Source organism: Quercus robur, chromosome 12 (genome assembly GCF_932294415.1).
Source record: "Quercus robur chromosome 12, dhQueRobu3.1, whole genome shotgun sequence".
Taxonomy (NCBI): Eukaryota; Viridiplantae; Streptophyta; class Magnoliopsida; order Fagales; family Fagaceae; genus Quercus; species Quercus robur.
Genome location: NC_065545.1, coordinates 41,156,489 through 41,228,577, shown reverse-complemented (window position 1 = coordinate 41,228,577; position 72,089 = coordinate 41,156,489). Strand labels below are relative to the sequence as shown.

General features: G+C 33.9%; 4 protein-coding genes across 6 annotated transcripts; all 4 read right to left on the bottom strand.

The window, feature by feature from the left end:
- Positions 1–1,659: 1,659 nt before the first annotated feature.
- Positions 1,660–7,490, bottom strand: LOC126709430 (uncharacterized). Of its 2 annotated transcripts, XR_007649387.1 has the most exons (3): positions 7,332–7,490; positions 4,676–5,687; positions 1,660–1,948 (listed from the first exon to the last, which is right to left on the bottom strand). XR_007649387.1 is itself a non-coding variant. In XM_050409673.1 (2 exons), the coding sequence occupies exon 2, from the start codon at positions 5,643–5,645 to the stop codon at positions 4,734–4,736; it is 912 nt and encodes a 303-aa protein (XP_050265630.1). In that variant the 5' UTR covers positions 5,646–5,687; positions 7,332–7,490; the 3' UTR covers positions 4,499–4,733. The 2 variants fall into 2 exon arrangements, 1 of the variants encoding a protein (XP_050265630.1); XM_050409673.1 differs by lacking the exon at positions 1,660–1,948 and having other exon boundaries at positions 4,499–5,687.
- A 2,246-nt stretch (positions 7,491–9,736) lies between these two features.
- On the bottom strand, positions 9,737–11,269 carry LOC126710341 (coniferyl alcohol acyltransferase). The gene has a single exon (XM_050410760.1). The coding sequence runs from the start codon at positions 11,229–11,231 to the stop codon at positions 9,882–9,884; it is 1,350 nt and encodes a 449-aa protein (XP_050266717.1). The 5' UTR covers positions 11,232–11,269; the 3' UTR covers positions 9,737–9,881.
- A 6,898-nt stretch (positions 11,270–18,167) lies between these two features.
- LOC126710016 (uncharacterized) lies at positions 18,168–24,976 on the bottom strand. Of its 2 annotated transcripts, XM_050410401.1 has the most exons (6): positions 24,800–24,976; positions 23,177–24,189; positions 22,930–23,013; positions 22,573–22,801; positions 21,244–21,326; positions 18,168–18,737 (listed from the first exon to the last, which is right to left on the bottom strand). In XM_050410401.1, the coding sequence occupies exons 2-6, from the start codon at positions 24,173–24,175 to the stop codon at positions 18,654–18,656; spliced, it is 1,479 nt and encodes a 492-aa protein (XP_050266358.1). In that variant the 5' UTR covers positions 24,176–24,189; positions 24,800–24,976; the 3' UTR covers positions 18,168–18,653. The 2 variants fall into 2 exon arrangements, with proteins under 2 accessions (XP_050266358.1, XP_050266357.1); XM_050410400.1 differs by lacking the exon at positions 21,244–21,326.
- Positions 24,977–44,954: 19,978 nt separating this feature from the next.
- LOC126708958 (carbon catabolite repressor protein 4 homolog 4) lies at positions 44,955–70,061 on the bottom strand. Its single transcript, XM_050408991.1, has 10 exons — positions 69,869–70,061; positions 68,367–68,464; positions 65,873–65,913; positions 62,530–62,579; positions 60,060–60,129; positions 59,735–59,856; positions 54,276–54,406; positions 47,210–47,360; positions 46,984–47,131; positions 44,955–45,984 (listed from the first exon to the last, which is right to left on the bottom strand). Exons 1-10 carry the CDS (start codon positions 69,925–69,927, stop codon positions 45,676–45,678), a joined length of 1,179 nt encoding a protein of 392 aa, XP_050264948.1. The 5' UTR covers positions 69,928–70,061; the 3' UTR covers positions 44,955–45,675.
- Between the last annotated feature and the right edge of the window lie 2,028 nt (positions 70,062–72,089).

The following is a 72,089-nucleotide window of genomic DNA, read 5'->3' as shown; positions in this document are numbered from 1 at the left end:
AAAAAAACATAATTAAAAAGTGTTTAAAAAAAAAAAAAAGAGTTATAAAACATGTTCTTTGAGCTAATACATTGAGTTAATGTACTTAAGCTAATATTCAGGCTCGTAAAATATGTGGATTTAAATTTTATGTTTACACACACACACACACATATATATATATATATATATATATATATATATATACATGCATTATACATACATATGTGACATAACCCAATATTAACTTGTACCAAAATATTTCCTTCCTCAGCCAAAATCAAAACAACTTTTGATATGATATTGACTATTTTACTTTCTCCCATCCAGGTTGAGAAAAGAATACTTGTGATGGAAACATCAATTTCTGTATAAATATTTTTACGTATATTCTAGAATATAAAAGCATGTCTGCCAATCATTTCCTGCCTTCGTGACTGCTGAAAAATATCCACTCAAGAACCTATTGAACCTACATAGAGACATATAGGCTAACGCATCTCTAACCCTCTGTACTTTAGAGTGTACAATTCTACGTTGACTAACCAAAAACCAAGGGGTTGTCCCCAAGCTTGGTTTATACACAATGAGATATAATCCTATAATTAAGACCATAGATAGGGTTATGACTTTTAAAAAATATTGCCATATCAATTATAATGAAAAAAAAAAAAAAAAAAAAAAAAACTCCTAACCCTGTTAAATCAATGGATAATAGAAGGATGGTGATCAATATATAACACAGCTCTCCATGCAATCTTTAAAGAAAAGTTTAATAACCTCTTCTATAAAGTAGAGGATAAACGAGCCAGCAGATTCAACCAACTCTAAAAGTTCGGCCAACAGCACTATAAGTGATTTGTCGTAAAATATTAAAATGATACTAGATATATGTGAAATGATCTGAACACTTATCCCACTTAGAATAGACTTTTTAAAGTCATCTTTAAGGCTTTATAGCTTCATTTGCTTTTGGTGTAATTAACATCAAGCTTTTGATAACATTCCAAACCTCACAAGTAGGGTAAACTTTCTCCAAGGATTAAAACACCTCTGTAAGTTTGTTTTGATAAGAGAAAACAAACCAATTATACTTCAGCAAGAAAAAAAAAATCACATCAACATATTAGGAATCTATGGCAAGGCAGTCAATTTTAAATTGGAATCGCCTGTATTTATGGTATGTATTGTACCGGCCATTAAATTGGTATCAGTACTTCTCTGGAACAAATTGGATAAAATATCAGCTTGTATCCAAAAAATTTTAAGTGGTTTGGCTTATATTGAAGTTTCAATTAATACAATAAAATTAATTAAAAATGTTAAAATAATGTTATAAAAAATGTTTTTTTTATAAGAAAAAACATTTTCTTTAAATTAATAGATTTGGTTAATGTACTTAAGCAAATATTTGGGCTTATTAAATATATAATTTTTAAATTATATGTACATAAACATATAAATAAATAAATATGTTCATACATAAATATATACAAACATTACAAACATATATATATATATATATATATGGTTTGATTGTTCAGAAGGTAATGCTTTATTGAGAGATTCCAACAAAGGATTTGACTTACCTCCAATACTTTTTTTAAAAGGAATCTCATTTTATTTTAATAAGAAATTGCCACATTACTCACTAACTAAATAAAAAGTGGAGAATAAAACTCATTATCACTTGCTATTATATATTTAAAACAAAATGATATGTTCAGTTAAAAAAGTAGTGCATGTAAGCTAAACCCTCCAACAAATCTGTGGAGTGCAGTATTTACCATCAACTATGCAATTTTTCTTTTGATATGTAAGATAGCATTTGTGGCAATATAAGTAAATAGGTGAAACCACGATCAGGATCAAGCTTGTGCTGAGGCTGTGGTGCCACCAGGCCATCATGTAGGGGTAGGTCTTTAGAAAGATCTTCAGAGTTCAGAAGAATTTAAAGGCTAACTAGAGACTGCAAGGGCATTCAAATATAGTAGACAATAAGGATTGGAAAATTTTTATAGCTATAAAGAAGTCGAAATTCATGAGAAGATAAAATAAAATAAAAAAGTTGACAGAGGAAAGGAAAGTGGGGGAAAAAACTTTGGGGGTGATTGAGGATTATGCACAATCTCATATAAATTTGAACATAAATTAATTACTTCTTGCTTAATAAGACCAAGTAAAAGTCACGTTCATAACTCTTTAAGTGTAAAAGAAAAATTTTAAGAAACTGACTGCTAAGTTTCATGCTACATCCTCTTTCTTTGAGGTAATATCAGCATAGCATAAACCCTTTAGATTTTGTATGTGTGTGTGTGTGTATATATATGAGTTTGGCTTACTCCAGTACTTTTTTAACTAGAATCTCTTTTTGTTTTAATGAAAAACGGTCATATCACCCACTAACTAAATAAAAGGTGGAGATTAAAACTCACTACTACTTCCCATTGTGTATTTAAAACAAAAGAAAACCTCAAGTTAAAAAAGTACAGGAGGTAAGCCAAATCCTGAGTTTATAGATTGCTGAAACAAAGGGCCATCTAGTAAAAAATGGTAGGCTTTCAAAGCATGAAAAGAGTTGAACACTTCCTAACAGCTGATATATATATCTTCTATTTGAACTTTCAAAGCAACAGCAAAACCGACTCTTTTTGCATTCAATGCCATATACCAACTTGAATCTAAGCCAATCCTAAAGGTTAAAAGTTAGGTATAGTACTATAGGTTCAATACATTAGGTTTCCCAATTAAATTCAAACACTTGGTCGCATTGATTGACCAATAAAACACAACTAGTATTATCTTGTCCCAGGACAATTAAATTCAAAACAACCAGGCGTTTGAATTCAATTGGGCAACCTAATGTACTGCACCTAACTTTACTCAATCCTAAACTAGTAGTAACAAACATTGCACTGTTAATTATATTGATCTTACTCATGCAGAAAGCAAGTTAACATCATAGCAGATAATAAACACAAAGAAGGTGCCATTGAGTTAGAGCTCACCACCCTTTGGACCAAGTAAAAGCACAAATTTCTTACTTTCCTAATTGAATTGTTAAAGAATGCACGCCTCATGGGACTCGAGCCCAAAATCACCTCTTAATATGTTAAATACTTACGTCACAACATAAAGATCATCTCTACCACATCCAAGGTGATCCTCACCTACACTACTGTTTCTGTCACCTCCAACTGTTGTAAGCATGGAGGATAAAAGGTATAATTGGTTGGCAATCTAATGCAATCTCCTCTCCCTATGTTATATAAGCAATGTCTAAGGTCATATAAGCAAATCTGAAAGTGTTAGTGTGTACATTAAAACGAAGTAGTGTCAGTGACAAAAGTATAAGATTAAAACAGGTTCATAAGAAACAGAAAGAAGGCATTATAGTTGAAAAGTACAAGTTTCTGTATCCATATCTAAAACTACTCACCACAATTATCTGGCTCATAAAGAACTGGCAAAAAATGGTCCTTTCAATCATAAAGCAACAAACAAAAACAACCATATAACACTTGTAATTGCAACCCTGGGTCCAATATTCAAGGGTAATAGGACCGGACAATCCTACTATTCAGATTGCAATTTTAAGAACCACATACCATGCTACCATATGATATCTACGACTACAGAAGATCAAAGCAAGAATAACTCTTATTAATAGCAGAAAACCAGAACATCCATTTGAAATTTCAGGGCTATAATGACAATGACATCTTTCAGTCAATTCCACAAAAAAACAAACATTAAAGTTGCAAAGTTGGACTGTTATTTAATACTAATATTGTTAATTTACATTTCTCATATTCACACACAATACAAAACAACATGATACCAAGCAACAGAGATTAACTCTTAATCTTATTTTCCAATAAAAATTCTAGATAACTGTTCCACTTGTTAAGTATTTTTGCTTTTCTTTAACTTTACTCGCCTTGAATTATTTCAAGTGGGAAGAATAAAATAAAACTTTTACCCTATTCCATCACAAACACTGCTACAAACATCAAAACCAAATTCTTAGCTCAAAATCACAATCAGCAGCTAACACTTCCATTATGGAAGCAATCACCTCCACTAGAACTCATGTCACACCACTGCTTCAGCCTCCACACACCACGAGAACCAGATATGAAACCAGGTAATTTGTGACAACAGAGAGTATCATCTTGCCAATGCATGCATTTTTTAATCTAGAACATCAATTTTTAATAGAACACACGGCATAATTTCAATTATGACCTTCTGTATAAGTCGGATGGACTCAAAACTGGTATAAATGTAACCGTCATTAGAAAACAGGAATACAAGGACAACAATTTCATAAGACTATAAATACGTTCATTCAAATATTTCCTATTAAAATGGTATAGTTTATTCATCGAAGAGTAAGCAATATAATTAAAGCTACATTAGAGTTAAGAAGGGATCACTCCCATTATCATATCCATATTAGGGTCAATAGGATCTCACAAGCCAAGCATCATTAGAAATTGACTAAAACCCTAGAGTAAAAAATAAAGATAATAATATCAATTCCTATTTGCAAACCCATAAATGTACAAGTTATCGCATACCATTGTTAACATTACCAACATAAAAAACGAATAACAATGTCAATGTTGAAGCATGATGACTTGATATCATCTTTAATTAATTAGATAATACAGCACCTAATTCAATCTGTTACCTGAACAGTTTTCCTCCACTCTAATTCTAGAAGCAAAAAGTTTCCAAGTCATACACATCTACCGCTGAATATTAAGCATAGCCTTAGCCTCAGTCTGTTCCTCCAACAAACCCTCACTCACATACTTACTCAACAACTCCCTCTTCTTTTTCTCCAAAACCATCCTCTCTATTTCCTTGTCATCCGGCAATGGCACATGAACCACAAACTCCCTCCTCCCCTCCCTTTCCATCTCCTCCTTCTCCAGTTTCTCCCTTTCCTTCCTCTCCTCCTCCTCCACTTCCTCCTCCATCCCCTCAAACAACACCTCCTTCACCATGCTCACCACCTCCCCACTCTTAACTGCCTTCTTTGCCTCCCTCCTCACCTCCTCCACTCTATTCCACTCCTCCAACACCTCTGCCCTCATCTTCTCCTCCGCAGGCCCCTCCACCCTCTCCAACACCCCATCCTCTTCATCCCTATACCCATAATAACTCGCATCAATCCTCTTATATATATCATATCGAGTCCTCCTTTTTCGTAATTCTGGAGGCTTCTCAAACAGCTCTCTCACTCCCGGCAACTTCTTTGCAGCACCAAAGTACCGGTATCCTGGCCCACGCCCACTAGGATTAGGAACATCCACTATGTTTCCTTCTAAATCAGTCATTTTAGGGGCATGTTTGGCATAATTGGGCCCACCGAGCTCAACAATGCGCCGTTCCCAATGGGATTTTTCCCGGATGAGTTTATTGATCTCGTCATTGAGGTCACGGAGGCGATGCTCTCCAAGCCCTTCATTTTGAATTTCAGCAACTTTGCGGCCAATCTCACGCATGATCTGCTGGCGCCACTTGTCAGCCTCAGCAAGGTCACGACATTCAGAGGCAAGGAAGGGCCGACGCTCTTTTGGCTTCTTTTTCTGTTCAGCTTCGTGGGCAACGTATCTGTTCAGCATAGACTGTGCTTTCTCCTCATTGCGAGCCATCTTATTACCACGTCTCTAGGAATGTGATCTTGTTACAAAAAACTGAAAAATTGAATTGAATTGTGAATACCGAAACCCTCAATAATAAAAACTAAGCATCAATACTATCTACATTACTGTATGAGTAGCTTGACAATAACACACACACATTCAATGAGACCTGAACCCACAACCTCATTGGCAACATGATTATGATATTATAAGTTTTAGCAATTAGAATTAAAAGTTTCAAAAAAAAAAAAAAAAAAAAACTTATGACTAAGTACAAATCAGACCCATGATAGAAAATATAAATAAAATAAAAATAAATAAATATTGAACCACAATCCAGCATAAATGATTGAATTAGTACAACAATTCAAATATTTTTCTACTATGCAAATTTCCCTCATGAATTAGTCCCATATACCCCAGTAAATGCCCACTCAAACTTATCGCCCGCATTCTTGAACTTATAGGAAACAGAAAGACGACCTATAACCTCCTCCATTTTGTCTACTACCATTCTATCCAACATCACTAAAACACCACCAGAAGAACCAAGAGACCTTAAAAATAACCAGTCCAAATGCTAGCAGCCCCATAAACTCCGAATCACACTTCTATTAAATTGTTAATTCAAATTATTTTTGTTTCTTGCAAGAAAACAATATCTGCCCTCCATGACGTGATCATATTCCCGACCTGAAGCCATTTGTCGTTATCATTCAACCCCCAAACATTCCAAAAAATGATTCAAATATTCATTGATGCACGACTAAGGCCCTTTCTCTACTAACACTACTGCTTGTCTTGGCTGAGCCATTCTCACAATTCCAAGAACTCAGAAAATTCTTCAATTCCCAATTCCCCTTCCCTATTTGCCAATTTCTTATGAGCACTCTCTTCTAACATCTTTTGTTTTTTCCTTGCCTCAATGGTTAATAAGAACAGGGCCGTAACCTGCTCCTCAAGACCCTCCAAAGAAGTACCCACAGATATCAAGGCTTTGATTTTCCTGGGAACCCATTGCAACAACTCACCTTTGGCCTTGCCCCCAACTTCCTCCACCATCGATTTCTTTGTCTCATCTGGGTTTTCTGTGGCTAATGGCTCCCCAATTTACTCCCCTTTGAATTATTTCAAGTGGGGGGGAAAAAAAAACACACGCACACACTTTAATCCTTTCCAACTTGATACATGCATAATGCCATAATGGCTTAAATATGTTCATTCAAACATTTGCTATTAACAAGGTATAGTTTATCTACATCTTTTTTTTTATTAGATTTTTTTTTTTTTTTTTTGAAGGGCAAGCAATATTAGGGTCAATTATACATATCTCATATGCCAAGCATCAATAGAAATTGACTAAAATTCCAAGACCAGAAAACAAAGATTATAATAACAATTCCTATTTGCAAAACCTTAAATGTACAAGTTATTGAGTAACATCATTAACACTACCAACTTCAAAAACCAATAAAAATGTAAATATTTGGAAAATAAATAATATTGGGTGTTAAACAAAACATATGACTTAAGTACAAATCAGACCCATCATAGAAAACATAAAGAAAAAAAAAAAAGTAAACAGCAAAGAAGATTGATGTATAGACTAGACTAGAATAAAGCAACATGAACATGAACCCACCAATAAAACTCAGAATCAGGAGAGAGAGAGAGAGAGAGAGAGAGAGATCTTACTTGTTGCTGGAAGTTGTAGGAGACGGCAGATTACTTGTAGGGAAGTGGCGGCCAACAGCGAGCTGAGAGCCAAGCGAAATCTCAACTTCAGGCCTTCGGTTCTGTTCAGGGGTTATACGGATTATTATTATTATTTTTTTTTCAAAATAAACCATTTAAATTAACAATTCTATTAATTATCAACTTTTCTAAACTATTTAGACAACTAACATCTCAGATATGTTAAATTCAAGTTTACTGTAACATGTATCCATTTTCAAAATAACACTCATTTTCAAATAATTTTATTTTAATATTAATACCTTTTTTTTATTTTGGAGAAAATTAAACACAACCAAAAATAATAATAAAATAATAGACCCTCAAAAAATTATAATAATAATAATAAGTGATATTTAGATATATTTATATTTGAATTAAAATTAGTTTAGCCACATACTCACGTGGTTTCATTTGAATTAAACCTCAAACTTCTCTGTTAAAAAAAAAAAAAAAAAAAACTCAAACTTCTCATTGTCATACTACTTTTAAAAAGTTAAATTTATATATATTAAAAAAATAATACTAAATATGTTACAAATTTTTTTGCACATAAAAATTACAATGATGAGTCACAAATCACAAAATAATAATAATAATAAATATAAATAATGGAACATTCATTCATCCTGTGTAAAGTTCATACGAATTATAATACTCATGCGGCTAATAATGACATGGTGTAATAAGAGTTTTGTAAAATTAAATGCAAGGCTTCCATTGTTATATATAGCATAAATAAAAGCTATAATGCATGATCTCAAATAATTATTTCTCAAAGTCTCTACTATCTACATAAATGTTTACAATGGATCATATAGTGTCGAGATTGCATATAACGTTATAGAGAATATTAGTATTCTATCATTGCTTGCATAAAAATAAAAAATAAAAAATAAAAAAAGAAAAGGATATTCTATCATTGTCTTTGAATGGTATTGTGTTCCAATGAGTTTTTTCCCCCAAATTTTTTCCTCCAAAGTTATTTTGAAATCATTGTGAATTTTTATAGGGGAAGAATGTTTTTTTTTTTTTTAAGGCCCATGTTCTTCATAAAGGGAGAGAACATATAGGTTCTCTATTCAAGGGAGAGTAATATTTGTTTGTTATGGTCATGTTTTCGTCTCCTTTGTCATTTTGTGACGAAAATGGGGGAGTCTAATAGATTGTTTTGAGTGACTTGATGATTATAGTACAATCTTTGTATGTACTTAAAGGTTAATGCAAACTTCTTTTTTCCTATTACTACTCTCTAATCTCTATGAGCTTTATTTGTTTTTTCACGTCTCAAGAAAGACATGTTTTACTAGCTTTACATTTCTCACGTAGTTGCAAGTAGGTCTAGGTTGGTTTGTGGTTTTTTGTGACTTGTAATACATTGTATTTGTAATCTTGAATTGACTTCGTATTATAATGTTTTGTCATGGAATTGACAAAGGAGGATTGGTAGGGTTCATAGATGTATTTTCAAATCCCAACGCGAATACGTGTCATAGCTGGGTCGTATCGTAATCTGATTAAGTTTGGGAAGGTTTTGATTTGTTCAAAAATAAGGAGTTGATGAACCTTTTCCCATATCTTTTGTGCTAGGGACCGACCCACAGGGGTGGCCAGGGGGCCTGGTCCCCCTGGTCTAAAGAAAAAAGGGGAAAAAAAATTGGGCCCTCCTAGCCCAAAGAAAAAGAAAAAGATTTTTTTTTAATCATTATATATATATATATATATTTTTTTTTTTTTTTTTTAATTTCTAGAGTTGTGCTTCACTTTTCCAAAATTTATACTCCCTCTCTTTTGATTAGTCTAGCCCAACTAGCAATTACCCAACTCAAAAACTTAACAAAAACAAAATTTTAAAATAAAAAATTCCAGTTAGCCCACTATTAGAGTGCTAGCATTAGGTGTTCTAAATGGTAAATATTTAGTATTCAAAACACTAAATACCAAAAATAATATCATACAAGACATTTCAAATGCTATATTAAAGTAGTAAAAGTAAGTTTTATTTTGTGATTTTTTGTTTTATTTTTTTATTTTTTTTTTTGCAACAATTGATACTTTTAAGAAACAATATTATTTTGTATTATTTTGTCTTTGTTGGAAAATGATTACATCTTAATGTATTAAGAAACAATGATTTTGTGTATTGATCTTGGTTAATAGTTTGTTAGTACTATATGGATTCCCATTTGGATTTTTTTTTTTTCTAATACTTCAGTCCTCCTAACTTAAAATCCTAAGTCTACTTTTGTTTTGTGCTATAATTAATCTCTAAGTGAAACATGTTTCGCTGTAAATCTGACATCTAGGGCTTTAAAACGGACATAAATTTGATTCAACTTGGATTGGAAATGAGTGAGACATGGTCATTTGAAGTTAACACAACAATGTTTAATCTAAGAATCTCACTTAAGCAAATCTCGACTCAAGCGAAATTGTGCAATAATGGAAGTCCAATTCGTACATATAAAACATATAAAAAGTTATAACAGTGAAGAAAGACATGCCATAACACTAAAGTTGAAGATGATTTGCAGACATGGGCTGAAAAATCGAATCAGACTCCAAAGCAGCTGCCAATTCCGGCCATAAGATAGCTGATATAGTCCATGAGCCATCACCCCTAGCACTTTGCCTTTGGTTCAGGTAAGCAACTCCAATCCTTTCTATAGTGGAGCAGACTGTTCCTAGCACTGGACTACCAAATCCAAAATCAACTTCAGCAACTGGAAACCTTCTTCCTGATGACAAAACCAAGGCTGGTCCACCTTGGCCTAACACAATTCTTGATAGCATTAAACCAGGCCTGTGGCACTCTATCCAATCTATCAAATCCAGGAAATGATCCTGAGTAGTCGCCTTTGAAATCGCCTCATGAACATTATTGGCAATATCCGAAATAGAATCTTGCTTTAGTTCTATGAGACTTGCCTCTGCAAAAGTCACAGACAAGACATTGCCTATGTAGTTTGACATGGAATTCTCTTCTCCACACATTCTAGCACGTCCATCAACTAACCAGCCCATCTTGCACTTTGAATGGGATTGATCAATTGCATTAATCATAACCTTCCAAACATAAGCTGAGAAAGCCTCAATCTTTGTTCTCTTATTACCATTAACACATGCAAGTTTTTGTAGCCTCTCAATGCTTGCTGCATCAATATGATAAAGGCGCTTAAGCTGGATTTTGGTTGTTGGCATATTTATTATCTCTTCTATGGTGCACTTGACAAAAGTTTGGTCCAAGGAAGGATGATACCTAGGAGGACAACGTGCACGAAGATTTCTCCGGTGATCTGGTATGCATGATATTTGCTTCTTTTGAGTGATTTCAGACCAAGCGACAAGAAAATTTCCAAAGGCACTCGCATCACCTAGTGCATGGTCAAAGGTGAATGTTATTGAAATGCCTCCACAAGTGTAATGTGTTACTTGGACTTGCAGGGGGAAGTCAGGGCTGAGTTTAACCAACTTCCCCTGCAAAAGTTGATTAAGGTCGTAAAAATTTAATTCCTTCAAACGGATATTGGCTTGAGCTTCTACAAGTAGCGCACCATTGTTGTCACAAATGATTTCAGGCTCACAAGTATTCAGGTTCTGAACGATGCGGCCAGCAAAGGGGTAGTAGTTATTGAGAGTTTCAGCAAGGGAGCTCTTGAGAATGTCAACAATCGGTGTAAGGTTACTGACAAGAGGTTTGTGGTAGAAGTAAAAGTATGTTACAGGAAAGCGGCCAGAAAGAAGATCAAGGTTTGAGAGAGTGAGGATATGAGGCCCTGGCAAGGGGTTCACAGCTTTGATAATACTTTTTCCAGTGAAGTTCACTTCAAATTTGTCATGCCCTGGAGCCTCTACTTCCATTAGAAAGTTTATGAGTCTTTCTATGAAAGAATGGTTTGTGTTTGGAATCTAGTGGCAGTGCTTTAGAGGGCATGAGTTGGACCTATAAATATTGAGTTCTAATACAGTTGATTTCAGGAACAATAGCAACTTTGGCTTATTTAAGTCACTAATATGGCTATCAATGAACAGATTGTGTAGTTGAGGTTGTGCTAATAACATCTTAGCCTTGTTGTCCCACTTCACCTGATTGTGTATCATGGATCCCATTCTTGTTTTCAGTCAGCGCAAAAGATCCAATTTCTTTAGAAATAATTAATGGTTGGTCAAGTTTGGCAGGCACTATGATTGTGGGGTGAAATTTGCTCAGCTGAATGCGATTTACTAGTGGTTTTGAAAGCATCATAATGATAAGATCCCAAAGAAACACGAAACAATGGTGGTAGTTTGATCAGTTAATTTTCCAACCATACTAGGCTCCTTGCTGACAATTGGGTAGTACAATTTGCGTGAAATCTAGGACGAAACAAGCCTGATAAATATGTAGGTATTATCCCAAACACGTTACAGACCACTGAAGTCAATTTGTTACTTTTCTCAGATTAACTGGCACTAGTATATAGAGCTCAGGATGGGGCCTAGGTGGAGAAAAAGGAGGAATTAGAATTGGGACCATGTTTAGAGTATAGTAAAAATTACTTGTGATCTATTTTATGATAGGTTAGAAAGTGCTAGTCATATATGTGTTATACTTTAAAATAACTAGTCAATTTATAATTACATCTTTTTGTAATTCTAATGTTAAGATTGGCACAATAAGCATCTGATTTGGGAATAAACACACATTCATCCATTCTACTCCACATAATTTGGAGTATAACAATCTTCCCTATTTAAGCTCTCAGCATCCTCATCAAGGCCCAAGTTGGTTATATTATCCTTGAGTTTATAAATTTCCAACCTAGTTTTGATACCATTTATCTCCACTTGAATAAGCACTAGTCACATTTCTATTATTCTCCTAAAAGAATTAGTTAAGTTGCAATTAGGGCTCTTCGTGATCGCTTAGTTTGAAATTTAAGACATAAAGCTTTCCAATGCTATGACTAGCTGGCTTATTCTCTCGGAATCACTCCATAATTAATTTTGAAAATGTCCCAAAAATGATGTGTTTTCAACTTCCTTGAACTTGAGTATTGTGTTTGAATTATGAAGTACCAATTAACTTCCCTGAACCACAACCCATTCTACTAAGCTCAGATTTTTTTGGGTGGGACCCAAAACTTGTTGTACTACCAGTACTACTACCACTAATATCAAGATCGGATTCATGAAACAAAATTCACTATCTTAATGAATTATCAAGTGCACCTAAGGTTGAAATTTGGTAAATGGGATCTGAATTTTCTTTTATTTATTTATTTTTGGTAAAATTATTAGACAAGTGAACTATGATACTTTAAAATTGATGTATTATTTAAATAAATAAATAAATTCCTTTCTTTCTTCATTATCTTATTTGTATTGAAATGAATAAAAAAGGATATGCAAATTTATTGTTTGTTTTATTTACTTTTATTTATATGTGTAAAAAACTAAAAATACAAGTTACGACAGTTTAACTGACCTGTCATAGACATAATAAAAGTCATAGGTTTAACAAGCTATTTTAATTTACCTTTTTTTTTTAATAATGACAACGTTTGACTACAAACTTTGTTGTAACTTAAGGTTACAACCAACAATAGGAACGTGACATGTGTTCCTGTCATTTGCATTACACATGATTCACTTAAATTGTTTATATACAATAACTTAAGTGTGGTTTAATAAGTCTTGTGCACTGCACGTAACAAGAAGATATATCATCTTCCTATTGTTGGTAGCCAAATTTTATCTTTTTTTTTAATACTTACATAATGGAAAAGGGGAAGGCGAGACAACAACAAACATGAAACATTACAAAGGGTACCATTTCCACTGGATTATCATTCGATTTACTTTTACCAGTTCATGCATACCAGTTTGCTAGGTCTACTTACACCTCCCAAAAAATAATGAAGCCATGGTTGTAATTCATGGTCCATAGTCACAAGGCTTTCAGTTTCAGCAAGAAAATGAAGCTAAATTCCCTGATTTGTGTTACCAAGTTGGGGAAAGAGTGAGTGATTCCCTTCTGTTTAAGGAAAGAAACGTGATGATAATTGATAAGAGATATATGCCCCATTCAGATTTACAAAATGGTCAAAAGTTTGTATCATGGCTAGCTATGTTGTAATGTGTGGACAGTGGACACCATGTCTCCATGAGTTGAGTCTTGAGGGTCTTGTCTTGCAAGCACCCGAAACATTTCCAAGTCACAAGTTGTGACTTGTGAATTGTGATGTGAGTAATGAGTATAAATTAAATGAATTAGTTTACCACCGATGATGGTGCTTGCCAGTGTAAAGCATCTGCAATTGCATTGACGCCTGCAAAGACTATGCCCATTACCATCTTGTCAAACTTAAAAGTTTCCAACTTTCAATGAAAATGATTGATATGGTTTTTTCTTTTTTAATTTTAATAATTTAATGACTGAAGGTGAGAAGATTTGAATTCCTGATACCTCTATTAGAAACATTATAATGTGATATCGAATTGTGCTACAAGACTCTTGGTGAAATTGTATGGCTTTTAGCTTACTAGATGGTTAGTTTATGTAAGGATGCAATTGGAGTACTAAGCTCAAAAGTTAAAAGAATCTAGGCCCAAAGAGCTCAATACAATGAATTTGTAAAGAGTGGGTTGGAAACTAGGCTCTACTGAGTTGGGTAACGATTATAGTAGATCCTAAATGACAATAAAGTAAAAATAGACTAGTTTTATCTAAGAAAATCATCATCGGCACAGTCCGAGGAAATCAGTTCTTGTATATAATTCTTAAAGTTGATTACAAGTACAGTTCTTATTGCTATAGTATTTCTCTTTCAATTCTCCAATCCCTTTCTCTCAAGGCATCCCCTCTATTTTATATTATCTTCCTCCTTTCATCTCTGCCCTCCACGTGTAAATTAGATTGTCGGTGTTGATCATTGTCATATCAGCACCTTCTTGAAGTCTTTGGGGAGTAGCTGTAAGGCTGAAAATTACTATTCAGGTATCACTTCCTCACTAATGCAGCTAGAGAGTTAGTTGCAAAACATTTAATGCGACGGTAGTAGCTTTCCCTTAGATATTTCATAGTCTCTCTCTGTCTTGTTCCTTCCTGATACTTATCTTCATCAGTGGAATTGTCCGGAACGTTACTCTTGATGTCAGACCGCAACTTCTAACCTCAGCTTTGTTCAACCGAGGAAGCATTCCTCCTCGGATCACTTTTTTGGACTCTCATGATCATACCTCACCTCTTCATTCATTAACACAGACTCCTCTATCAGTGTTTCCCCATTGCAGACTACTTAATGTCCTTGGATTGGGCTCTTGGCCCAATATATACATAGATATGTACTACTAGGCCTACCCCTCCTACAGTTTACATTCACAAATCGTATAGTTTTTGTTTATTTGAGGGGTCTTTTTTTTTTTTTTTTTTTTTATAAATGATGAGATAATATAATTTTCCACGGCTTTTTATAAATGATTGTCATGGGTTTTGAAGATAAATAATTGTCATGAGTTTTGAATATAATTTCCATGGGTTTAAGATAAATAATTATAACTTTCCATGGACGTTTTATATATGGTTGTCATGGGCTTTTGAATATTAAAGAGATAAATATTGTGACATAAGATAAATAGTTACCATGAGTTTTTTTGAGATAAATTTCATGGGTTTATAATATGGTATGAAGTAAATAAGTGTCAGGGGTTTATAATTTCTATAGGCTTATCATATAATTGCTAGATAATTCTATTTGCCAAAGTTTATTAGTATTGGGCTTTGGGTAAAACATTTATATTTGATAATCATAGTATTTTGCCAAGTATTATTAGTCTTGGGCTTTTGAAATAATTATGATTTACCAAGCATTACTAGTCTTGAGCTTTTAAAATAATATGATAATATTTGTTATTTAATATTGGGATTTGAAATAATTGTGTCAAGCGGTAATACTCTTGGACTTTAAAATGTTGGTTTGCCAAGTAATAATCATCTTGGGATTTTGATATTGCCAAGTAGTAACAGCCTTGGGCTTTGATGTTGTCAAGCTGTAATTGTATTGGGCTTTTGATGTTGCCAAACAGTAATCGTCTTAAGTTTTGATAGATATTGCCGGCCAAAATGGCCAAATAGCAATAAAATCCTAAGTATATAATTTGTAGTTCTAGTTACCAAACTATATTATTTACTAGCATCTCAAGTCTAAAAGACTCGATTTTGGTCTATAAATCGAGTCTCAAAGACTCGATTTCCATGATCTGATGTGGCATTATTTTCCTACTTGGAAATCGAGTCTCTAAGACACGATTTATAAACCAAAAAAATTTCAACTCTCAAGTCTCTCTCGTACAAGCCAAAATACACAAATTTTTTTTTTTTAAGAAATCTAGAAACACAACAATCAGATCAAAAGAGAAAGAATCAGATAAAGGCGACCTGCCCAGAACATATCAAGAACCCAGAGAAGAAAAAAAAAAAAAAAAACCAGAAAGAGAAAGAGAGAAGAACCCAGAACAGAAGAACCTGGATCGGTTGGAGAAGAACCTAGGCCGCACGGCGTACCGCGCTGCGGCGTGTGTGACCCAGGCCAGGCCGAGTGTGCCGGTGCTCAACCTAGGCCAGGCAACGCGGTCCGCCATGCAGCCTGGGTTCTTCTCCATCTGTTTCTGGTTTTTTTTTTTTTTTTTCTCTGGGTTCTTCTGGGTTATATAAGGTTTGCAAATCGAGTCTTAGAGACTCGATTTTCATGTGACCACGTGGAAAAATATGCCACATCGGAAATGATTAGACCATGAAAATCGAGTCCCTAAGAGTCGATTTATAGGCCAAAATCGAGTCTTTTAGACTCGATATGCTAATAAATAATATAGTTTAGTAACTAGAACTACTAACTATATCCTTAGGATTTTATGGCCATTTGGCCATTTTGGCCGATATTGCCAAGTAGTTAGCTTGGAATTTGATAAATATTGTTATGGTTCTTTAGGCATGGGTTTGGATAAAATGGGATGTATGTATTGGGGTTATAGTATCATTTTGGGATTTTCCAAGCAATGGTAAAATAGGATAAAATTTGTGATTTTTGGGCTTTATGGTAATGATTTATTTTTGTGGCCCAATTTGGTAATAAGATAGGAAATATTTGTAGAGGCCCAAAATAATTTGTGGAGGATATTTGGATATTTTTTGGTGTGCAGGTAAATAAGATCAAATAGGATTAAGACATGTGACGTGAAAATTTGTACCCAAAAACATTTAAGTTGGATATTTTAAAAGTGTATACAATTGTCCTCATAATTTTCGACGAGTACTTATCTATTAATTTATTAATTTAGAGTTGATTTGAATGATATGGTATAAATTAGTCAATCCTATGAGAACCTATATGACTTTTTCTTTTTTTAATCATTCTATGGTCGTTTCAATTTGGCTTTTTAATGGGAAAGCATTGTATCCAACCGAATATAGTTACATTAGTAGACGACTTTGTAATACTAGAGTTCATAAAATAGATGAAATGAAATGGTCAAGATTTTCGTAATTTAACTAGTCTTGTTTGGTGTTTTTTATGGAGAAGTTCAGAGTTCAAATTCTTTCTTACGTGTTATAACTTATAACTATCAAATTTATCTCCAAAAAAAAATGATAAAATGAGTGCAATCAATTGAGTTTCCCATTTTCACTTTTCACCTGTTGAGTTCCCAATATCACTTTTCAAACCAAAAACTTGAAAGCATTATTGGCTGTCAAATTCCATTAGTTTTCCATGTAAACTAATTTCACAAAAAGCAATTCTACATACACTATTTTTTTACAATAAATTTCATAATTGTTAGGTTGCCAAGTTGTTATTTATTCTTATTTGGGCGCACCACTAACACCACTTTATTGTCTACTATTTACAACTTGTCATTTCATTAATTGTGAAAAAAAATTGTTTAAGAAAAAAACTCTAGAGTTCAGGATAAACTAAAGCGTTTTTGTGCAAATGCATGGAAAACTTGGTTTAATTAATAATAATAATATTCTATTATCATATTATTATAAGTAAGTTTGGAAACTTTTTTGATTTGTCAAAAAAGTACTCGTTTGATACAAAAGGATAAAACCTTTCTTTTTGATATACATATATAAGATAATTTTTCCAACATATGGCATCTGCTCCAAAATGATTGCACTTCATTATCAAATCAAGACACTTGTTGGTTTTTAGTGTAAGTAAGGATCAAACCTCAAATCTTTTATTTAATAACAAGAAACTTTATCAGTAGAGCCAATTTAAATCCATCAAAAGGATAGCACTTAGAACAAGTAAAAATTGTCCAAGTAAAAATACAAATAAATAACCTTTGAGAAAGTTAACAACAATTTAATAATTAAATAAAATAGATTTTTAACTCAAGAAAAAAAGCCTTTGATAATAATAATAATAATACAGATTTTACTTTCTTTTTTTTCTTTTTTTCTTTTTGTGTGTGGTAGTACCAAATACAGTGTTTAGTCCAGGAAGCATCTTTAACACAAAGCTTAAGAGATGACTCCCCAGTTCATACATTGGTGGATTGTTTAAAGAATAAATGTACATAAGATGACAAAACATCACACCTCTTAAATGAATGAGTCTACTTCAACTAATTGCAAGTAAACAGCACTTGGATATGTGCCTATACTGCATCTCAAGATTGTGTCAAATTTTCTTTCCTCAATTTAGGACAAGTGAGATCCCGTTTTCCTCTTAAGAATAAGGATTAGTGTTACAGGAAAAGCTAATAAGCTACTATGGTTGGGAATTAACCTGACACGAATGACAAAGATGACTAAAAGTCCAAAAATTCAGAAGATATACAGAATACAAAGATTCAATCACTGGAAGGAAAAAAGAAGTTATAATTCAAGTTCTGACATATAATATGAAGATTTATATACAAAACCAAAACAAAACAAACAAACAAACCTGATATGTTCCCACGAGTGATCAACTAAATGCATTATTCACAACTATCCAAACCAATTCTGTCTCTCAAGTATCTGCCACATTTTGAGAATACAAAATCCTTTATCATGTATCACACATGATATAACTGCAGTAATCTTTGCTTGTCCATTAGTTACACTATCTTTTTGGGAGAGAAGTCTATGGGTACAACAAAATATCACAACATTTTCACAAGCTTGTTTTGAGTTGAGGTGGGTCCAGGTGTAGTATTATTTTCTTTTATTTTGACTTATGGAGGGCTGACAACTCAACTTGTTGTGAAATGTTATAAAATTTTGTTGTGACTTACTATAGAAGAACTCATCTAACCGGAGGCAGTGCCTTGTGGTACTATATCCAAATATGAAGAATCCAACCAAGGCTCGAATGCTTCTTGATGTGACAAATTCTGGCACAACATATATCATCAATAAGCATTAGTCAGCAGTAGGTGACATAAAAAGATACGCACTAATTAGAACAGAGTCAAGAAACATTGAAAGTTGCTTAGAATTTCAATTACATAGTTGAAATAGCTTTTGCCTTAACACTTTGATAAACAAGTTTAACAAATAACAAAGTTCAATGAATCAGACTGTTTCAAAAACTATCATTCCAATGGGCTGAATTTGGTTGAAGGAAATAGTGTAGTGGTAATACAAACAATTGTGAGGTGCAGGCTACGTTCTAGGTGAAGCATGCTTAAAGCAAAGAACACCAAGCCTTCAATGTGTTTGGAGCTGTTTCAATCAGCGCATTGATTTTTTTTAGCTTATTTATATTTTTAGGTGAACTTACCAACATGAAAATGTTGAAACAAAACGACATATACTAAGTATAAAACAGGTTGAATAAGGAGCTGAATCTTTAGTGCATAATCAAAAAATAACTACCTTTTGATCCCCACCCAACCAGTTATTACAGGACCAATCGCTGCCCCAAACTTAGGGCACCGAGAGGCACATTATGCTTAGTTGTTATCAGAAGTGATAATTTCGATCAAAATGATGCCAGTGTATTAGCCACTTTAGGTGATAAACATGGTTCTCTATCAAGAAAAATCTTTTGTTGCCAACAGAAAGAGATTCTAGAATAAATGCCATCTAGATGATCTAAAGAAGGAACTGACCATTTTTTTTTTTTTCCCTAATACAATTTTTCATTCCTTATAAAAATAATAAATAAATAAATAAATAAATAAAAAAGAAAAAAAAAAAGAAAAGAAAAGGAAGGAACCAACCAAGAAAGGAGAAAAGAAAAGGTTCAAAAGGAGGAAAGAAAGTGTGAAGACACAATTTAATTAGAGGGATTTGATGAGTTGGATTATCAATCATTTTTTTTAAATGGTAAGTTGTACACACATCCAGTGAATCTTGAACCCATAACCTCATCCTTTACCTTAATCTTACAAGGGAATGAGGTGTCATTTAAGCTACAGCTAATTGGCATAATTCAATATCATTAATGAGGGACATAATTTAATATTATCATCCTCAATAGAAGTAACGCTCTCAAAATAAAAGGGTATTCACTGGAATTGATCAAGTTTGGGTGACAATGGAAAGCATACTCTACAACATAAAAGAGCAAGTAACAGAAAAAGATTCCACTATACCACCAGCAGGTGCAGCCAGGGGTGGGGAGAGCTTTGGCATATTTTCCCAGAATAGTGGAAAAGAAAATGAAGACTATCATCAATTTATGGGCAAGGTCCAATATGAGGAGAGCCAAGAGAGTCCAACCATTAACTTATAAATATGGTTAGCAAGATCTGAGTGATGCAATAGCAAAGTACTACTATCTACAAACTTCAAAATCATGAATATCAATTTTCTTCATGTAAATGCAATTTTGGGCAAAGCCTTTACATTGAATCCACAATTTGTCTGATATCATCGGACCCTAAGTGTGTACAAGAGATAATCGAATTGCACTAGTATAAACTATATTATGTGTAGTACAAACAACAGCAGCAGCAGAAAAATCAACCAAACTTTGGTCCCAAAACTTTGGGATCGGCCATGAATCCTTGACAAACTAGGTAGGATATGCCACATGTATTCTTTTTCCACTATTCTATCCTATCCAAAATAATACCCATTGTCACCTTCTTAATTGACATGTTCATTTTTATTACTGATGTTATTTTAGGTCTTCCTCAATCTTTTTCATTCCCTCTACTAGAATCAACCCACTCTTCCTCATTGGTGCATTATTTGCTCTCTTTTGCACCTGACCAAACCATCTCAAGCTCATTTCAAATCCTAAGTTTCTTTGTCTTTCCATTTATCCATTTTGAAATTCTCATTTCAACTGCACTAGTTTTGTGAATATGGTGCTTCTTCTCAATAGTTCAACATTCAACACCATAGACCATAGCTAATCTTATAGCAGTCTATTATTACTACTACAATTTACTTTTTGGTATCGTTTAGGACAAAAAAGAAGAGTTTCAGTTTAGAGCCAAATACAAAATAATCACACCTATCATTTTATCTTCATAGAGCAGTCTACCTTATTTTAATCACTCCATTCGTATATATGCTGAAAATTTCAGCCAATTTCATGCATTCTTGCATTAAACCATAAGATCAAACGTTAAGAAGTTTACTTGAACCTTTTTATACCCTGATTAGCTCATAATCCTAATATCAAAGCTCCTGGTCTCCAGTCTCCTACCTCTAAATATAAAGGGGAAATGAGAGGGATTGGGGTGGGGTAAACAAAATTTTATGGAAGAATAAGATTAACAAGGCATGAAGTTCAAGTTCATGTTATTTAGTCCTAAATAATTGATGTGAAATGATAATCTCTGTTTGGTTGTTTAAACAATTCTGAAACAAATCAAACTAGCGGCATAAGATCTAGAAGAATTCAACAAACATGAGAAATTTGTAAAAACTAAACATTCTCACCGTTAACCAATAGAAAAATCCACGTAGAAGATTCAAAACTTTAGGAAGATCATGATGTACTAAATTTATCATTTCAGCAAGATCTGCAACATCATAAACCAATTCATAAAACATTCAACAGTATATTTCATTTCAAACCATACAAATATTTCATTGAATCAAGATCCACACAAATAAGCATTATGTAGGTTTGTAAACGTTAAGCACAGTTAAAAAATTAAGGAAACAAACACATAGAAAAGCAAATAGAATAATTTGAGATTCACTCAGCAATCATAGAAAAGCAAATAGAATAAAATTAGATTCACTCAGCAATACAGATTCTGACCTTTGGTCATACTTGGAATTGCAGTCCTCACTAAAATTACAAAAGATAGAATTGCATCAAATGATTCAAAATAACAAGGATCAATGATCAAGATCATAAACAGAGAAAGGAAAAAATGAAAACAATATCCGACATAATTCTCATAAATTTTCAAGAATGCTGCAATGAAATGAAATAAATGGAATTAGAAAATAGCCAAGCCAACATTAGGCATTAAAAGATCTCACCTACATATAGGCTATAGCTAAACAACCATAATGGAAAATTGATGGATCTTGACAAAAGAGCAATTAAGTCAAAGATAGCTATCTCACACTCTCACTCTCACCAGCAGCTTTACAAAAGAATTATCTACATCAGGGATCAATGTGGTAAACAAAGTGAGAAATGGAACATGGTAGGCCACTAATCCCAGAACTAAATGATGGGCTAGGTTTATGTTCAAGCAATTAAAAAAAAAAAATCAGACAAAGTTAAATTCTGATAAGATCATTCTAATCACATACTATGAAATAGGCCATGAGATTAAAAATACTCATGGATGCTGATTTGAGTTGCCACGTAATAAGTTAGAGGAAATTTCCTCTAAACCTATTTGGAGGAAAATTGTGTCCAAAAAGGGGGAGGGCTCAGCTACTTCAATCCTATTTGCAATCGCAATTGGAATCATGTGATATAACATGCAAAAAATGTAGTAAAAAATGTACTCCCTCTGTCAAGCAATAAATGAATTTGCAAAATGACACACATTAATGAAACAAAATAAACATTGTAATCTTCCAAAACGCTTTTAGGAGGGCAAAGTGTTTTGAATTATCCTAAGCCTCCCATCTTGGGCAATTTACAAAGATTATTATGCCTGTTTTGTTTGATTAAAATGCAACAAACAATGTGTTAGAGAATGTGTTTTATATGTTTATCATCACAGCCACAATCATTCAAAGAAAGATAAATCAAAAAGTCAAAAATAAAAGCAGCTAGTAAATCCATATCCAACTTACCAGAATAGTGATCGCGATATGATTTTCCAAGACGACCTACATCATATACTTTTATCCCGCCACGCAAGTCTCTATGGCGTTGCATTGGTTTGCGATAAGAAAATTCATGGAAGAGTACCTCATACTCCTTCTGGCTGTAAGGCATTCTAAGAATTTCCATCAGTTTCTCCTTAAACTGAGAATTACCTTTTCCAATAGTTCTCTTTGCATGCCACTGGTGGTGTACATCCTTCTCAATGATACAAAGAGCAATACAAGAAAATTCCAAAAAACATAAAATCGATAGGTAATGAACCAATAGGGTACAAAATTCATATACAAAAAGAAAGCAAAGTTGTTGTGAAGTTAGATACATACAGCTGAGTTCATTACCAACTTATTTGTAACAGCAAGCTTTTCTGTATCAGCTGAAGTTTCGTAAGCATCATCCTTAAGTTTCACCTAGTGACATGCAAACCAATACAAGCTAAGTTCATACATAAAATCTATTGGAAATACATCTACAAAAACCTTTCTTCTTCTTCTTTTTTTTAAGCATTATAATGCTAAAATCATATGCAAACAAGGAAGATTATGAGAAATTGTAGCCAAACTAGGTACGTACAGCTGAGTTTGCTTCAAACTTTTTGGTATGAAGTGAAGTTTCACCACCAACGTTTTGAGCTTTCAATCGTTTCCCCCTTTTGGCCAAAATATCTGCAGCAATGTCATCTAATTTCTGACGATTCAAGAACAACTGATAACTTTCAGAATTTAAACCGGAACCCTCGACCATCCCATTAGAAAACTGATTTGCAGGTTCTAATTTCTCCATCTTTATTGTCTTCAAAATCTTTGGTTTAGTATGTGGAACTTCTAAACTTTTTGGATCTCCTCTCTTCACAGAATTCCTCCAGTCTTCTTTTCTTGAAGTCACTGAATTCCTCCTATCTTCTTTACTTGGAATCGTTGAGAATATCATATCTTCTTCTCTTGGAATTGCTAAGTTCCTCCTATCTACTGCTCCTCTTGGAGTTGTCAAGTTACTCTTATTATTTTCTTTTAGAGTGGTCCAATTGATCCCATTCCCATTAGACAGCGCATTGTCCTCCCCTTCATACTTTATATAAACAGGAATCACACCCTCTCCAGAGATTTCCAGTATATAAGAATTCCCATCTCCCCTCAAATTATCCAAAAACATCTTGTATTGTGGATCTAAATCATTATCGACATCATCATCTTGTTTTTCTTCAAAAGACTTCCCATCTTCCCTCAAATTATAAGTGAACATCTTGTATTGTGGATCAAAATCATTATCACCATCATCATCTTCTTTTCCTTCAAAAGACCGGGATTGTTCTTCACTGTACTTACCTAAGGCAAACAAGAAATTCTTGTAATCCTCGTCTATTAGTGGACCATCTTTACCATCATCACCCAAGGTTGTTCTAGGTTTCTTTGAAGCACGAGAAGAAGTGGGCTCAAACTTGCAACGACCAAAGTGCAATCTCTTCGATGACCTCTGCAACTTCACATCAATAATGCAGTCTAAATTTTCGGGAATAGACAGCTTGTCTGAAACTGGAACGAAGGATTTCTCCTTAGCCTTAGAGGCTGCCATTCTGGTTCTAGGAACTGCAATACACAACAAGTGCCAAGAATAAAAACAAGCAATGTCCCTGCCATTCTGCCATATATTTCAAGGGGGCATGACATGACACTACATGAACAAACAAGGGAACGAAGCAAATCACGGTATAAAAATGTGAACACCATGCCAATAGCCTTTTATAAGAAAAACCCATATTCAAATCCTCCTAACCATTGAATTTCAACAACACCCAAAAAAAAAAAAAAAAAAAAAAAACCCAAAATGCAGCAATTAAAAGTAATAGTAGTACCATTATCACAAGCCTCAGAACCTAGAGTATGAACAAATTGTACAAATAATAACCCTTTTTTATGATCTTTATTGTACAAATTATTCTCATAAGCTAAAGCTAAGTCATACATATTACAGTTACAGAAATAATTTCATCATACAAGGAAATTGGGAATTTTGGTAACTCCTAAAATCCCCAATTCTTAATTTCAATTCTACAAATAAAAATCAGAAGATAATGACAACTAAAGTTCAATTACGTGATTAACAATCAACAATTTGGATTATAAAAATGGGGCCTAAAAAACCCTAACCCTAACCCTAACAATGCAATCTCTTGAAAGTGCAGGCGAAATTACAAACCGGTCAGGGATCGACGGTATTCCGGCGACGGAAGGTGACGTGGGGATCGGAATTCCGGCCACCGAGGCTTGCTTTTGCTGGCTTTTGTCTTCTTCTGTTTTTTCTTTTCTTTTTTAGAAATTAATTTTTGGATAATACAGTAGGTTTTGAAATTCAACCATGTGGCTTTTTTTTTTCTTATCGTGTTTCACAATGTTTTGAAATTTGAATTGATATAGAAAAATACTAAAATAACAAACTATTTGTCTTTTGATTTTCCATTTTTATTGAACCTAAAAGACTTTTTTTTTTAAATTTGAAATTAAAAATTATACCCATTAATTTTACTCAAAATTTCACTTACCATTTTTTCCAAGAAATTTTAAAAAAAAATTGATCAAAATTGAATTAATTTCTACAACTTCTTTCTTCTAATTAAAAAAATAAAATAAAATTCTACAACTTCTCATTAATTCATTTAAGATGTTCAATGTACTCCTTTTGTCCTGTTCAATTAAAATGTGCCATAAATGTTTAAAAATAATATTGTTTTGCTGGTTAACGAAGTGGACAAATGAATAAAAGTATAGACTTACATGAATAAATCAAAGCTACAGCCATGAATTATTTGGAAAAAAATTAAAAAGTGTAATTTGTAGTTTAGTGAGAAAAATTTATTTACTGTGTTATTTATACCTAAAACAAGATTTAAAATTTTTTTTTTTTAGAAAAAAAAAAATATATATATATATATGAGTATGAGTTTGATAAAGTGAGTTGAGTGGAAGGTTCTACTTTTATGTGAGTGCATGTGAAATTTTTGGTAGTTTTTCATAAATAGGTAATGTAAGGACTGGTTTTGATCCTGGGCCCAAAGTATGATTGGATCCCAAGCTCAATAGACCCAATACAATAAATTTGTAGAGAGTGGGTCGGAAAACTAGGCTCTAATGAGTGGGATAATGGCTATAATGGATATTAACAGATCATTAAACAAAGATGCACTGAAGTTCTCTAAGCAAACTTGTTTTCGGCGCAATCCGAGGTCTGTTCCAGTGTATATTGATTGAAAAGGGTTAATAATATAATTCAAGCTGTTACAGTGCTTTCTCTTACAAATTTATGATCCCCTCTCCATGAAGGATCTTTCACATTATATAGTTCATTTTTTATGATCTTGACCCTACACTTGTTGATTATTTAAACTACTAATTGAGTGCTTGTCCCATCAGACGTCCTCTCTATCCCTCTATGAGTTGGGATAGCCAATGCAACACTGTTCAGGGGTCTTCTCCATATAAATGCGACTAGAAAGTTAGCTATAGAGCATTCAATACGGTGGCAGCAGTTTTATCTCAGATATTTCCTAACTCCTATTCTTCCAGTATGTTCGTAATGCACGCTCCTAGTAGTGGAGTTTCTTGGAATGTCACTTTGAGTGATAGGATATGCATTCGATCTGTGCTAGGCATGTCCGAGGAGATGTTCCTCCTCGGACCACCTTTTCCAACATTTCCACTTGCATGTTACTTTAAGGGACTCTGAACTTGACACTCTCATAATTGTTTATTCATCATCGGAACAATCAACGTCCTCAGCCAAAGCCCAAGGCCTAATATACAATTTTGGGCCCTTATCCCTACAGGTAACATTACTCATTTATATTAAAAAAATAAATAAAATAAAATAAAAAACGTTGCTCATTTATAATTTTGTAAAAATAAATAATTAGTTGCTTGAAAAGCTCTGAACACCCAAGTTAGGGGAAAAAAAAAGGATAATTTTGAAATTGACAAAACTATAGTACAAATCCTTAAATGCTTTATCTTAGGTTATTTAATTGAATTCAACCATTGAGTTATATGGACTAATATGATAAATAATAAATATAGTGTTATCTCTTTTAATGATAATTAAATTCAACAATGCAGTTTATTAATAAATACAAACACATGATTAAATTTAATTCGAGAACCTAAAGGCCTATTTGGTAAGAGTATTTAAATATAGTTTTTTGTTTTGTAATCTATAAAATAATAGGCCTCACACTTGAAACTGTATCATATTTTCCTAGTTTAGAACAAGATTTTGAAAATTGAAAAGGGCTAAAAGGTGTTTTCAGGATACAGAAAATGTTTTTAACGACATAGTTGTAAATAAATTAAAAACAGTGGACTTCACATATTTATCCAAACTCTTTTATCTCTTAAATTAAGGAGCTTATTTTTATCACAAGAATTCTCACACTTCAAATTTGAAACTTATCATTAAAAAAAAGTACATGATGAGCTCTGTCCCCATATCATTATCCACACACACAAAAAAAAAAAGGGTTATCTTATTAATGTTAATTAACTTATAACTTTATGCATATGCATGAATATACTTAAAATATATACATTAAAATGCATAATATAATTCTTACCTATATAATTTAAATATTATTAATAGTCATTCTTATATATTTTTTTAACTCTTTAAAAAGTTTTTTAAGAATATTATTAGGTAGAAAAGTAATTTGTCTATTTTTTTTTTAAATTATGTTTATTAATTCTAAACTCTTTGATTTTTGTATGGTACTTTACTTTCAAGAAATCAAGTATTGGATAAATTTTTTTTCACTTTTTTTTTCTTTTGTAAATTTTATATTATTAAGTGGATTATAAATATTTAAGATAATAATTAGTATTTAAATTGTGAACTGTAGAATGATTTATCTTTATCTTCTTCTTCTTTTCTTTTTGTATGATGCTTTACTTTCAAGAAATCAAGTACTGGGTAATTTTTTTTCACTTTTTCTTTTATATTGTAAATTCTATATTATTAAGTGGATTATAAATATTTAAGATAGTAATTAGTATCTAGAGTGTGGACTATGGAGTGATTTATCTTTTTCTTTTCTTTTTTCTTTTTCTTTTTGTATGGTATGTTACTTTCAAGAAATTAAGTACTGGATAATTTTTTTTTTTTCTTTTGTAAATTTTTTTTTTCATTTATTCATTTCTAGCAACTATATTTTTCAAATTCTCAACCATTATATTTTTTAAATCTCCCAAGGTTATCATTTTTGGTAACATTTTAATTTGAAATTTATCAAATCTATATAATTTGGAATGAAATTATTCATTACTTTTTCCCTACAAAATTCATTAATTTTTTTGCCTAGTTTTTTTTTTTTTTTTAGGTTATGATTATTATTCATTAACTTATCATTATCCCTTTCTAATTTTTCTTTCAAAAAACCTATCAAATTTTAATTTAAGGGATTATTATTATTATTATTTACTTAGAAAATATCTCAAATCATAATCCAGTAATCACCCTTTTAGGTATTTTTCCACAGCTAGCACCACCTCTAAACAGAAGAGCACCATCCATCCTCCTAGCTTCAAATGCGAAACCACATCTTTTTGTTCTACTATTCTTGGCTGCAACCACCTTGATAAGGACTTGCCAACTTTGAGTAAGTATTGAGATACTTGGCTTTAGCTTGTATCTTTGTCTCTGACTCTGTTGGGATTGAAATGCCTCTCTATACCTGCAAATAAGAGATTAGGACATTTGCACAACTTCCATAGGATTAGGGACCTTCCCTTTGTGAAGAACCATATTTTTATGGTTCCAAATTGACCAAAGGATAGTGAACATAGCCTGCAGAAGCTCCATTTTCATGCTACCTATGATACTATTAGTCTTGATATAGTTCCAAATCCATTGTTTCATTGAGAAGGTGTTGAGTTCTGTTGTTCTGATTGCAAGAGTTGATCCATGCCATACAGCTCTTGCAAAATTACATTGTAGGAAGAGATGAGAGGTAGACTCCACCTCTGAATCACACATCAGGCAATTAGCAGAGTTCATAACCCCCTCCTTTGAAGAGTTTCAAACACAGGTAAGTTGTCCTACATAATTTTCCAAACACAAGTAAGAATTCTAGCAGGTAATTTGGCCTTCCAAAAGTGATTCCAGTTAGAGTGAGACAATTGAGCACTTATAGCTCCATTTCCTGTAAATGTAGGTTGATGTTGTTGTAAAAGCGAGTAAGCTTGGGCTACTTGATAATTCCTGAAGAGGAATGCTTCCAAACTAGCTTGTCAGGGTTATAATCTGTTTTAGGGATAGGAGTTTTCATAATCTATATGCAAGTGGGGTATAGGTATAATTTCCTTAAAAGATTACAATTCCGAGCCTTAGAATTTATAACTAAAAGGTCAGCCACTGTGCCACTGGTCAAATTGAGCTCCCTTAACTTATGACTTGTGGCCTAAAACCAATCTGGATGATTAAGAGGTATTTGGTGCCTTGCACCCACTATCCATCTTCCTTCATGCGGTACAATACATTGAGGGTTATCAATAGCTCTCCAAGTCTAGGAGTGGAAAGGTTTAGGAGTATAATCTTTCAAAGAGGTCCTAGAGAAGTATTTGGCTTTGTAAGTTCTAGCTAGGAGGGAGTTAGGATTACTTTGAATTTTCCAATACTGTTTAGCCAACATTGCCTAATTGAAATCACTGAATCTTTTGAAACCAAGCCCACCCATACTCTTAGGAGTACAAAGCTTATCCCATCCAATTAAATGCATTTTCCTAGTACCATTTTTATACCCCCATCAGAAATCTCTAATGGTAGCATCCAATTTGTTGCAAATTGTCTCTGGTACTTTTAAGCAGGAGAATGTGTATAATGGCATAGACTGCAGTACTACTGAGATTAGAGTTGCTCTACCAGCTTAAGACAACAATTTAGCACTCTAACCCTGAAGTTTTGTTTGAAGTCTCTCTACCAAATCCTCAAAATCTACAACTCTTCTACCTCTTAACTTGAAATTTAGACCCAGATATTTACTAGGATTATGAACTAAATTAACCTGCAATGCTTCAGCTAAGGATTCCTGAATAAAGGGGGATTATGAACTAAATTAACCGGCAATGCTTCAGCTAAGGATTCCTAAATAGAGGGGTGCATATTAGGAGAGCAATACAAATCAGATTTCATGAAATTAATGCTTTGACCCGAGAGGGAGCAATACCAAAGGATTATGCTCTTCAAATTGTTCAGAGAGGTCCTATCATTTTAAAAGAAAAATAAAGAATCATCAACATAGAATAGATGAGTAAAGGAGAGTCCATTTCTATCTAGTTTGATTCCTTTAATTTTCTTTTGGCCTTCAACCTGTATAAGAGCAATGGACAAAATATTGGCACAAAACAGGAACAAATAGGGGGAGATTGGATCCCCTTGTCTAACTCCTCTGGTTGGAAGGAACTCTTGTGTAGGGTTGTCATTTAGAAGAAAAGCATATTGTACTAAGAAAACACATTCCATGATCCTATGGACCCAATTACTACCAAAATTCATTAAGATCAACACTGCCTTAAGGAAAATCCAACTTACCCTATCATAAGCTTTGCACATGTCAACTTTGAGAGCCCCATATCCTTTTTTCCTACCCTTCTTTTTCTTAAAAGTGTCAATGATTTCATGTGCAATAAAAATATTATCTGAGATGTTTCTACCTTGTATAAAAGCATTTTGGTATGGTGATATGAGCTTATCCATTAAAGGTTTCACCCTATTCACCATTATCTTGAATATGATCTTGATCTTATAGGTTACATTGCAAAGGCTTATTGGCCTAAATTGAGAGACCTCCTCTGGCATCATCACTTTAGGTATAAGGGTAATGAAAGTTTTGTTTAGAGCTTTCAGCATTGAGACTAAATGGAAGAAAGCATGAACAAAATTTAGAATATCTTGTTTTACTATAATCCAGTACTCCTGGTACAAAAATGCTGGGATGCCATCCGGACCAGGGGACTTGTGTGGGCCCAACTAAAAGACTGCTAGTTCAATCTCAAGATCTGTAAGAGGTTGTTCAAGTTGAATTAATTGTTGATGGGTTAACTTGGGAATAGGAAGCTGCTCTAACTCACCAAGAATCCATTAAACTGATTTGGGATTTGTTTCAATGAATTTATTCTTAAAATGTGATACCGTAATACTTTCTATTTCCTCAAAATTCTCAATTAGAGTGCCATCATCTTTCCTTAGGCTTACAATCCTGTTTTTGGCCCTTCTTTGTTTAACAACAATTTGGAAGTACTTTGTATTCCTATCCCCTTGGACAACCCAATCACACCTAGCCTTTTGGGCCCATTTAATATCTTCTTTAATCAGCAAATCTTCTAAATCTTCTCTGAGTTCTTCTTCTCTCCTAACATCTTCTAGGGTGTGAATGGAGTCCTGCAAGTTCTGAAGAAGTTGTTGTTTGGTTCTGATTTCCTTTTCAACCCTTCCAAACACCTCCTTGTTCCATTTAATGAATTGTTTCCTAACATTCGCCAATTTATTCTAAATTTGGAATGCTCTTGATCCATTAATAGTCACTCCCCATGCATTTTGGACTACATGCTGACACTCATTATGATTAACCCACACCTTCTTAAACCTAAAAGGCCTTCTCCTAAAAGGGTGTTTATTTTCTAAGTCTAGGAGAATAACACCATAATCAGATCTAATGATAGGGTGGCTATGGAGAGTATATTGTGGATAAGAATTGATCCAACCCACAGTGGCAAAAGCCCTATCCAATTTTTCCATGACAAAGCTTTCATTCTCCCTCCGATTCATCCATGTGTATTTTTTACCTTTAGCCTCAAGTTCACACAACTCTAATTCACTCAGGATTTGTTGAAACAAATCAGCTCCAATAATCTTCCTAGAGTCAAAAGCAAATTTATCATCATGGGATAGGATTTGATTAAAGTCCCCAATGCAAAGCCAGTTTGTCCTAACTATGTGCCTAAGGTGTTTAAGCTCTATCCAAACTTCCTCCCTTTTAGTATGGTTAGGTTGCCCATAAATGAAAGTTATAGAAAGAGGATTACCTTTGTGATCTAGCATTTCTGAGTGGATCATATGCCTCGAACTGTATTGGACTGTAAGCTTTTGCTTCGACGACCATCCTAGCAAAAGACCTCCACTAAGTCCCTCCCTTGGGACTTCCCATCCATTCAAAAAACTGCACTTTCTCAAAATATCAAATCCTTTACCTCTGTCCAGTTTAGTTTCCATCAAAAACAAAATATTGGAACTATATTCTTAGGCCTTTTCTTGACATTAGAGAACTACAGAAGGGTTGCCCAGTCCTCTACAGTTCCAACTCAAGACCCTTATGGTTGTTGGGGAAGCTGTTGAGGGCCAGCTTCCTAGAACCCATTTTCTGATTCAACAATGGCAATGGTTGTGTTAGTTGTTTGTTGTAGATCTTGTGGAGTATTGACAATTGACAAGCTATCTTTATCAAAGAATCCACAGCAGAAGGGTTGCCCAATCCTCTACAGTTCCAACTCAAGACCCTCATGGCTGTTGGGGAAGCTGCTGAGGGCCAGCTTCCCAGAACCCATTTTCTGATTCAACAATGACAGTGGTTGCGTTAGTTGTTTGTTGTAGATCTTGTGGAGTATTGACAACTGACAAGCTATCTTTATCAAAGAATCCACAGCAAATCCTTTGTCTAATATTCCTACCAAACCTCTCTATCTCTTTCCTAAGTCGTTTCCTTGAATTCTCAGACAAAATATCCTCCTCATGTATGGATATGGGGTGTGTTATTTGGTCCAGAGTGATGTTAGCAGAGGTTGTTGGTTTAGGAGTATTAGGAAGAGGTGGGCCTGGGCCTAAGGTGATTAATTCAAATGGGCTAAGGTCATTTACCCTTCCTTCCATGTGATAGGTTGGGCTAGCACCAGAGTGGCTTGCATGTGGGCTTGGGTCAGCGACAGCGGCACCATGGGCTATCTCCTGGTCATTTATGCAATTTGGGTCAACATTTTGTGATTGGGTTTTCTCGGCCTGATCAGGTAGGAGGCTTGGCCCAATGCTTGATCCTCCCAATTCAAATCTGAATCTCCCACAGTTAACTCTCTGCACTAAAGATTCAATAAAAGAATCTGGAGACATTGGTATGAAGCCATTCATCCAAGGTCGAGGTTGTACAGTTTCAGGCATTTCCTCATTCAGGCTGTCCAAGTTAAACAACACTGCTGTCGTATCACTCTCTGTCTCAGATGCTTCAAAATATTGGTGCCGACTTTGTCCATTGGTGATGAATGGGCCATTCCCTTCAATCCATGCCCATATCAAATTTGAATTTTCTAGTGGTGCCCAAGGAGGTCTTGTGGAGAACTTATTTATAGCAACCTGTCTACTATCTTGATCAATTGTCTCTAGGTTGGTAGGAATTGAGTTAGTTGAGGCTAGTGAGTTTGCTGGTGTAGGAGGTACTGCCCTATTGTTCAGGTTTAAGAGATTAATCGCAGCATTAAGTATAAACTCATTATTGTTTGGATGATAAGCATTGTTGGCTTAGGGGTCTAGGTTAGGTGTTTGCGTGTGACTTCCTAGTGGTTGTGTAGTGTTGGGTATGGGATGTTGGGGTGAATGTGGTGGACTTGATGTATTGGGATTAGGGAACTCAAGAAAAGGGTCAAAAGGTGCGGCATGTCTTAAAGTTTGGGTTAGATGTCCAAAACGTATTTGTGTTGTCCATCTTCTGCTATGAAATGCTCGCAGATCATTTGAAAACTGTGGTTACAAAGTATTAAACCGAAACTGAACCTGATGAAGACCTTGAATTCTCATTCTTTGTCTATACAAGCTTCTTTCAATATCATCCATGCACTGAGTACATTGCCTTCGAGTATGTCCTATCAGTCCACATCGATTACATAATTTGTGTACTCTCTCATATCGGCACTGAATCCAAAAGTGAGATCCTTCATCGGTTCTCAAGTTAAAACCTGTAACTGGCAACCATGGGTCCACCTTTACCTTTACCTGCATAAACCTAATGTTCCTAGGCATTCTATCCTCCCAATCAACCTGTTCCACAATACCCATCAATTGTCCTATGTACTCAGCTAGCTCTGGATATTGGTATTCAAGGGGAAGGCCATGAAATTGTACCCAAATTGAAATGTAATTTAAGTGAAGATGGTTCAATACTAGGTTAGGTATCCATTTCTCCAATATTAGCAAAGCCCCTTCCAAAGCCCACAGTCCTTCATTACAGATATGCTAAAGATCTTCATTATATTCAAAATGCAGAATATAGAAGTATGATTCACGAACCACCACAGTTACTGGTCCTCTAAGTCTCCAAGCAGCATTAATAATATTTTGAAAAAAACTCACCGAGAATTTTCGATAATCCAAAAGGAAGCGAATAGCGCACCTGTTCCAGAATTCCCTTTGAGCAACAACATCATCTTGATCAGGTCTTATAATGTGTCCATGCCTTGCAAAAGGTATCTCGTCATCACTTGATAGCAAATTAGATTCCATCTCCTCTGTTGACATGTCCCTACTATACTTTGTATCACTACTATCTGTCCAACCATACTCTCTCACTTCAATATTGTTGTCCATAGGCCCAGGACCAACAGTGACACCTTCCATGCATAGGGAGCAAGGTGCCAACAGACCAACCCAAGAACCAGAAAAAGGAGAGAACACTGAGAGTAAACGACAAAGAAAGGAAAAGAAAAGGAGGAAAACACAGAAAAGGAAACAAGTGATTGGAGTGAAGAATAGAGACAAAAAAAAAACGAAACTCAAAAAAATAGGGGAAAATGTAAGGCAAAAGGTAAAGGAAGAGTAACACCAAAATAGAAAAGGAAATCAATTAGAGCAGATCACAATAGGATCCAAGGGTCAGAAGTTGACTTGAAAGGATTTAATGCCATGCAACTAATATGCAGGAGAAAAGGAACTAGAGGAATGATGGGAAGCTATAGAAAGGAGCAAAAAATTAAAAAGGACAAGATGGCTTCACCTACTAGGTTAAAGATAGCACACAGAAAACAAAAGGAATAAAGGGGAAAAGGGGGGAAACACACAACTCAAAAAGATACTGTCAACAATTACTCTGAAGAGAGAAAGGCATTCCCTTGTATCCTCCTAGAACATCTTGATTCTTGACGAATTAACTTCTAACACTAGCAAACGTTATTCAACATTTTTTTTTCCTTAATAATGAACATATGTAAGTTGGGATGCAATGGCTAGGACTTATTAAGAGTATTCACATCAAGCTCAATGAATTTTTAGCCAAATTTAGTATAAAATCTTCACTTTTGTTAGTTTAGCTATTATATTATTTACAAACAATTACACCAATTTCAATACTCTATCACTATTCCATTTTAATATTATTGTCTCTCTTCGTAAATATCATTTTTTTACACATGTACCCCATTTAAAAATAATTTTCCTTGTCAAAAAGGGTAATATTTAGTTATTTTATAGACAAAATAAAAAGACATTAAGAATAGTGTAATGATTTGATCATACTATATATATATATATATACACACACACATATATATATTTTTTACAAATTGAAAATTGTATGATATAGTGGCTCATATATATAAATATATATATATATATATATATATTTTTTTTTTATGCTACATGGTGGCTCATATAGATAGACACGTTACAAATATAGTGAGTTGATCACACAAAGTTTTAGTATTTTCATTGATCTTGTTCTGAAATTGTTATAATTTTGAACCAAATTACCGTTCAATTCAATAACAATAAAAAACGCGCAAAAAACAACAGCAATCACATGCTTTCATATTGCCATTTCCAAATCCGTGAAGCTTTTTCTAGCGATTCTTGTTGCAAATTCAGATCTGAAACCTAGTGTTTTTTTTCAATTTCATTTTCACAATGCTAGATGAAAGTATAGAAAAAATCTCTCTAAATTGTTAAAGTGAAAAAAACAAAAAACAAAAAAATCTTAAACCTAATTTTTTCCCCTTATTTTTTATTTCACTAAGCAGAGAAATCATTGTGCTTTGATTTTTCAAAAACTTTTTGGTTGAATAGTCAAAAAAAGTGGAATGTATATCGAATTGGATAAAATCTTTGAAGTTGCGGAACTTCAAGATTTTTCTCAAGGTTTTTCTTAAGGTAAAATTAGCTAAGTTCCCGCACAATATGCGATGCAACTTATTATTAGTTTTCTCTAATATTTCAATAAGAATTAGCATAACGGCAACTCAATTTCTAATAGAGACATTCAAGATTTAGATCCCCACCCTCAACTATCAATGTATAAAAAAAAAATTAATAATTTTCCTTGTAAAAAAGAGCAATCTTTAGTTATTTTATACACAAAATAGAAAGACACTAAGAATAGTGTAGTGATTTGATCATACTATATATATGTATTTACAAATTGAAAATTGTATGACATATAGATATAGTGGCTCATATAGATAGGCATGTTTCATGCCTACTAAAAAAATGCAAATATCCTTCAATTATTTTTTCTACATTCTTGATTTTATGTTACTAAAGTTATTTATTTTTTACCTTTTTGTTGGACATTGTTTCAATTGTTGCAAAAACAACTAAATTTGAGTAAGAATACCATATTTCAAATCAATTGTTTCATAGATAAAAAAAAGTCAATTGTTTCTCATATAAATCTTAGAAAAATAATATTAAATTTTTATTATGCTTAAAATAATTAATATAACAAAATAAACATATTCATTCTATTAGTTGTCTTTCTATTGCATAAAATAAATAGTACAATTTTTGTTCCACACAGGCACGCATGTGTGCGCGCACACACACACACACATATATATTACATGAAGTTAGGAAATTTAAAGGGTTAAGATTAATTTTAGTGAATTCACAAATATTTAATTTTTTATGGTTTTTGTGTCAATTGTTGCCAAAGCAACTAAACATGAGGAAAAATGTCATATTGTAAATCTATTATTATTAATCCAACTAAAAATTATTTCTTATATAAAGTTTATAAAAATAATCATATAAGTTCATTTAATATAAATAATTAATACACAACTATAGATAATTAATATATGCATTTACTCTATTAGCTAATTCAATGAACTAATAATTTGATATAAATGCAAACTTTGTTGAAGTAGAAGCCTAAATAAAGAGAATTTTAAAGAATACGCCACATAGATAACCTCATGCTCTCCAACATGAAATCTCTACTTTTATATATACTAATTATAAACCCATGCTTTGCACGGTTTTCATCTATTTGAAAATTTATAAATATTGCAACCATTTTTTTCAAAAGTATTGAGAGTAATACCAAAATTCTTAATGTAATAGACATAGTATTCTTGTAAAGATTCCTCAAATAGATGAACAAACACACATTCGATTATTCCCATAAAAATAAAATAAAAAACACATTCTATTATTGTTATACAACTATGAATTAATAACCAATTGGTAATTTAAATTAAAAGAAATAAATTTTCTACGTCATGAGATTTATAATTAGATTTAAGCTCGATACATATTTCAATGTTCATTGATAGTTTTTTTTTTTTTTTTTTCCTTTTACTTGGACTACCTAAAATGTTTAAGGGGAAGAAATTTTTTTCTTCATTGTGAAATTTATAATTAGATTTATACTCAATACATATTTTGATGTTCATTTTTCATTGCTTGCATGAGCTACATATCTTTGTAAATTATAAAAATAGGTGATTAAAGACATTTTAGGAAGTAATAGGTATAATACAAACACAAATGTAATACTCTATATAAAAATAGTAAAGTACAAAGAAATTTGACATATACATGGTCATTCATTGAGAAAATAGAGCAAAATATAACTAACGCTCTGTTTGTTTTAGCAATGATGTTTTCTAGAAAATGAGTAATTTTCCAAGAAGTATTTTCTATAAAACTATCTCATTTTTCAATGTTTGGTAGCAACTTTAAATGAGTTGAAAAACAATCTCTTAACTTCTCTTATTTAACTTGCTATGAGATAGAGTTGTTTTCCAAAAAAAATTTAATGAAAAACAATCTCTTCTTTTTATGTTGACAAAAGATAGTTTTCCTTTGACTCTTATTTTTTTATGCTACCAAATAATGGAAAACACAAAAAACTATCTTTACACAAGGTTTTGTCATGCAACCGTCTACCATGTGCAAAAGCAGAAAAACAAATGTTATATAGAACATGTTTGTGTCCTTCCATTATCCCCTTAAAAAAACGTTATACCAAATAAATAATATGTTATTAGTGAAATTTTAAATATGGTAAGTGAATAATGGTTTGCTCTTTTCCATAACTGTTCTCATAAGGGAATTAAAAGATAATAACTAAAAAGATTTAAAGAGGTTGTAGAGGATAAGTCATTGAAATAATGATATTCTCTTTTCCAAAATTGTTGATGAGTCATTTAAAATAGTGATATTGCCTTTTTAAAAATTGTTATTATTAATAAAATTAAAATGTAAGGGTGTAAAGGGGATTCTTATAATAAAATTAAAAAAATTAAAAAAAAAAATGACAGAGATGTTAAGGGGGTGTTTGGTTTGTGTTTTTAAACAATCATTTTCAGTTTTTAAACAACATTTCACGTATTTCAACATACTTTTTCACCCACACGTATTTTCATAAATGTTTTCAAATAACAATTTTCAGTTTTTAAACACATATACCAAACGGGCTCTAAGGGATGGAAGAGGAGGAATCACTTTAATAATTAATTTGTACGTACTGATATTAGCTTTTTGCAAAAACGGTCTTCTAGTAAATCATTATCCTTTTGAATGAACATTTATTACTTTTTTTCTAAAAAAAAGGTTATAACATAATTTAGAGTAATGTTATTACTCTAACTTCATTGGTTCATCTCTAATAAGGTAGTAAGAAGAAAGGGATCTTTTCAATGTGGGACAAAAGAATTCAAGTCAAAGGCAAGGCAAGGCAATCAAGCCAAAAAAGCCAAAGCCAAAAGCAAAGAATTATTGAGTACCTACAGTTACAAATACAAACTATTTTACAACATTTTTACAAACTGCTAATGTGGTAAATTCTTACTAGTTCTAATATGAGTCCATCACTAACATCTTTTACTTACAATATCTATTTGGAAAATACTAAAACCATATCAGTAGTTTGTAAAAATGTTATAAAATAGTTTGTGTACGTAGTATTACTCATTTAGATTTATTTATAATTTTTTTCCTTAATTGAAAACGTTTTTGGGTGAATAGATAGTAATTCATGTGAGCTTCAAACAATATATATATAAATATATATATATATATATATATCCATATGACTGACAATGAAAAGGAAACATTTTATATACGGTGACAATATATGGTGACTGTAGTTACACGATTTTCCTGGTCCAAATCCTACTGATCAGGCCTTGACCCAAGGTGCAACACACAATAAATCTTTGTAGAGGATGGGTCAAAGAACTTAGTCTCAGTGAACTTGGTCGGTCTGATGCATGGACAATGTTATTGCAAAAACAAAAACACAAGACTGGATATCCAGCAGAAGATTCTATTTCCTGGGTACAGATAATACATTTTTCGTCCCTCTCTTTGAGGGACTCCACTACATTATATAGGTCTCTCATTCTTATCTGAGCCTTACACTTGTTGATCATCTAAGCCCCCACTTGAGCACCTGTCCCATCAGACACCCTTATAACTCCCTTGTGAGTTGCAGTGGCCAAGGTAGCACTGTTCAGTGGTCTTTTCCTCATTAATGCGGCCAAGAGAGTGATTGTGACACATTTAATGTGATGGTGGCAACTTTCCATGAGATATTTTGGGTTTTATTCTTTTGTTAATGCTTGGAGGATGAACTGCAATGGTTGGAGCGAGCTCTTGATCCGAACTTCGTAATGTCCGAGGAGGAGTTACTCCTCGGACAGGTTTCTTTTACCGCAATTGGGCTTAAATAATGTTTGGGCTATGACTTCTCCTCGGACAGGATTCTTCTCGGGCGAGCCCGTAGTTTAATTAGCCCATTATTTTGGGCCGGGCCCCACAGTGACAATATGAATAGAATTATGATTTTGTAAAATATTAATCAATCACGACAAATATGAACTCAAGTGGCTTTAAAGGCCATTACCTAAATAAATTAATTTATAGAAAATGAAATGATTTAGTAGTAGATGAATAGTCATTCTCTTTGTGAATCTCTATTTTTAAGAAGAGATGACATGTGCTATCATATTATGTTTTGAGAAAGGGACACTTGTGACTGTTGTGTGCATTCTCTGTTTGAGGATCCAATTTTTATAATATATTATAAATATTGATTAATATTGACATGGTCCTAAAGAGCCTGCTACTAATGCTCTAGTCGTGGGCTTTGAATGAGTGGGTTGGAAGCACAACACAAGTGGAAAATTTGTAAAATAATATTGTTTTATTTTAAAATTATTTAGGAATTCTATCCTTTAAAAAAAATCATTTGTCCAAAACATATTTTTACTTAAAATCGTAGCATTTGAAATAAAATTTTATTTTCAAAAAGACAATTTCTAGTTAAAATCATGTTTTGAAGACACAATTTTAAGAAAAGTTGAATCTCTAAATAAACTCAAAATATTCTCCAAATATTGTCAATTTAAGTAATTATTATTACAATAATATTATTGTCCCAAAAAAAAAATCATGAAAGGAAGCCTTATGGACTATATTAGTTGCTCTTGAAAGGAAGCCCACTCATCACAGTTTTGGGCTTGACTTTCCTTGAAAGAAAGCTCATTCAGCAAAAAGTTTTGAGCTTGACTCTCCTATAAGGACTTATTAGTGACTAGGAAAAGGTTTGGGCTTGCCTCACCCATGTTTAAGAATCTGTCAAGCCCAACTAAACACGAGGTAATGGGATGAAAAATACCCCACAGTGGAGAATGTTGGAAAAGAAACTCAACAATAAAGGGAGCAATGACGGTGCTGAATATAAGCTAACCGGTTTGAAAGTATTTTTTCCAATTCATTACCTTAGGAATTATTACTAAAAACTAGTTGGTAGGAAAATTCCTCCAATCGACGGTGTGACAATTAATAAAAGGACAAAGTTTAGCTCCAAACCAGCTTGAATCTATTTTTTCCAATACATTACGTTACGAATTAAAAGACTATCCATGTGTATTATTTAAATAAGTTACGTGAAAAAAATGTGATTAATAATACATATATATATAATCTCTTCAATTGCGACATAGTAGATTTGAAGAAGAAGAAAAAATTTGGCTCCAAATGTGTTTGAAACAATTTTGCTCCAAACCATGATGTGGCAATTAAAGAGACCATAATTCATTCATGTAATGGGCCCATAACACTCACTACTAGATAAACCACGTAAACAATTCACAATTGCACGCCTCCAGAAATTGCTTCTAATATGACTTTTGTGTTCCATGACCACCCAATTTGTAAGCCTCACAGGACTTTCTATGAGGGCCAATTTGCAACCCAAATCACCTGAAAACTAAGTTGGAATTTAACACAACAATATAATGCAGATGTAAAGGGGAAGAAGCATAATCTCCAAAGCAGAAAGCATGGTCTTCTGCCACAAGAATTTCTTCAGTTAGGCCTCTGGTACATGGCATCTTCTATATGCAACATCTTAAGGAAGGCCAAAGCATTCAACAATGAGTGTTGCTGTGATGCTTTCAAGGATTCAAGGATGGGAAACCAAGTAATGTTGGTTGATCCATATTTCTCGATTCCAGTTATTCCTCATACCATCGAGGTGGTATTAGATGTTTCGGATGCATGCATCTTCACACTCACATGAGGGTAGGCCTCACAAGTGTGGGACCCACTCTCATATGAGTGAGAAGATGCATACATCTAAAACACCTTGTATTTTCTCCATACAATAATAGCTTAGAATATTGTATTATTTTGCTCAAAAGCAATGATGAGGGCCCATCTCCCAAAATATAATGTAGTATCTTAATCAGGAGCAGTAAATTACTTATCTTAATTCTACATATTGGCATGCCAAGTATTGATAAGTTATCTTATTTGTATGGCATGTACTATTCTATTTGTCCAAAAAAAAAAAATTTATTGTCTTAATTATGGAAAAATGGAGTCTGAATGTGGAAAGTACAAAATCAAGAACTTGTACCTTAATTCGATTTACATCAATTAACTTAAAAGTTGAGACATTTTTTAAATTATGTTCCCTTAGGTGGAAGTTTAATGATTTCAGCGGAAAAAAAAGTGAAGTTTAACTAACAGTTAATATATAATTAGCCACCTAATATAAGCAGCACTGATATAATTTCTTTTTCATACTAAAAATGATTGTCTATAGATAATGGATGCCTTTCTATGTCACTTAAATTGCAGAAATTTTAAAATAATTCATGTTATAGATAAGAACAATTACTGGGAGTTTTTTTTTTTAGGTGTGACTGCATGGCAATTGTATTGTAAATGAAAACCTAAGAGTCATTGTAACTTTATTTTTTTTTGGTTGGATAATTCAATAGTTACAACAATAAAAGTGGAAATATTTGACTTCTAAACGTTTACATCAGAAACACCTAACACTTCCAATTAAGTGTGCGTTTGGCATAAATGAAATTTGTCAGCTTATTTTATTATTTAGCTTATTTTTGATACTATTAATGAGGCCCACTGCACTTTTTGATAATATTCATATTCCCACTATACTATTTCAGCTAACTTTTACCTTCATTTACAGTACTTTTGGCAAAAAAATTTTAGTTTCAGCAAAATAAACGGATTCCAAACAAATCCTAAACTACAAAACTCTTAACAAGAGTCATTGTAACTTAATAATTTCCTTTGGATATATCTCCTAGATATTCCTTTAAACAATCACTCTTCCCAAGAATATTTTGGTTCATTTCATTCATTAATCCCAATAGGAATTCAGTCATACATACCATAACAAAACCATAGGGGTTCGATCCTCTTCATTTGTTTTTTTTTTTAAATACATATATAGTTAGATAGTGGAGGAGAGGAATGTGAGGTTTGAACCACATATATCAAGCACTACAAAAAAATGTCATTATCATTAGATCATCACTTGGACCCTTTCATCCACCACTATAAGCCTAGATGTAATGTAGACCAACACATAGGATTCTCTATACTAGTCAAAGTAAAGAAATACCAAGTCATGGTGGAATAATTCAATAAATATATGGTACTTGCCTGCAAATGACTGCAAAGTTCCTACCAGTATGTATCATTGATTAGCAAGATAAACATTTGATTTGAAACAAGTTTGTAATTCCTCATCACTTTTCCTTTTATAGAAACACAGAGTGGGTGGGAGAATTTCAGGACTAGGAACCACTACAAAGATTCTAACCAAACGAAGTGGTCGAACGTTTAAGAGTTCACTAATTGAGAACCTATGGAGTTTTTAAGTATAAAGATTCCAATGATCTGTAAAAGATGGCTAAATCCTTAAAAGATGTGGTAATACCTCTATGAAATTATTATCAAACTTATTCCCCTTGGATCCAGGAATAGTGACATGGACTAAATGTCCCCTCTAAGCCAAGGAACTTATTTCAAATAGTCTTTAACAAATGATAATTGAGACGAGATTTGGCACTTTTTCAACCACGAAAACGTTTGGTTTCCATTTCAATTGTAGGTGTAACTAGCCTGCTATTAAAGACAAGGCAAAAAGAAATATAAGGATCTCCAATTAGTCCGCAAACCGATTATATACCTATATTTATAGGTCCAAATGCAAGAGAACAACCTCCTAACAAAGCTAAGACCAGCCAGAGGCACTCTAATCAAATCAATAAATGGAATAAAGAATATCTTTAAGCAAAACACTAGAGTAACAGTGTCTATTAGTGCATACCTTTTCTTCAATTTGAAGAGGGTATTTATAGGGTTTGTGACTGGGGTTGTCCCTAAAACCAAGAGGGAAATCTAACAACACACCATCCCCCATAGGTTGAGAAATGGGACATGTACCTAGGCTAGGGTGACTTATTTGATGTAGAATGATGAATTTTCTCTTGTTGCATTAAATGCAAATATAGATGTGACAAAGATAATGGTTTTATATAGGCATTGATTTTTTGGGTGGGGGTGCTTGGTCATCCTCTAAGTGGACTTCTTTTCAGCATGCCCCAACGTGAACTGCCCTTAGACTAGTAGCTTGCCCTCTAAACTTGGTAGTTTAAAATGTTAAAGAAATAAAAATAAATAAATAAATCACATACATGACATGTTATATAATTGATGAAACACTAAAAGTGGTATAGAAAATTTGTATTCCAACCTTTCTACCTCTTTTACTTTCCAAACTTCTGTGCTCCTTTAGAGATTTTTGCTCATTCATCCTTGCCTCGTTCAAGTTCTTCCTGCGTCCTCGTGATCTTGTTAGTCTTTGTCTCTCTCTCCCTATTCATCTTTGATCTTTGTAGAGTCATCTGAAAGTTACTTGGTTTATTTCCAAAGTTCAATAGGATGGACAAGCTAGGAAGGCTGATTAGCAACCGAACAAGATGGCCCAAGTTAGGAAGATCTATTCCCTTTGATAGTTGTGATCAAATGGAGAGTTAGGTTCCCTCTTCTCTCCCTCCAATGATGATATGACTTCTAAGTTTCAGTCTCCATTGATGCTCAGCATTACCGCACAAAATTTAACAATGGGTCTGCTTAATTATTTGGCTAATAAAAATATATTAGTTGGTGTAACTCAAAATTTTTATATTATTATTGGTTAAATATTTTGTCAATCTTCACATTTATCATCACACTTATCAAATTTGTGGAATTTTTAACTAATCAAGTGTCAGTTACTTTTTTAATCCACATATCATCCATATATCTATACATTTAACATGTTCTGAAATCATTTTTTTTTTAAAAAAAAAACAAACAAACAAAACAAAACAAATGTACTAGAAATTGTTCGTATTATTTGATCCCTTTAATAAATGATGAACATTATGATTTGAGAAAAGTATATAATTCAACAATAAATTTGACAAAATACTTCATCAACAAAAAAGTATTAAATAGTAGCATTAACTAAAAAAATACACTGAGTATAACTTGAATATTAACCAAATGTATGTTGTGTGTATACACGTATTAGGACGTGTGAAAGAGTTTCTCCTTTCCTTTTTCATTTTTCCTTTTGGGGAAAAAAGGAAGACAACAAATAAAGCTATCAAGGTCACAAAAGCAAAAGGGTCAAAAACCCATGTAGATCAATTGGCATCTACTAGTGTTTTTAACATAAATATCTAATGTTGAAATCTCCACATCCTCAACTATCAAATTATTAAAAAATAAAGGTGACAAAAGGAGCATCATAAACCATCCCCAAGTATTGCAAATCAAATAGATAGGAATCATCACAAGTTTGGCAGGTTTGGGTGAAGGTGGCACCCATCATCTAATACTGTTCGGTTGAACATGTTTGACGGGTTATTAATCACCCTTACAAATAGTGAGTAGTGTCAAAGGAAGCTGCGAGAATAAAAGAAAAGCCAGAAGGCATGTTTCAAACAAAGAATCCCTAGAAAATAAATTTCAGCAATACATACAAGTACTTCCAGAACTCTTTCTTTTTACCTTTCCTCTTGAATTTACATGTCAAAGCATACTAACATTTGCTTATTACAATCTGGAAGGCCAAGTACAATAAAGTCAAGGATTGTAATCAGTTATTTAATTTTTTTTTTTTTTTTAAATCTACCAAAATGATATTCTTTATTTTTCTAATAAGACTTATTACTTAAATAAATTAATTAATTAAAAAAAAAAAAAAAAAAACCTACCAAAATTGTCTACCCGCAAAATAAATTTCCAATACTCTCAGTTGAACCTTAACTTTTGCTGAGACTTGAGAGAGAGAAAGCGAGTGATGTGAGAAAAAGAAAACTATAGGACATTACACCAAGAGCTGTATAGCTCAAAGGCATAGCCTGCTCTCCTTTATTAGGAGAACTAGATTCAAATCCCCCTTCCCATTGTTGCTATCGAATTAGAGCAAGAGATTACAGATATCACTTGCACTGCAAGATAAGTTAGTCCCTGGTAATTTCAAATTCAGCACCAATTGGTAGATGATCACTTGGGTGGCTGTAATTTGGTAATCCACCAACAACATCAGATGAGTCTAGTTCTGGAAGCTCCAGGAAACTGACTGGTTTTATGTTATCAGTAGGGGAAAATAATATATAATCAAGAGTATTGGTGAAGTCCGGAGTGCAGTTTGTAAATGGTGGTTCTCCTCTCGTAAAAGCATAGACACTGCACAAGGGAATAGGCATGTCCTCTAAACACTCCACAGCCGGTGCCAGTGGAGAGTTTCCTGAAATGAGGTACTGGTAAACCTGAAACAAGAAGAATGTTATAGCCATTTCAAGAACTTATGAGCTATAAACATTAATTCATCTCTATAAAAGCTTACAAACTAAGGTAAAACATTATCCGAATCTGGCAACCCAACAAAGCCACTTGTAAACCACTTGGGTTTCTTTGACTACCAACTACAAAGTTTATTGGACAATTTGGCTGGCTAGCAGCGAAACCAACCAAGCTCAGCTTCTATTTCATGCTTAACTTTTGCTTCTTGATGCACTTAAATGAAAAACAAATATATTAATTCCATTTAAACGTTAGATATTTATCCGATCACTAAAGACTTCTCTTTTTTTCCTTTTCTTTTTTTGTGTAATTATCCCTCTAAAAATATATATATATATATATATATATCTATAATTTTTTGGTGAAAAAATTTATGAATAAAATCATATACATTCATTGTGACTTTATGTACTTGAAATTATTGAATGTGAAACTTTGAAATTATTTGCTGTCTATGCAATTATGCTCATTACTTAAGGATTAATTATATTAATTCTTTTTTGTTTGTCTTTATTATTTTCTATTCTCTTTTATAAATTTTGAAAATACTTTTGAAAAAATTAATTAAATTTTGGTATCAATTTTTTTTTTTTTTGATAAGTAATAAAGATTTTTTTATCAAGACTGCCATATTTTATTCATTTATTATATTTATTTGTATTTTAGTTAATCATTAAACTATATATGACATCATCACGTTCTAACATCCGGTGTAACCCTAGTTCCACCTTGAACCTCTTCATTCACTCGCCCCCCTTTTTAATTTCTGTTTTTAAAACATTGGTAATAAGAACCAACTGTTTGGACTTTGGACCAAAATCAAACTCAGAGGGAAAATCTAAACCAATACCAAAAAAGTAAAACTCAAAAAAAAAAAAAAAAAATCAAGGAAAAATGTAGAAAACCAACTATAAGCTAAATAATAGGAAACTAGATAAATCAAGGGGTTGGGAATTCTGACAAACCTGATCCCCTGGGGTTGAATTGAAGTCACCAGCCACTACTACTGAAGGCGTACATTCAAGTCTGTTGGATACCAGTGTTCTAAACAAAGCTAAGCGTGATAAAAGATATTTAGCTTGAGCAAGCTTGACATCAGCCCATTCTGGATCCCTGCAGCAAAGCATCAAAGTTACTTCAATTGATAAAATACAGAATATAACATACCTATGGAAGATTGAACCACTTTACCAGTAAAGGTGTGTGTTTGCCACAATAACAACATGGTCTGGAAGATCTTTGAGTTTGAATGCAGCCATAATCCCAACACAATCACGTTTTAGTCTTACACGAGGATCATTGGGATCTCCACGATCCTCTGGGGCCTTTTTCAATTCTAAACCTAGAAGAAGATCATTCATATTAGATGCAAGCATACCATGTCGAGTACTAAGAATGTAATCAGCAACCTACTGAAGTTCTAGGGTGAAAATGTCATCCAAAGAAAAGTAAAGATGAAAACCCTTGGGGATTGTATCATGAGTTTTTTAAGGAAAGGAATGTAAAGAATAAGACAAATCTGCAGGGATTAGGGAAAGGAAAGGAAAGAAACGAGTAGAGTTCAATTTGTTGTTTAGATGTTCATGATAAAAAGTTGAAGAAATCTATTATCCATTATTTTGTTAATGAGAGGAAAGGGAAGGGAAAGACCAAAAGAGTATATTTTTATTTTACCATTATCTTAATTTTAATTAGAAGCCATGTTGTGAGGGTGATGCATGACAGCTTAGGCTTCGCCACCTAAAACAGTCTTGTAATCCTTCTTTAGGCTTCAACAGAGGGTTGTTTGGAATCACAACCAAACCGAAACACAATTGTTCGTGATGAAATTTTATTAATAATAATAGTCTACATACAAGTAAACCATCTGGGGCTTTCAGGAAATAAAGTTAAATTCAAACTACTAATCCAAGAAAGTAGTCTAAACTAATCCAAATGCATAAAGATAAGTTATGTAGGACAAGGTTAAGCTTATCTTAGGGGATTTTCTTTATCTTTATGTATTTGGATTAGTTTGGATTATTTAGACTACTTTCATGGATTAGTAGTTTGAGTTCAGCTATGGTTAGTTTTCATGAATGTTATCTTTATCTTTATTCCCTGAAAACTACAGAGGGTTTACTTATGTGCAGACTATTATTTATTACTAAAATTTCATCTGTAGAAAATTGTGATTCTGTTTGGCAGCGATTCCAAACAACCCTTAGGTGATGAATCCCAAGGAAGGATCACAGGACTGTTCTAGGTGGTGAAGCCTAGGCTGTTTTGCATCAACTTGGTATCAGAGCAAATTTCCGATTTCCACTGCTCCTAAACACAAACATCCAACTGATGCAAAACCAACCACAATTGTGAATCTGAATCAATACACCTATGTATAGCCCACGTTAATTTCAAGTTCTTACCCCAAAAAATCATGAACACACCCAACTAAGATTTATGCCTCCACCAAAGTTCCCAAAGAAACAGAGAAACCTGCTACTACCCCTTCCAAGCCCATCATCCCTATTCATGCCTGACTCTAAGGGGCCATTTGGTAACGTTGTTTTAGTAACGTTTGTATTTTTTGGAAATACATGTGAGTGAAAAAATGTGTGGAAATACATGTAATGCTGTTTAAAAACTAAAAACATGTGTTTAAACACATTTACCAAATGGCCCCAAAATCCCAAAAACCATCACTTAACCACCACAAAACCCACCACCACCACCAACAAAAAACCCAACCTCATAATCCTGGCCGCCATCAGAAAACCTAGATCCAGAAAAACCGCAACCCACACTGTCAAATAAAATCCGCAAGAAGTCAGTGCCGCCACATGACACTGTTGCCAGCCTTTGACACCACCACCGCCAAAGACATTGCCACACAAGGATTGCTGATCTCTCAACACCGTGACACGAGGTTTGGAGGTGTACCCGAGATCCATTCCAGTCAACCCACAAGTACCGATCTGCGATGTTGTTCATGCCAGCAAGAGTTGTCACCAATGAGACCCATGATCACTCCAACGAACCTAGTAAATCTCTCAAAACTGCCCTCTGATGTCTAAATTCAACTTCTAGTTTTTGTAGTTTAGGCCTTTGTTTTCACTTTTCAGTATTCTTTTCTTCTTGACTCATTGTTTTAAAAAAAGAATCGACAGCAGAAAAGATCCAGGCAAAGTCAAATGAGGAGCCCACATAGAGTCCAACTTTCTTTCTTAAGCCAGGCGATTCATGTCCACTGACGGCCCAGGTTACTAAGACAGTCCAAACCAAGGTGTGGAACCAAAAAAGGAAATTACGAAATCTATTTATTATGTTGAAGCAACACCAACCACATTGATTGACATATCAGTTTGTAAGCTATTTGTAGTAAAAATTATATTATTTTTAGCATTTTCCGAGACAATAAATTGAACCACCAACAAAGGGTGGCAAAGGGAGAAACCACCAGCCACATGCTACTACCAACAAAGCACGTGGGCGTATCAAGGGATGGTAGCTATATTTACACAGGAGTCATTACAGGGAAGAAGGGGAAGATTAATGGGGGGAAGTAATATGAGGCAAAATAAGGGTCACCTGAATAGAGACACTCAGTTTGAATCTTGAAATTGAAAATTGGGCCAAATGGGAAAGTAAAGTAGGTTGGGTTGGCAATAGAAGAACACTAGAAATCATCTTAGCCTTCTACTATTCAAAGTAGTTGGGAAGGGAGGGAAGGGTAGGTTAATTGGGACCAAAAACCAACTGGAGAGATGCCATGATTGAGGAAATGGCAGCACAACATGAAATTACAACTTCAGAATTAGTCGAGTTTCCTAAAGGGAAAAAACTATTGGCTGTTCACAGTTAAGAGCAAGGCAGATGGTCTATAGAGATGTACAACACTAGATTCACTGCAAAGGGGTTCACTCAAACCTACAGGACTGACCGTGATGAACTTCATATATGTCCTTTTGTAATTTAGAGCTAATTTGAACTGAGCTCTGAATCATCTTGAGGTAAAAAATTCTATCTTCCGTGGTAACTTAAGAGAGGAAGTTTATATTAATATTCCTCCAGGTTTTAGGAATCCCTCAACTCAAGGAAAGTTGAGCAGAATGAAGGAAGCATAGTACAGATTAAAGCAATCTCCTAGACTTTGAGCGATTTACTCAGTTTATGTGGGGTTATGGATAGAAATACATCAAAGTGATCACCCTTATTTATAGAGCATTCACTTTAGGTTACAGCTCTTAAAAAAATAGCATCATGTGATGACCCTAAGTAAAAAATATTAAAAGAATATCTAGCTACTGAATTTGAAATAAATGACCTGAGAGATTTGAAGAATTTTCTAGGTATTGAAGTAACAAGGTCCGAGCAAGGTATATTTATATCTTGCAGAATGTGTTTTTGTCATCTCCTAGTAGATATAGAAATGCTTAGCTGCAAGGCTTATGATGCCCCGGAAGATTGAATCATAGACTGGGCGAAGATTCAAGGGATGTACTAGCTGATACAGAGAGATACCAACGCCTAGTTGGAAGACTTATTTATTTGTCACACACTTGTCTAGATATTGCCTATTTTGTCAGTGTCTATAGATGGATTAGAGTTTGCTAGTATTGAGGAGGACAAGCGGCTTGATTTAGAGAGGGATTTTTCTAAGGAGGAAGTGGTAAAGGTTCTTCAAGAGATGGAGGGTGATAAGGCCCCAGGTCCTGACGGTTTCACTATAGCTTTTTTTCAAAAATGCTAGTGTAGTGGAAATAGATGTCATGGCCTTCTTTGATCATTTCCATAGGAGCTCAGAGTTTGAACGGTCGCTGAATGCTTCTTTTCTATCTCTGATTCCCAAAAAAAATAATGCATTGAATATCAAAGATTTTAGGCCTATCAGCTTAGTGGACAGTGTGTTTAAGCTTTTGTCCAAGGTTTTAGCTAACAGATTGAGGCAAGTGCTAGATAAACTTATTTTAGAGTCATAGAATTCTTTTGTTGGTGGCAAACAGATTTTGGATTCTGTGCTTATTGCCAACGAATATTTAGACAATAGACTGAAGTGTCGTACTCCAAGGGTGGTGTGTAACTTAGACATTGAGAAAACTTATGATCATGTGAATTGGGACACTTTGTTTTATCTGTTGGAGAGGATAGGCTTTGGGGATGGATGGAGGAGATGGTTAAAGACTTGTGTCTCTACCGTTCGCTTCTCAATTTTGGTTAATGGATCTCCTGCTGGTTTCTTTGGTAGCTCTAGAGGTCTCAGACAAGGCGACCCTTTGTCTCCCCTTCTCTTTCTTTTGATCATGGAGGTTTTTAGTCATATCCTAAAGAAATCTGAGGAAGGTGGTTTCATTCAGGGTTTTCATGTGGGTCCTATTAATTCTACTGGTATCTGTGTTTCTCACCTTTTATTCGCTGATAATACCATTCTTTTTTGTGATGCCTCTAGAGAGCAGATTTTGTCTATTAGGCTGGCTTTGACTTGTTTTCAAGCTTTTATTAGTTTGAAGGTGAATGTGGGGAAAAGTGAAATTGTCCCTATTGGGGAGGTGCATAACATTCAGTCTTTGGCGAATATCCTTCAGTGCAGGGTGGGCAGTTTGCCTGTGATTTACTTGGGTATGCCATTGGGAACTATGTACAAAACAGCCTCTATTTAGAATCCGATCCTTGAGAGGATGGAAAAGAAGCTTTCAGGCTGGAAGCGGCTTTATTTGTCCAAGGGTGGTAGACTCACCTTGCTGAAGAGTACCCTTTCAAGCCTTCCGACTTATTACCTTTCCCTTTTTTCTATCCCTAAAGCTGTGGCGTCTAGATTGGAATGCATTCAAAGGAACTTCTTGTGGGGTTCATCAGTTGAGTGTTTCAAATATCCTTTGGTGGCTTGGAAAAAGGTTTGTTTACTGCGTGAGTTAGGTGGTTTAGAAGTTTAGAAGTTGGTTCCTTTTAATCAGACCCTATTAGGGAAATGGCTTTGGAGGTATGGCCATGAAACCTCGCATCTGTGGTGAAGGGTCATTGCCATGAAATATGGGGAGGGAAAAGGGGGTTGGTGCACTAGAGCTTGTACTAGGGCTCGTGGTTGTGGGTTATGGTGGAGTATTAGTGAAGGGTGGGACACTTTCATCAAGCATTTCTCGTTTGTGGTGGGGGATGGTTCTCGCATTCTTTTTTGGCATGATAAGTGGACTGGGGATGTTCCTCTTAAAATTCTTTATCCTCAGTTATTTTTGTGTTCAGCTAATAAGGAGGCTTGTATTTCTGATGTGTTAAGCCCTCTAGTGGGCGATAACGTCAGAGTGTGGAGTTTAAGATTTCATAGGGATTTTAATGATTGGGAGTTGGCGGCTTCATATTCCCTTCTTCACTTCATCCAAACCCGAACTCCTAGGGATGGAGGGTGCGATAGGCTTTGTTGGGATCTAAATGGCAGTGGGAAGTTTGATACTCGGTCTTTTTATCACAAGATTCGAAATGTAGCTCCTTCCATTTTCCCTTGGAAAGTTAAGGTTCCTAAACGGGTGGCTTTTTTTATGTGGACAACAACCCATGATCAGATTCTAACTTTGAATAATTTTATGCTTTGTGGTCGCCCTTTGGCGAATAGTTGTTGTTTGTGCCGTTGCAATGCGGAATCTGTGGATTACCTGTTACTTTTTTGTCCGATAGCTCATTCTTTGTGGATGAATATGCTTCGGTTGTTTGGGATCGTTTGGGTCATGTCAGGTTCAGTCGTGGATTTATTATTTTGTTGGTATCATGGCTTGGGAAGCATAGCTCTGATATTTGGGATTTAGTTCCAGGATGCTTAATGTGGACTATCTGGACTGAACGGAATCGGCGGTCTTTTGAGGATGAGAGGAAAACTGTGGTTCAGTTATTAGAATTGTGCCAGCGGACCCTCTTTGATTGGTCTCAATGTTGGGGTTTCTCGGATTGTTCTACCCTTTTAGATTTTCTTTCTTCTATTAGAATAGATTAGGGGCTGCCTTTGTTTTTTTGTTCCTTTTTTTCCTTTGTTCACTACTGTGAACTCTTTGTGTTTCTCTTGCTTTTCTTTTATTAAGAATATTCTCTTCTTACTTATCAAAAAAAAAAAAAGTCAGTGTAGTTAGTCAATTCATGCATGCACCACAAGAATCCATATAAATGTTTACCATACTCTTCGTTATCTGAAATCATCTCTTGATAAAGGATTACTCTTATTTTAGTCTTGGTTACTTATCAGTTGAATCCTACACAAATGCAGATTAGGCTGGCTCCATTATTGACAGAAGATCTACCTCATGGTACTGTAACTTTGTTGGAGATAATTTGGTTGCTTGGAGTAAGAAACAGGCAATTGTAGCTAAATCCAGTGCAGAGGCAGAATTTCCAGCACTGGTTCATGGTATTTATGAGTTTTATTTATTTATATATTTAAGTGGTATTAATGAGCCTCTTTGGGTGAAGATTATTGAAATGATTGGGGTTTTATACTCAAGAAATACTGCTCACAATCCTGTGCAATATGATAGGATCAAACATATTAAGTTTGACAGACACTTAATCAAGGAAAAGCTGGACAATGGCATCAATTGTACTCCATTTGCGAAAACTATGAACTAACTAGTAAATGTCTTAATCAAAGGAGTTTCAAGTAGAACATTCATCCTATTTTAAGCCAGCAGGGCATGAGCAATATTTTCGCATCAACTTGAGGGAGAGTGTTGGAATTCATGTTTTTTTTTAATAAATAAGTAAAATTTTATCAACTTAAAAGAGAAAAGGCACCATACAGTACACAGGTTGTATACTATAGGTGAATCAAAATCCAATAGAAGTATAGCAGAGTATAGTTTATTCTAAATGCCTCTACTTGTCAGGGCATATCTGTAATTTATATATTAATTGTTACATAAGAGCAATAAAAGTATAAAACAGGTGTTAGGGTTAATTAAGAAACCTCACACACAGCTTTTCCAAACCCAACATTCTTATTCTCCACTATTGACAATAAATCAGGAAAAAAAATCAACGCATGCAACTTCCTCAAGCCACACAAGATTTCAAGATTTCTTTGGCATTTGAGTTTGCTTTTCTCAGAGCTTTTTGTGACCTGCTCTCGATACTAACAAGACATTGCAATGTACCACACTTTTTTTTTCTTATGTTAGCCAGACAAAAGTGAACAGTGAATAACTATGGCTCCAATAAGGGAAAATGTCAAAAAACAGAAAAGACGCTTGCTCAAATTATTAACAAAAGGAAACTTTATATATAAAAGGACAAAAAAAATTACCATTTTCTGGTTCAGCTCTTATATTTCCACTAGTTGGCACATCATGTTTGTCATCACCTAAAATCTGTCCATCTTTAATTGAATTTACCAGATCATTGTATTCTATTTTCTCCTCTAAAACCAACTCTGCACTGAATCAATAGCAGGAATGAAGTTTAAGAAGATGTACAACTAAGATAAATTGGTACTATTATTATGAGCATATGACTTTGTGAAGTTGTAGAATGATCAGTGATTAATACTTTATGAAAAGTTACCATCTCATTGTTGGATTGAGGTCCCAAGTCATTTTGCCAAGAAAAAGTTCATTTTATTATCTGAATGTTCACCTTTTTCGGAGGGCAGGATTTTCCAAGACAATATAAAAATGAAATTTCAAATGAGTTTACAAATTTTTTTAAAAATTTTGAGAAACTTCTTCAACTTTCACATGCTTTTTAGAGTGGACAACTATGAAGCATGGACGCTCCAAAATCCCTGGCATGTGCCAGATACGGACACACTAGGACACTCTTGCATGCATATCCTTAGTGTGTTGGGAGAAAATTTATATATTATTTTACTTATGTTTTTAAAGATTTTAATTGATTATTTTGAAATTTTAAAATAAACATAAAATATACCTAAATATGTATATTAATTAATTGTTGTATTCCGCCGCTCATTTCCTAATTTTTCAAGAATTTTCATGTCATCATGTCCTGTGTCTGTGCTTCTTGGGTGGACAAACATACATGTTTGTGTTTGAAACTGCTATCTTTCACTCATGTTCTGACGAAGAGTTAAAAAGGCCTTTAAGGCCCTTTGCCACTAATATTATTAAAGCCAAGGCCATTCACACATTCAGTAATGGTTAGGTAGCTTCCTTTTCAATTTACTATTATTGATTCAGGTTGAAAGCAGTAGAAGGACACATAAAGGCATTGAGAAGAGACTAGATACTGGTTATACATGCCAAGGGAAGAAATCTAGCCACTAAAATTTGCAGGGATTAAGGCTTTGTTTGATTACGCAACCATTGTGTGCCATTGACAACCTAAAATTGTGTCATTTGGGAGTAAATTTTTTTTCTCTCTGTTTCAATTCCTTTTCCTTTTTCATCTTTTTCTGTTCTTTTGTTCTCTCTTTTCTCTCCTTCAATGCCACCCCTTCTCTCTCAGCCACCAAGAACCCAAAAAGCCTATATCAAAATTCCCAAATCAAGCCCTATAACAGCAACACTATTATCACCCAAAATTAACACAACCAAAGCAAATCCATTTCCCTACACCTTCACTCTTTTTACACACAAAACACATTCAACATCTGTTCAGGGCTTTTTCTTTTTTAACAAACATCATGTGGCAAGATCCCATCGGAGGAGACTTACCCAGTCAGCCCAACAAAAGGACCAAGGCATGTACAAGCACATGGACCCAATAAAACCACACTACACAGGTTTGCCTAACAAATCTCAAATCATCACTACATGGCATGGGCTTAAGGTCCATTGCAGCACAATCGGCCCAAAGATTTATCCTCCTCACTACACAGCATGGACCAAAAAGCCCAACAAAGTTCCTCAACAAACTGGGCCTAAAAGGCCCAAAGAAGCCCACTCCACACGGACCAAGAAGAGAGCACCTGACCACCCATTTGCTAGGTAAGGCTTGGTCAACTCCAAAGTGATAGCCCATAAACAAAATTGGCTCAACGCATCCCAAGACGAGGGAATAATATAGCAACTAGCCAACTACTGGGAAACTAGACAACTGTTGGACCGGTCATCTCCTAGTTCAGACAGAACCAGATGGACAGCTGGACAATTTAAACTAAAACTCTAAAAGACAAAATGTCAAGATAAAGTAACAACAGTACACATGGGAAGCAATTTAAAAAGCTTTTTGCAGCATGCTATCAACTAACACGCAATTTTACACCTTGACAGAGAGAATGTAGGAATGGAAAAAAGGAAAGGAAGGCTCCCTTCCTCGTGTTTGAAATTCCGGTCATAACTTGAGAAAGCCATGACTGAAACTCCAAACGAGGGGGGAGAGAGCCACTACATTTCTTCCTCCCTTGACCACCTCTCTCCATCACAAAAAGGGATAATACTCAGTTCATGAACCAAGCACATAAATCACGGGAGAGAAAACTTAGAAAATCATGGTTTGGAGGTCATGAGGATATGTTTATTTAGTGCTTAAACAGCTTCAAGAAGCATGGAGCTTGGCATGTCCCCTCCTACCACTTTGGCCTTTGAAAAACCTGTGTACACTGTAGAGCAAGCAAACTCTAACAGGCATTATTCACCATTGACATTGCTTAAGATAATGGGACCTTCCTTACCCTAAACATAAAAACCTGATTTAATGCTTAATTAATGCAAGCCATTCACTGAATAGCCTTTTGAATGACTTGCACGGATTAGGAAAGGGGACCAGATGGATAGAGGAGAAACAAGACTTGTCATTCTTGTCTAAGGAATAGGAAGAGTGGTCAAAGGACCAGCTCTCCTATCTCTGTTATTCTTCACCATATCACTCCCAAAAATTCTATAAAAACAAAAGCATTCATCAATATTACACACTACCTCATATGACAACAAGTTCTTCTAACCAAAAATACCTTTTAGTTGATATACACCCATTCCCACAACAAAGCCTTCATTATAAACAGATCCTTCCTTACCTTCACTCAAGTACCCACACATAGCCTAAACACCAAACACACTAATACTTCACCATGAGGATCATCATCTAAGCGTGCTTTGTGTATAGGAGTTAGTTTGAAGCCTTGCTGTGCATGGGTGGACACACTTTCTCTTCCTTTCAAGCTATACTAAGTTTTACCTCTCTTCTCATATGATTTTAATGGAAGAAATCATATAATATTTTTGCTTGACCATGGATGGATAAGATGTATTTATTACTATAGTGTTTGTTTCATTTATTGACTACATGCTAGAATAAGTAATGAATTGGCTGCCAAAGTTGCTTTGAATCGTTTACTGATGGATATCCTAACTTCGACTTATGGCTACATGTTTTATGCATATTGACATTCAGTTAGAATCAATTTGTGTTAATTTATTGCTACAGGGAAATTGTAAGAAGATTTTTGCATTTCTAGAGAAAGAGAGGGAATTCACACCTCAATCTAAACTCAAATATGAAATTATAACATTCTACTAACAAGCTATTTTACAATCCATGTATATGGATATCTATAGCCTAGGAGTTAGTTATTGATGATAACATCATCATAATTAACTAAAACTTATTACATGCTAGAATACAATCGTAACATATTAATCACAGGCTAGATTTAACAACTTCCTAAAATCTAGCATGTGCATGTGCCTTTAACTAATTTTCCCTCTAATTTTCAAATACTACAACAAACTTAGCACATGTAGATTTAGCTACAATAACAATACGGCACTTGTGAAATTCAACCCTTAGGATTGGCTGGCCTTGTGCCATGTCACTCCTCCGTACCACGTCACCATGTCTTCAACATCATCCGTGTAATGCATTAGACTCCAGCATCAAATTGGCTAGATCATATTGGAGTCAGTAGTTGTGCATCTCTAGTGTGTAAAATCTCACTCCTCCAAACTTCAAGTTGGCTCTTAGTGGGCTAAGGCACACTCTAGTAGTCACTGACCATTTTCTCGGATTGGTAATGAGTCCCAAGTTGGGTCCCCAACACAAACTGACACGTGCCTTTGATTCAAAAAACCTCTCGACAACATCCCCAAACCCAAATATCACAAAACTCAAACTCCACTTGCTACCCCCACTAGAAAAACCACCATGCCATCCTACTAATACTACAACAATTCACACCAAACGCCCTAGCCCATCCATAAAAGAAACAAAAATCCCATCAACACCTGCACAAAATTCCACCAACTCACACAACAATCCAAATCAGGACCCATTCCACATAGCCATTGCAAAACCATACAAGCATGTGGCTTTGCCATGAACTTCACCATTCACAACAAAAGCATATAGCCCAATGCTACCATCTAGCTACCAAAACCCTAGGCAAACCAACACCCACTATGCACAAGCAGCCACCATGACTAAGAAACCTCAAACCAAACCCCACATCCATCATTCAAAACCGCCTACACTGCCAAACAACACCAAAACCCATCCTTCGAAACCAAAAGCCCACGCAAAACCCATACCAACAAAAACCATCACTAATTCAAAGACCCACGCCAAAATAATTTCCAGACATTCTACCTCACATGGCCAAGCCATACCCATGTGAATTCTCCATTAGTGGATCAGCCACCAAACATTAAGAGATGGAGTGAAAGAGAAGAAGAAAAGAAAGGGAGAAAAGACAAAAAAATAAGGGAGAGAAGAAAAAGAATGAAACAGAATAGTAAAAGGAGGTGATGGAGAGATATGGCTGGAGGCTGGAGGTAGGTTGTTAAAAGAGAGAATAGTTGGTCAACAGTGAGGAAGGAAGAAGATAGGAGAGAGGTAGCGAAGATAGCAGAGGGGGTGAAGGTGAAGGAGAGAAAAGAGAAAGGAGAAGGAAAAGAAAATAGAGGGAAAATTTTGAAGGAAAGAGAGGGGAAAAAAGAGTGAATCCCAAATAGCAGCATTTTATACAGTAAACAACAAAAATGTAAAGGCAATTGACAGGAAGAATGGATTGCCCAGGTTTGCCAATGTGAGGGACCAAATTGACTAATTTGAAACCTTAGAAACCAAATTGACTATTCATGTAGAGTTCAAGGACTTAATCATAATTTAGCCTATTTTATTCTATGTTTTATTTGGTTTTTTTAGATTCAATGGTAAGTGTTAGTTGTGGGTCATAATTGTGGGCCTTGGGTTTTATTTTATTATAAGGTAAGTATTATTAGTTTAAGGGCTTTTATGTGTGGGTTTTATTCAAATTCAACAGGAGTTTCTTTATTAGTCAAAGTAGGAGTTCCAGCTCTACTAGGAAAAGTGTCACTGTACTAAAAAAAAAATAGGGTTGATTAATTTAAGAGACTGGGCATTTTTAATTGTTAGTATTGAGGCACGTTAACCTTTAGTGTGTTCTTTCATCTTTAAAAGTCTCTTTTTCTACTTCCTTTAGCATTCTGTCACTATTCATGTGTACTGCTCACGTGTCTGCCCACATGTACCACTCGCATGTATTGTTCACGACAATAATCACATTAACACTTCATAGCTTTTGGACAAGTTCAATCTCAATTTCTTCTCACCTCTATTGCAACCCTAAACTTCCCAGTTCCCATATCAAACCCTAATTTTTCTTTCTAAAGTTCTAAACACTAAGTATAAATCCTCCTAACCTTAAGCCTACCACAAGCACATGTAAACAGACTCCCCCAATTTATCTTACATCATCATCCATTGATATATGAGCTTGATGTCCAAAAAAATAAAAGATCATTGCTCTCATCTATTTTGAATCAGTAAAGAGGAAGTTTAATATACCTTTTCTGCTTATAGAAAATTCCACATCCATCACGCTTCTGCCCATTTCTCTGCACATAAATACTAGAATATCCAAGACTCTCCATCTTCCCCTTGTAAAAGCTATCATACTCATCAACTTCCTGATAAAATTGTAACATATAAGTCACAATAACTAATTTCACACACAACATTTATGTATGTTTGCATGGGCCCAAGCATGGAAAAAACATTAAGGAAACTCAACTTACTAACTAGTTGGATTAAGAAAACTGTAAATTTTTCTCAATGTGTGAAGTTTACATCAAACGGACCGCAAAAAAGGGGATAATGAGTGAAACAAAACCTGCAGGCAGAGAAAATCAGCCCCGAAGTTCTTGAGAACAGATAAAATCGCCTGCGAACGAGCTTTCCACCTGTAATGAGCACAATTTACATATATAAACTTATTGATTTTCTTCAATGTCAATAAACCTCCCACAATTGCAAATTCAAAATCTACAAGGGCAAAAATGTAAACTTATAATATTTGAACATTCAAAAAATCCATAACTCTCCGTGTGATATGGCCACCAGCTGACTTCCCAATCGTTGCAAAGGTGAAAAGGGAAAGTTAATGACAAAAACAATTATACTTGAAAGTAGGATACAAGGTCAAAAAGGAAAGTTAATGAAAAAAATATATACACACACATAAATCAATATACAAGTCCCAGAACTGTGGCAGGAATACATCTACTTCTTAAAGCAAGAAACTAACAAGGTCTAAAACATTTAGAAGTAGAAGGCTTATCTGATGCAAGAAGCACCAAAATCATTTAAGATTTTATTTTGAATTTGAAATTATTTCTGTTTTTGAATTTTGAATGTAGCCTTTTAATGTTGAGGGTTTTAAGGGATTTAATTAGGTATTTTCCATATTGGTGTAATCTGTAAAGCATATTAAAGTCGTGCTCTTGTAATTGTGAAGGGGAGGTATGATTTGGAATAAGAATTTTATGAGTTGCGAATGTGCTCCTCTTTTTTGGGTGGTGAAGCCTAAGGTTTGCAGGCAGATTCTAGGTGGTGAAGCTTAGAATTTGTTTTGTTTATCCTTTTGTTATCCTTATTTTCCTACACTTTCTACGACATTATCTATAATAGAAAATCCCTTGAACATTTGCTTTTTCAAAAGCTTGTCACATCAGAAATAATACAATGGAATCCTATATTTCATGTGAAACCTACAGGCTAGTCTAAAGAATGAAATAAAGAAAAGAAACAAAAAAGAAAACTGAGAAGGTTGTTTTCTACACCATGAACAGAATCATAAAGCAAAAACTACCTCTAGAAACCAAAAGTACATCAATATGTAAAATTTATAAAGGATTCAGAAAGCTTCTGAAGTGAAGACTAATTGATCTAAAAGAAGTACCAAAATAGTAAAATGCCTATAAAAATAAAAATAAAAAGGTATCAAAATAGTAAAATACCACTACCAAACAGAAAAAGGGTGGGTTAGAATAAGATGATAATGAGTAGAAAATGATCAGACTTCATGATATGAGCCTAATTAAATTGGATGGGATCGCAGATGAATTGCTCAAAAATGAGAAGAATGTAGCTAGAATCAAGATCAACATGAGCATAAAAGAGTGAAAGATATATTGAACATTGTAGGTGGCAATGCAATTTTCAGAAGACAGAAAAATTAGAGAGAACAGAACTTCCAGGAGGAAGAATGATAATCACAAAGTTGCAGAACAGTCTTCTACAACAAAGTAATACATGCAACTATCAACTTAAGTTTCGTAATTATAGATTTCTGCTTCCATTGCAGGCTGAAATAGTCTATGTTTTTTTGTGAACTACAAAGTTTCTAGTAATCACAACTGCCAATTGATATCACTACCAGTTTTAGAAAACTTGAGCTTCAGTTTGTACAGTTTTTTTCTACTAAGCTTAGCAATATATATACACACACACATAGAGCTTTTGTTAAATTTTGATAGTGGGATAGAAGTTCTTAACTTAGTAAGCAATATTTAAATCTGATTTAACTTTATTGGAATTTAGTTTCATGGGAATAGTTATAACAATCCAAGGCTATAGTTGTCTTGATTTAGAAGGTATAGTATCTTTTCGAAAATATTTCAAGTCTGAACAGATTAGTATTCTTTCAAAGGGATAACAATGTAAAGAGTGGCCTTTAAATAATAAATTTGAATTTCTCTTATAATCCAGCTCAGATTAAGACTTATCATACAACCAAACCCTCAATTTTGCACAGCCTACAGAATTTAAATGTGAAAAGCTTCACACAACATATAAATTTTGTAAGAGAACTATTTAGAAATAGGAAATGCCAGCAGAAAAACAGGGTGAATTTTCCTGGGCTGTGTTCAATGATTGACTGCAAAAGTTTGTGAGATACAAATATCCTTTTACCAAATTGTAAGAAAATACTAAACATTTAGATTATGCAATGGGAAAAAAGGTGGGGCAATTTTAACTGGCAAAATAACATGTTAGTAGGCATATGCAAAGCACTGACCACATTTATAGATGCTACCAATGCATTTTCCTGTTATACATGTTCATACAAAAACAAACCGAGCTCCACATATTTTACAAATACATATATGTCCTTGATCATTTTCATGAAAAATTCATTGTCTGCTATACAAAACAACAATCTCAAAGGCAATATCAACCGTTATTAATACTAAACCTCATTGGAGCAACCAAAAACAAATGGAAATTATTAATATTAATATGAGAAAGACATAAAGGAAACTTATCTAGTAAAGAAAAAAGATTGAAATGAATTATTTCACCTGAGACAAGGAGATGGAGAGTGTGGAAACAGAGAACTCTTCACATACACCTACACCAAATAAAGGGAGAAAAATGATTTTAAAACGTCATGCTCAAAGTTTTAAGCAGTGAAAAGGAAGCTTAAATCCTAATTAATAAGCATTAAAAGCTTTCACATTGTAAACTGAAATAATCCTAATCCAATCATTTAAGTATCCAAGTAAAGATATGTACAAAATTAGAACAACTGATGGCGCAATCATAGCATGGTACAAGAAAGAATATTCTTTTTGGAAGCCTACGGCTGAGGCAAAGCCCAAGAATAAGTGTCCACGGTAGTTAATTAGGTTTTCATATTTTATTTGGTTATTCTAGAGTCAAGGGTATTTTAGTAATTTTACAATTGTTGTGTATGAGCTATAGCTAAGAGACATGGGTCTTTATGTATGGGTTTTGGTTTAATTCAATTAGGTTTTGGTTTATTAGTCAAACTATAATAGTAGAAGTCTTATTACTACTAGTACAACAAAGAGTCTTTATATATATTGTGCTCAATGTATTCAAAGGAGGTAGAGTGTTGATTAATAAAATTATTGAGTGTTTGAGTAATAGGCATGTTGGCCTTCGTTGGTCCTTTCTCCTTCTCTCTTCTCTTTCTTTCTTCTCTTCTTTTCTTTCTTTCTCACAAGTACTGTTCATTCAGCCACTGAACACCCTAAATTTTCTCTCTAATTTTCTTCAAATTCCCCAATTTGTCCTACATCAACAACTAATATTAGGAAATAAAAGTATATCACATTACATGGTAAACTATTATTGTTCCAAAATAAATTTCATTTCTTTCACATGGATAATATCACTAGTTTTTGCCATTGATCTCTAACTCAAATGACACCTTTTTCAGTAAGAGCAATGTGAAGGGTGATATCATGGGTTCAAGACTCAAGTGTAACTTACTAGTTAAAATTCTTTTTGCTTTTTTTTTTAACAAGAATGTTATTGAAAAGGAAAAGCGAAGGAACAAGGATGTGTACTAGCCCAATTCAAAGAATACAACTCAAAATGAAAAGGTGTCAATAAAATCAACAAAAGCATAAAGGGGTGCCACCCAGAGCATGCATCCAATCAAACAATGTCTGCAAAATAGGCTCTTTGATGATATAGGCAGGACATTTGACGCCATCAAAGACCCATCTGTTTATTTCGATCACAAATTCCACATGATGCACAAGGACAAGGCTTGCCACACCTTGGCTCCTCCATGGCACTGAAATTAACCTTGCCAACATTCAGTTAAATCACAGATTTAGGCATCATCCAAGCCAACCCAACCAAAGTAAAGATAGGACCATATATTGGATGCCATAGAGCAATGGAGGAGCAAATGATCTATAGATTCCCTGCTACATTTACACATACAACACCAATCAACAATTAAAATGTGATGCTTCCAAATGTTATGCGCTCTTAGAATTCTTCAAAGGGCCACAATCCACACAAAAAATGCCACCTTTCTTGGAACCTTAGCCGCCCAGATGCTCTTCCATTGGAAAGAGACTCTTGTAGGAACCCTAAGAACATTATAACATGATCCCACCTCATACACTCTTTCTTTGATGCCAAACCACAATGCTTGGTCTTGACCGAATGAGGTAGGCAAATTATCATATGGTGCCCCAAGAAACATATGAAAAGCTTCTAATTCCCAATCCTGGAAAAGCCAGATGAAGTGAGGATTCCAATGCCCAGCTAGATACGAAGACACTAAGGCATCCTTGTCCACCGCTAAGTCAAACAAGTTGGGACATAAATCCTTAAGGAAGCAGTCACCACACCAAATATTTTTCCAAAACCTCACCTTGGACCCATCTCGAACTTCAAACCATAAGAAATTGGAATAAGAATCCCATCCTGAGCGTATGCCCTTTCACAAGCTAATCCCAAGTGAACCCCGAATTTGCTCCACTGTCCAAACCTCCCCCACCCTTCTCCATATTTGGCATAAATTACTCTCCACTACAAATGGTCCCTTTCCACTCCAAATCTCCAAAACCACTTTCCTAAGAAGGCTTGGTTATAAGAATTGAGTTTTCTGATACCCAAACCTTCCTCTTGAACAATGGAGCAAACCACTATGCAGTCCACCAAATGGAATTTATTATTGACACCAATGCCTCCCCATAGGAAATCCCTTCAAAGTTTCTAAAACTTATTGGCCAAATTAGTTGGCAACGTAAAGACTGACATAAAATAATACTACTAGTTTTCCAAAATAACTTTTGAATGAGCACACAGGGCCGAGAAAAGTGTTAAGACACCAACTGTATTGCATTATTCAACACAATATAAGTCAACTCTTTTCAATATCAAAAAGGCACTATCAGATAATGATGCAGGATATGTATACCATAAGAATTTAATGGACAGACTTGGTAAGGGATCAGCAATAGAATGGTGCCTAACATTAATTCAATGCTTCTTTAGTGCTAATGGTGATACAGTAGAGGCTGTATCAATTAGCCCTAACATTTGAAATTTTTCACCAAGAAATGAGATTACTGAGGCTCTATTTGGAAGTAAGGAAATAAAAGCTGAATGATGAAAAATGTAGGAAGGATGACAAAGTGGAATATAGAAAAGATACCAAATTTACATCATATGGTGTTTGGTAGGAGGAGAAAGTGAGGATAGAAAATTGATATCAATTTCCTTTATTTGATTGAGAGGAAAAATTGGAGGAAAGAGATAATCAACTGTACAATTTACTATTACACCCATATTAAACAAAAATCATTTCTTTTTCACTATTTTTAATATTACATGAATTTTTTTTATAACAATATGAAATGCGAAATATCATATTGCATCAAGTAGAATTTACAAAAATAGGATCCAAATTCATTATAGGCTTCCTGTAGTTTATTGAATAATGTATTGTGATTTTTTTTTTTTTCATATTAAATCCACTGTATTTTCATAAACAATAATAAGGTAAAAATGAAATTGATTTTTTTCATATTTGATACGAGAAGAAAAAATAAGGGCTAAAAATATTGCTTTCATACCAAATTTGCATGAAGTTCATTTTTCGCCATTAATCTTTAAAAAACTCTTTTTTTACCTTAAACTATTGAAAATTTCACCTTTTTCCCTTCAACTTAAAAAATATATTTTTTGTCCCTGAACTATTCCAAAAGTTATATTTTCAACCCTAAGCTTTAAAAGATCAGTCGTGCCATGCATATACGCTGCAAATTGCAAGCTTCTACCTACTTAATGATAACATAACCAGCTACTCCTTATGAATGCAATGAAAGAAGAAAGATAGTACAAGAAAGCACATAGGATAATTGGTATTCATACCTGAGCCAAAATATTATACGAGACAAGACGGAATCTGATGCCTGCAATATAACATTCACATTATTTCAAATTCAAATTGCAAATTAAAATCATGAAACATCATACATCATTAAATTTTATTTTAAATGGTCATCTAATACTAGGTGGGAGTCACACCAGTTTCGAGGGTCATGGGCTATAAATTGACTAACAAACTGAAGATTTTAAGTTGGATTTGAAGAGATGGAACAAGGAAGCTTGGAAGAGTTTAGAACTGTGATTCTCAAAAAGAATAATTTGTTACATGATCTCAATGAGCTGGATGCTATAGAGGGAGAGCAGATAGTTAACAAAATGATCTCAATGAGATTTTCTTATCTACTTTATGAAGTTTCATATTTGAATGTTTCTTGAGCCCTTTTTGAGCTTAGAAATCAATATTTGATTGTTTCAATTTCAGTCATTTATTCTTTTTCTCTACTTTAATCTTGTTTGTTGCTGGAATTTCTTCTTAAACTGTTCTTTTACAATAAACTGAAGTCCTCACCGCATCACATTGCCCTCCCCCTATCTCCTTACATCATTTAACTAATAGAAGTGGTTAGGATTCTTAACTGTCACACCCCCCCTTTATTAGAACGAATTCCTTTTTCGCCTCCCCTTTTAACTACATTCTCCTCTTCCCCCCCAACCCCCACCCCCTCTCTTCAAACACCACATAATTTAGAAATAGTTAGGTTTCTAAACAGTCACCCTCCCTTTAAGAAAAATCTGATTGCCTCTTCAACTCCCCTTTTGACCACGCACTTCCTTTTTATTGATGAATGGTTTAAAAAAGGCTCATCAGCTGGTTTTCAAAACCTTATAGAAACACAAACTTTTGATGAAACCTAACCATCCTCAAAACCAATCTGAAACCTCCCCTATGCTATGCCAGCTCCTACCCTCTCCTTAGAATTGGCAAGTCAATTCAACTAATTAGTTCACAATAAATGGGACCAAAAGGCATTAGGTTGCCACCTACCATATCCTTCCCCACTACTATGAGCCATAGTGCACCTATTACAACCTGTGAGAGGTTCCTCCCAGTACCAAATCTCAGAGTCAGAGTCGGTCATTCTCATAAAAAATGCAAGGCTGAGACACCCTTCAACCTTGGACAAATGACAAATTTTTTTTTTTGATAAGTAATGAAAAATATATTTAAAAAATTAAAAAGAAATGTCACCTGAGTATACAGGTAGTATACACAAGGGACAAAGCACAATTGCGTGAGTCCATTAAACCATCGACTGAAAAAAAAAGAACGAACGCCTAACACTGCTACCCAGTCCATGAGAGTCTTAAAAGGGAAAAGTTTGAGATCTAGAATTGTTTTTTTCTGAATACTCGAAGTGACGGTTATTTCTCTCCCACCAAAAGCACCACATCAAACAATGAGGGACCACCATCCAAATAGCACCATTTTGATGCCGTCCAAACTTCCCTTGCCAACAAGCCAAAAGCTCAACCACTGTCTTTGGTATGGTCCAATGAATGCCAAACAAAGTGAATACCATAGACCACAGGTCTGAAGGAATGGGACAATGAATAAGGAGGTGGTCTATGGATTCCCCATTTCTTTTACACATACAACACCAATCTAAAATCCAAATTTTCCCCTTCTGAAGATTATCAATAGTCAAAATATTCCCCAAAGCTGCAATCCAAAAAAAAAAAAAAAAACCAACTCTAGAAGGGATCTTAGGCTTCCAAACAGTCTTCCAAGGGAAGGACTAGTCTATTCTTTTAGTCAAAATCTAGTAAAGCGAACGAACCTCAAAACCTCTTCTCTTAGTAGGCATCTAGCAAATCTTATCTCTTCCAACTCCCCTCAAAGAGGCTCCATAAAATACTATCCATAAAAGTGGATAAAGACTCCAATTCCTAGTCTTGAATGGCTCATACAAAATTCAAATCCCGAAAGAGAACACCATTTGGGGATTTCATCAAATCAGCCACATAAGCCTCCTTATTTCAACTTATAGTGAATAGTTCTGGATAGCAGTTTCTCAAAGAGGTGTCCCCACACCAAATGTCTTGTCAGAATTTAACAATAGACCCAACCCCAACCTCAAACTGGATGTGACAAGAGAAAGAAAGCCAGCCACAACTAATAGATTTCCACAAACTCACTCCATAAGTACCAGTGACAGGACAGGAGCACCAACCTTCCCCTTCACACCCATACTTAATCTCTATCACTCTCCTCCACAACCATAGAGCTTGTTACTCATTCCCAAATCTCCAAGCCATTTTCCAAACAATGCTTTATTAAAATTTCTCAAACTCCTCTGGTAACCTAGTATTAGAAAAAGTAAACTAAAGATCCAAACCCTAAAACAGCCCAAAGATGGTAAAACATTCACATTTAGTGACCAAAAATAAGAATAACAAACTTGAAAATGCTCCTAAAAGTAGTCTACAATTTTAAAGCAAATGTTAAAATAGAACAGGCAGAAAAATATAGTTGTACCATCAGGTCTACTTCTTGAATTAATATCACTTCCTTCCACAGAAATGAACTCCCGATATATTGGTGATGGTGTCGTGCTCATTTTGTTCGATACTATTCTGCAACAGATTAGACATAAATCCCAATTAAAGGATACCCATGATTCTCAGATCTTTGGAAGTTTAACAGTGATAATTGGCATGATACATACCCATTGTTAGGAGCAAATGGCAAATTAACATTTAGGTTTCTAAAAATTTCGGGAAAATACCAAAGCTATACTTCATGTATTTTAAAGCAAAACTGAGAAACACATATCTCGCAAATTCAAGAATTACATAAGAATGAGATAGAAAATAGTTCATACATAACATATCAAATGATATTTGCCATCCCATTTGCTTTGCCACTCAATGAATCCAAACAAAATGATGCGGTGAAAAGAACTTACATATGGTTTAGAAATAGGGTTTAAAGGGTTACAAAAGTAGTATGTTTTCAATAAAATTATTCTTAATTTAAAAAATAAATAAAAAAGAAATTTTGAGCAAGAAAACAAGATTACAGCTAGGAGACGAAAATAGGACTGAAGTCAGAACCCTAGGCTTAAAGAGCTCAAGAACTAATCAAGGTTGCATTTGGCATTGGCTTAAAAAGCCAGCTTTTTTTTACTATTTAGCTTATTTTTGTTACTATTCATCATTCTCATTGCACTTTTTGGTACTATTCATGGGTCCTATATTATTATTTCAATTACTTTTTAGCTTTATCTATAGTTCTTTCAGCAAAAAAATTTCAATTTCAGCTAAATAAGTTGTTTCCAAATGGACTCCAAATCTGAAATTCCATATATTAGATTAGAAAAGGTCACCTATAACGACCCAAAGAAAAAGGCTATTCATAATAACATATAGTAACCCTAGATTCCTAGCCCTATATAAGAGTTAAATCTTAATTATCTAACTTCACCAAAGCCATTGCATCTTTTTCTTTTATTTGAAATTAATTTCTCCTACATCACAAAACCCATTTGGTAAAACATTTTAAAAGAACCCCCCCACTCCCAAAAAAAAAAAAAAAAATCTGAACAATAAAACAACAGAAAGATATCCTAATCCATTTAACTTGCATTGCATTACTTGGCAACCTTTTTTTTTTATGTGAACTACTTACTTATCAGAACTATTTTCTATTATTTTCCTCTGCAAAAAGTAAAGTTCAATGAGCTCCAACTCAAATGGTAATTCCTCCTCCCACAAAAATGAATGGAGGTTGAAACTCTGGATTCAAAACCCATCAGTGAAGTTTGTTCATTCGTGCCATGTATGTAATCTTCATTTTGTTGCAATCATTGAAAATATGAAACAGCAATGACTGTTTTTTTCACAATGAATCGCTATAAAACTAAAAACTGAATCTAAAAAATCCAAATCCAAATCCAACCCACTTCAGGAAATCAATTTTGAAACAAGAGAGAGCAAAATAGGATATAGAAGAAGAAAAGTGTGGAGTGTAAGGCGTACCTTTTGAAGGAGGGAAAAGTGGGCAGGCGGCAGGGAAGCGCAGGGAGAGCCTTAAGCATTTGATTGATACCAAAAACTTGATACTATCAACAACTCCTCTTTTTTACTCTGCTCTCAATATACATATAATAATTACATACATATAAAACTTTTCATTGATTATTCGTTAGAGCCAAAAACTTTTTCTTCATCCTCCTCCTCTCCTTTTTTTTTTTTTTTTTAATAAGATTATTAATTTTTTTTATCATGTTTAATTAGACTTTACCTTTCCAAACCTTTAATTTTTATTTTATTAAAAAAATATAAAAAGACTACTGCATTTAATTTTGGGAGAAAAAAAAAATGATTGAGTTTGTCAAACTATAAATAATAAATGAATTAAGTTAATCCATTTGGATTTAACCCAAACAAAAAAAATTTATATAAGACAGTTTCATGAGACCTATGTTTCAATGACATGTGGGTCACACACTTGTGAAACCCACATATCATTAAGACATAAGTCTCGTGAGACCGTCTCATACAATATTTACTCAAACTCAAACAAATTTGAGATGGAAATTTATTGAACAAATACTAGTTGCTAGATCTATAACCCTTACCTAGTTTTTGATAGATTGGGTCGACCCAGAATGACCAGTATTTTTCCACATACTAAACCAAACAACAAATTAACATAGTTTCTAGCCTCTTTTATCATATTTCTTTCAATACAAATTAAAAAAAAATATATATATATATATATTCAAATATGGAAGTTAAATATAAATAAATCCTTCAATCTATAATTTGATTATTAATTCTAATAGTCTACCGGTCTGATAAGTCCTAAAAAAAAAAAAAAATTGTGTATACATGTTATAAATTGTGTCTAGCCCCATCTTATTTGTTTTTTTTCAAATAATCTAAACTTTTAGTTTTTTTACAATAAAGGCCCACCCCTCTATGAGAAGGAGAAAGTATACTCTTGGAGTATGCAATAACAGCCTTAAGCTAGTTTATAGCCTTTTGTCACGCATATCCATTATTTGTATCCAACTTATTAGGTTAGCTTTTATGTATAATTTTTTTAACCTCATTTTTTTCTCATTTTTTCAAAGTATAAGTATACTTTAGCACATTTTCAATAAAAAAAAACTAAATAAGCTAATGTCAAATACTCAAATGAAAGTTACCAAAAACTATCTTTTAATAAACACTATGCAAATAAACACTATGCAAAAAATAAACACTATGCAAAAAATAAACACTATGCGAGGCTTTCAAAAAATAAACACTATGCAAATAAGCTTTCGGAAAAAAGTTGTTCCCAAACTCGCTCACACTTTTGGATTAACTTTTTGCTAAAAAAAATTTTGTTGAAAGTTGGAAAAATTGTAATTGTACTTAAACAAATTTTAGGCTTTTAAAAATGTGAGATTTATTTTAATTTAATTGTTTCTTAGTACTTTTATTTAATTTCTTAGTTTAGTTTAGTTTTAATTACTTCAACTAGTGTACAACCCTATGTGTATGGTACAATTAAAAATAATTACAATTATTTACATATATGAGTTCAAATTATACCTGTTGTAAAACTTATACATTTTTTAAGCCATAGATATGTACATGAGATTTACTCTCTTTTTTTATAGTTTTTTTTTTTCGATACACGAATGAGTTTACTCTTCTTCTTTTTTATTGGGTTTTTTATGATTTATTTATATTAGACTATTCATCTTTTGCACAACATTAACTCACTTATAGCAAAAAATTTTAAAAACTTAGATAAAACACATAGCATAAAATTAGTAAATAATTGAAATTCAATTTAGAATCTAATTGGATTTTCTCTCTTTTTTGCTATATATATATATATATATATAAATATATATATATATATATTAATTAGTTTAGAGATATACTCCAAGGGGTGTGGCTTGTGTCCAGTGGAAGTTTCCACTGGGCACAACTTCCATTGGACACAAGCCGTGTCCTACTCCAAGATAGAAGTAGCTTAAAATCTGGGGTTTTTCGCCTTGGGGTGCGCATGCTACTCGATCCTACGAGCACACAACTTAAGGAGCATGCGCACACAACCTTAGTCATGCATACACAAACTCATTTAGAACCCAGTTTTTCAATTAAGTTTGTTGTCTGTCTAATTTTCTACCTTTGATTGCGTAATAGCAACATGTGTAGGACTTCTTGGATTCCTTAGAAACATGATTAGGTTGATTTA

What these genes read in the sequence shown, in the direction of transcription:
- LOC126709430 (XM_050409673.1), bottom strand. Translation starts at nt 5,645, where the DNA reads ATGGCTCGCAATGAGGAGAAAGCACAGTCTATGCTGAACAGATACGTT.
- LOC126710341 (XM_050410760.1), bottom strand. Translation starts at nt 11,231, where the DNA reads ATGGAAGTAGAGGCTCCAGGGCATGACAAATTTGAAGTGAACTTCACT.
- LOC126710016 (XM_050410400.1), bottom strand. Translation starts at nt 24,175, where the DNA reads ATGGCAGCCTCTAAGGCTAAGGAGAAATCCTTCGTTCCAGTTTCAGAC. An exon ending in AGTTTGAAGCAAACTCAGCT is followed by an intron (nt 23,014 to 23,176) that starts GTACGTACCTAG and finishes GCATGTCACTAG; the next exon opens with GTGAAACTTAAGGATGATGC. An exon ending in AGTTGGTAATGAACTCAGCT is followed by an intron (nt 22,802 to 22,929) that starts GTATGTATCTAA and finishes ATCATTGAGAAG; the next exon opens with GATGTACACCACCAGTGGCA.
- LOC126708958 (XM_050408991.1), bottom strand. Translation starts at nt 69,927, where the DNA reads ATGCTTAAGGCTCTCCCTGCGCTTCCCTGCCGCCTGCCCACTTTTCCC. An exon ending in ACTTTTCCCTCCTTCAAAAG is followed by an intron (nt 68,465 to 69,868) that starts GTACGCCTTACA and finishes AATCTGTTGCAG; the next exon opens with AATAGTATCGAACAAAATGA. An exon ending in ATTTTCTATAAGCAGAAAAG is followed by an intron (nt 54,407 to 59,734) that starts GTATATTAAACT and finishes CTATTGATTCAG; the next exon opens with TGCAGAGTTGGTTTTAGAGG.